The sequence below is a fragment of the Excalfactoria chinensis genome, chromosome 4 (genome assembly GCF_039878825.1).
Source record: "Excalfactoria chinensis isolate bCotChi1 chromosome 4, bCotChi1.hap2, whole genome shotgun sequence".
In the NCBI taxonomy this organism is placed as follows: domain Eukaryota; kingdom Metazoa; phylum Chordata; class Aves; order Galliformes; family Phasianidae; genus Excalfactoria; species Excalfactoria chinensis.
In genome coordinates, this window is record NC_092828.1 from 60,229,470 (window position 1) to 60,301,558 (window position 72,089).

A 72,089-nucleotide genomic window follows, 5' to 3' on the forward strand; every position below is an offset into this window, starting at 1 on the left:
AACTTAAGAGGGGAAAGAAAAAAAATCTCATTTTAAACTTTATTCAGAGAAGAAATAAAAGTTCAAGTACATAACTCCTGATAAGGAAACCTTAGTAAGAAACTGATCCAAACACAGAAATCTGTTTCTCTCATTTTATTTTTGAATGTTGCTATATACACAGTCTAAAGGCAAGGTGCACCTTTTTTTTTTTTTTTTTTTTTTCCTTTAAATGATGTTTGGGAAAAAAAGAATAAAAATACAATGAGTTCATTTAAAGATGAACTTTTCTTTTAAATAATAAGAAGGCTTTAAAAAAAAAAAAAAAACGAAAAAAAAAACAAGAAATACAAAAAGATGTCACCAAATAAAGAAAAAAAAAAAGTATTTTAGACTACTAATACCATTGTAAGTAAGTCTCTGGGTCCTTCTAGTCTCAATATGTTGCACCACAGTATTCCAGTCCCATCTGAACTTTCAGTGTGCACGTGTAATATACATAATGCATCCATCAATATAAAATAATTGATGATTTTTGTGGGTTGGGCAGTCTGTTAAATCAAATAAAACTGAAGGACAGTATATTTCTACAGTAATTACAACGTTCTTCGGACTCTGCTTATTTTTGAAGTATTCTCAAACTAATCTTGAATTTCAATGCTAAAAGGATACATCTGTGTCATGAAACTGTTGACCATAAATCTATAAATCTGCTGAACACTGTTGATCAGTGGCACGTTTTAAAAAAAAAATAAAAAAAAAAATAAATAATGGTGGAAGATCTATTGAGCCCATTAGTGAAAAGGTCTTTCTTTTCTCACAAAGATAACAGAAGTGTATACATCATTGTGTGCAGTTCACACCATACTTCTGAAACAAAACAAACAAAAAAAAAGAGTAATATTTCGTAGGTGAAGTGACAATACTAAAAAGCAAAATAAATATATTTAAATGCAGTTTTACTTATAGATTTGCGGTATGCATATGTTGGGACTTTAAGGAAAAAGTGTTTTGTTGTTTAGTTTCTAGGAAGAAACCACATAAAACAGTGACAGGAGATAAGATTATGTTTCTATTTCTGAGTTTGCCACCTTTTACTGAAGGGTTTTAAAATGTGTGAATATATAAACTTCACCTACACAGAAAAGAAAAATAAGCTTCATACATTTTCTGGAAATACATTCTCTAAAGTGCTTTTTTTTTTTTTTTTTTTTTTTTTTTTTAAATTAGATACCCACATACTGTGTTCATTTCTTTGAACTCATCCATTGCAACGGGTTTAAAACTAGATTATAAATCATTAGCTTTCATATCAAGCAGTCAGTGCTCAGGATTTCCAAGCATTAGAGAAGATTTTCACTTGCCTAGGGGTATCATTTAAGGTGACTTTTAGAAGGCTGAGAATCAAACAACGAGGAAAAGACCATCAAAATCTTAACATTCCCAAGCATCTTTGCAGAATTCAACATTTAACTATTTAAGGGAAAAGCTGTGGATGCTTCCTGTTGCTTACTCAAGTTATAGAAAGTTACAGTAGTGTATGGGAAACTTGATCACATCCTGAACCTCTGATTAACCACCTGGAGCAAGCAATGGGTCAGCTGCAGGAGCACAGGTGAAGGTAATTCAGCTGTGCTACCAGAAGGGATGGAGCTTGGCTCCACCTCTCTCAGATCACATTTAAGGGCTGACTACCACTAAGGTAGGCTTTCTTTCTCTGGATGTCGCTCCTTTCTGGATTTTACTGTGAACCTTCAACACTGGTGAGCATTTTCCCTTTATCTTTTTATCACAATAATCATTTGTGTGAAACATCTGGTTTAACCTCTGTTTACCTCTTAACTGTACAGGTATGTGGTTCTTTGTGCTTAAAAGTCTTGTAGGTATTCTTACAATGAATACATTTGTTTTGTTTGAAAAAAGTTATGGATCAGGTATGGAAAAAGAAAAGTCAGGTTTTCTAATTATTTCTTTGGTAATTAGACAGCTGGCTAAATTTTCCATAGGAGAATTCAACCTTGTCCACAGCAGGGTGATTGAAACTAAATGATCTTTGAGGTCCTTTTGGACCCAGGCCATTTTATGATTCTATGGTTCTTCAGTTTCTTTCCATATTTGTTATAATACATGCCAGTCATTTCAAAACCACTCTGTTTTTAGGAAAATAAACTTCAATGCAACAAAATCTAATATTTGTGTTTCTATGGGTAACAGCTCAGTACAATCTCAGGAAAAAGTGCTATCTCTAATAGGACTGATAAGTGAAAAGTTAGATAACTGACATTAAACTCTGTAGTTTTAATCAAGTACTCATTCTTAATGAGTTTCAAGGTTTCATTCATTTTTAGGATTTTCTTTTTTTAATTTTTACTTTTATGTATTCATTTGAGGAAAAAAATGTTTTACTGACAGCTTTGTTGAACTCTCCGGATGCCAGTCTGGAAGAATGAGATATATGAAATCCAAGGAGCTCTGATAGCTTAATGTAAGTTGTAGTCACTCTGTACTTTGCTGTGGACATCCATAGATCATTCTTTTCAAATGTTCTGTGATCATCACAGAGTTGGAGATTTGACACATTTAAACTACTGTGGGGCAACATAAGTGAAGCATTTGCTCCTCTCTAAACAGAGGAGCAGCTAGGAAGTCCTGTTCATTAATTTAACCAATGTATCTACCTTAGTACTGCTAGTCCTGGTTTAAACAAGCAGTTAGCTTTCAAACAATCACTTTTTGATACAATTATGCAGGGCTCTATTGCAAAAAATCACAGATTTATATCTGGGCTACATCTGCTCTTATCTTGCCATCACTTGAGTGCAGAGAGGTTATTCAGATTAATGGTTTTTATTTGTGTCAGAACTCGGCCAAAACTATTAATTTCTAATAAATACTAAGAATACATATTGTGAGACAGTGAAGCCAGTCAAGGGAGACTGAACATTTCAATAGAAATGCAGCACAGAATTCTCAATAGCACTTCAAGTGTAAGGGTGAACTGAGAACAACTTTATGTAGTAGAGGAAATAATGATTAAGGAGAACATTCTACTAATAAGTAATAAATCAACAAGAGTTCATTAGTAGTAATTCTATTGAAGAGCAGAATAGAGACAATATCTCTCTGTAAAGTAAGGATTTTACTCAATGTGAACAATTTAACACACCTCTGAAGACTTTGATCTAGCTGATCAAAGAAAATGTTATGATCAAAAGTACTTTTTAAAGATGTAAAGGAGCAGTGAGAAAATAACCTTTACAGAGTGAGCAAAAAAATCAATATGTAATTCATAACGCCTAATAACTAAAAAATTAGTCTTTAGTTCTTGGGGGAGGGGTGAGAAACACCTCTTTTACAAAGAGAAAATAAGTGAAAGGGCCTTGGAAGGAATGTGCATGAAAATGTACTTTAAATATTTGACAGAAGCTATAGGAAAAAAGAGAAATGGATGAGTTTATTTTTAATTCCCACAGTAGATGGCTGTTTGCAATTGGAAGGTGGAAAAGGTTATGTAAGATGATTTGGTAGCAGCTTAGCTTTCCATTAACGCTCTTCTTAGAAGCATTCAAAGGAAAAATAGTACCATAGGAGTTTTAGAAAAATCTTCCAATCAGGGAGTATTAACTGACTTCTCACTTATGGATAATTCCAAGTTTGGCTGAGGATTTCTGGCACATCACTCTGTAAGGAAGTGTACTCTCCAAACTCTGCTAAAACCATAAGCTCAAAATGTTTGAAAGAATAATGTAATATGACATAATGTAGCATTTACTTTCACTTAATCTAAAATTTAATCATGGTATAAGTGCTACTGAGAAACTATTATTTCAAAAAGGCTCCTGATGAAGTGTACCTGCAGAAAAGAAGTGTCGTGGACCAGCTAATATTTCTTTTAGAAAGGATGCGAATGCATTTATCTATCTCCTCTGTAAAAGGTTGTATTTATTTATATAATACAGATTTAATCCTGAACATGGTAGACTACATTTAAACCTCCTGTACTCTTTTTTAAAAAAGCTATTATCACAGGAGTGATAATGATAAGTGCTAATAATTGCTCTTTAAAGTACTTCTGAACTCCCTAGTTCCTCTTGCTGGCACTCTTTACTTGTACAGTAGCATAATACAGACACCATTTCAATGCTGGAGGGGACTACCCTTTGTTTTCTGTTCCTGCCCACACAGTGTTTCTGAAGAAATTCCTTACACCTGGACTTGTGGGAGGTGGTGAATGATTGCTTGGAGATACAAGGAGATTCCCTCCTCCTGCTCCACTCTGCTCCAGGTAGTAGCCCATAAGGTAATGAGATAATAAAAGTGATATGTGCTAACATCTAGCTAATGTAAAATCACCTAATGATTTAACTAGAGACAATTTTGATATTTGCATTTCAATCTAGTTAAACTTCTCTTCTTATTTCCACTAAATGAAAATACATGGAGTTATAATCCTGTGAGAAGGATGTGGAACTTGAAGATTTCCAGCTCCAGGTGAGTACTGCAGTCACCCTACTGATTCATACCTGCTATTATGCTCTCTCTCTCCGGCCCAATAATTTTCTCATTGATATTTCCTTTTTTGACGCAAATTCAGTAGGAAGTCAAAGAGTACTTCTGCGATTGTCTGAAGATCTAAGACGGCAAATGTCTATAAAGCTGCTTCTTAAAGCCCACAGTTCAAAGGTGCAAGTTAGGGCTGAAATGGGTATTAGATCTTCTAAGAACTTTAAACACTGGTATACCTTGTTAACTAACTCTTAAGATACTATGCTAAAACTGGCCTGTTGCAGATAGTCTGTAGCTCTACAGGCTGCTTTGCAAGGAGGAAAAACAAAACACTTCAGTTTTGCTTCATGGCAAATCTTGCCCTGTTTGTGTTAAATGTGCCCTGAAGAAAGCTTGTTGCCTGTTTTATCAGCTAGGATAATCCAGTTCCCAGATCTCATTTTGAAGATCGTTGACCTTTTTTTAGATTCAGGCTAGTTTAGTTCTGGCTATGCAATAGTGAGTTTTGGAGACTCTGAACAGCTACTAACTTACTCTAAAGTTCCGCTTTTAGGTTCTTAAGTTCCAAGTCCTTCTGCTGGCATGTAGACTAGGGTTGTCCTTTTATATATGTGTGATGTTGGATATGACTCCTGCTTTCAATTCCATTTGCATCTTTTTTTTCTTTTTTTTTTTTTTTTTTTTTCTTCTTAAGCGTGGGCAAGCAATCGGTACCAACTCAAACTCATTTCAGGAGAGGCTGAGCTGGGTCTATTCTACTCTGGAGAAGAGAGAAACTGCATTAGCAAGAAGAAACTCTTCATGTAGTCAGGATTCTCAGCTGAAAATTGGCTGTGTGAAACTTTTCTCTCTGTTCCCCTGTCAACCAGTTAGAGTGGAGTACTACTGAATGTGCTCAAAGAGCATACACTGTTTCTGGAAGTGTCAAGTTCTGCTTGGAGGCATTGCTCTTAATTGTCACTTCTTGCTTCAGGCCAGTACTTTGCAGTGTAAGTATCTCTAATTTGTTCGTATTCCAAGTGGAATGGATTAGTTTAAACTAGAGCTCCAAAACAAGTTGAAGAGGTGCAAGACAGTTGGCATGAGTCACAGTGATGATGTAGCAACTTAGCTTTGTTTCTTATTGCCTTGTTCACAGAACATAAAGGCCTAAACTAAAAGCTGTTTGGCTCTACTTCTGAGTGAATGCCTTAGAGTCTGGCAACATTACTGAAAGAAAAATGGAAGAAGTTGAATGTCAAGCATGGAAGCAACATGTGCTCCGGGAGTGTATTTAAGAGTCTTCCCTGCAAAATGTGTTTGCAAAATGCCTTTCTATCCATTACACCTTAATAAGTTATGAGTCCAGGAGATCTGATGATTGTAAGATTTTTATTGAAAAAAACTGATTATGTACATTAATCCTTTATTTGTTCTTTTTTTAATCATAAGCTGGAATGGGCAAATAAGTTTGTAGTAATCTTATGGAGCTATATTTTTATTTCATTTTATCCTGTATTACTTTTCAGGCTAGACTTAGAGACCTGAATTCTACATTGGGTTTGAATCTGTTGAAAAATAAACAGAAACTGTAGCAGATTCTTGGAAAACAAACAAAAAACCTCTGGCTAATGCATATGAGCATGCACCAGTTGGAATTTTGAGGAGAAAAGCTTGCACACTGGTCAATGTTAAATATATTTAATAGAATCCAATAGAGTCAGTTGAGAAATCTAATTAGAAAAGAAGCATGAGATTTTATTCTCTATTTTCTAACTGTTTTGACCTCTCCCTCTTCTACTGAAGTTCATCTGAGAGGTATGGTTTTGCCCATATTTGTACTGAGATATACCTAATTGTGTCAAGTTGAGGTATTCTAAATGTAAATTTATTTATAAAAGCAGCTATCAAGCTGAATATTTGTATATGGCCAAATTCTCTAAAGACTCACTGACTGAGATTCAGGCTCATTATTTTGATTCCAGAAGAAAAAAAATTATAAGTATATGGTTGTAACTGGAAAGCAGTGACTTTAATTAAACTTAAGGATTAGAAATAGGGCTGAAGGTATTAAACAAATTTGAATGTATTACTGAAATGCCTCTTTGAATTTGGCTCAGTTCATAAGTTTGTTCTCAGAGAGATTTTCATACTGTAACTAGTAATAAAAGGTTTTGAATTGCAATACTGATAGAGAAGCTGTTTATGGAAGAAAAAACAAAAAGAAAACAATATGAGAAGACCTAGCAGCTATTAGCCTATATAGTAGTTCAGAAGAGAAAGTCTACTTGCTTAAAATTAAATATATGCAACTGTGACAGTGCTGAGAAGAACATATTTCCATTCTTCTCAAGGCTTCATATTAAAATGCAAAGATGCTGAGGGATGTCTTCTCAGTGCATAAGGATTTATGAAACAGACAGGACTGACTCACAGAGGGTTGCATCTTACAAATACTTGAGATCAGTAAAATTATAGTGGGAATGGAATTACTCAGGGGTGTATTAGAAGACAGAACCTACTGAGTGGGTAGGCAAAGGACAGATAGATTACAGTAGTTGTGGAAATTTACCTCCCCTCACTGCCCCCCAAATCACTGTTATTTTATTTTGATTATAAGAAAGCAACACAAGCCTAATGTTGTGTCGCATATAGACAGTGGAAGAATAAAGCTGGAAGTTGACTGATTGACTAGCTAACAGCTTTGAGCATTACTTCTCTGGCTAATGTGAAATAAAAAAAAATAAAATCATAAAAATATGAGTGAAGAAATAGCAAGTTGCTTTTTCACCACTCTAAATTTACTGACAGGATATGAAACATGAAACCCTTCTCTTAAAACTTAACTGATGTTTGTAGGCTACCCTTTTGTACAGAAGAATCTTCCCAGGCTGATAACAGATTTTGATAAGATTCTTGATTTAATTTATTTTTTTCCCTTTTTAGCCCTCGTTATTTTGAGGGAGTGAAAAGGGCATTACCTGCTGCATTAAAGTCAAGTAACTTGATCTCACAGTGATCAGAGTTTCAAATGTCTGTCTTGGTAAAAACTTTTTTCCTTGTTGAATTGTGATTGAATTTTATCACTAGGTGAATTTATACAGATCATTATAGTAGTTATTTGTTGTGAATAATATTCATCTTATTATTGTAAAAAAAAATAAAATCTATACTATTTTATGTAAACAAGAAGAATCAGATACACTATTTGCCTTTTGCAACTACACTGTGTCATAAAATTGTAACATAAACTCATTAGAATAAACCTATCAACAAGGAAGACTCAAAATTATGTACTTAAGTACATTGAGAAAAATCCTGAATTAAAGAATTCATACTGTTTCTTAAGAGAAGGTTTAAGCCTGCAGAAGAAAAGAAAGCAGAAGCAGCTTCTGCAAAAATGGTGTTAAGATGCACCAAAATTCTATTTTAGCACAAATTGAAGGGGAAAATCTAAACTGATCAATTGGAAATCAATTAGAATTTTTGTAATCTTAGCATTCACAATTGCATTTAACTGTGTTTGTCCTGATGTCAGTTCAGTGCCTTCCAATTGATTCTGTAGGGGGTCTGCCTTGTATTCTGAGAATGATTATCAACAGCTGTCTGCATTTTGGAGCTTAGCAACATTTTCTAATTAAATATTTTCACGTTATTAGTTAAAAATGAATAATTCTAGTTCCTGTAATCTTAAAGTTGGTTTTAGTGAGTTTCTTTTGTAGGTAGAAGAGGGTATAAGTACTCAAAATATATTTTTATCCTGATGTCAAAATATTACCTGAGGTGATTATTATTTACTGGGGCTATGACAGTCTTAAGTGCATGCGTTAACTCTGACTTAAGTTTTCATTTCAGTAGAGGTGTGCCAAAAAATTTTTGTTTTTGCTGTGATGCTGTCTGTGCATGTTTGTCCTAATACTGACTTGATGGGGAAGAGGGAATCCTATATGCTGTTCCCATTGTTTGACCTGCCTCTGCTTTTCTAAAAGTGTTACATATGAAATGGACCTTTTGTAACTTAAACGTTGAATGACATACAACTTTTGTAAATAATAAAAAAACCCCTAGAATTTCTGAAAAAAGTAACTGACCTTTAAATGTTCTGAACACTATAGTTCTATGGCATTACAATTTAGTTAACCTTTGATAGTGTTCATTTAAGTCACTCAGCTATATTTTATTTAGTGTAAGGAAATGAATTAGAAAGTGTGCTTTTATTCTTATTAGCTAATGAATTGCAATGCATTTTATATTTTTTTAAAGTAATTCATTTACAAGTTATCAATGAGTCATTTATAATTGTCTCATATTTTTTCTTAAGTTTTCCTTTAAGTACTATTTTTAAGACTATATTAAATATATTTTCTATGCAATTTTCCTCCATCATGACATTGCCCTTTAAGATTCCTACAATGCAGGACTATTTTGAGGGGATGCGTATCTCTGCTGTTAGTTCAGTGCTTGATTTATTCCTTTAGTGTAAAATTAACCAGAGACTTCAAACATAGAAACCCTGCATAACAAAAACTTAGATAAAATTTAAGTAATAATAATCACAAGAATAGAGAGCATATTTGTCAATTTACTGGCTGTTTTTTCTTCCAGGAAAGAGACTTTACCTCTATTGTAATTGTACTGTACTGTATTGTACAGTAATTGTATTGAGATATTCTTTTGCTGTCTGAGAAAAGTTCCACTGGAAAAGCTTTATTTTTTTCTTATTCTACTTGAAGGTTCATAATGTAGTAGATGATTTTGGGCAGGGGGCAGGAGTGATCACTGTGAATGTAGAATGCTTTCCAGCTGAATGGGGACAATTGGAAATTCAAAGAATCATAAAATATCTTGAGTTGGAAAGGGCTCATAAGGATCACTGAATCCAAGTCCAATACTTTTGGGGAGCAAAAAAGTAATTATCTATCCCTCTGGGACATTTATCATGTATACGGTGTTGTTCAAAGTATTGTACAAGCTTTAAAAAGGGGGCAAAGAAAGAAAGCATTGGTTTTCACAAGTTCAGGAAACAGTTCACGAACCATAGGATGGTGTTGTAAGTATTATAACTGCGCAAGAATCCTTCTCCATACTCTTCAGGATAGGAATTTAAAGAATTCTTAGAAGCTTCTAAGCTACAGCAAGGATATTTTCTCTATCTTCAACAAAAATTACATCTTCAACAAAAAAGTTACATAATTTCATCATCATGTCTGTAAATTCCATTAGTATTGCAGACTTTTCCACAAGTAAATTCCACTTTTCCACCTCAGTTAAGTGATTTTAATGAAAATACTAGTGCATACTTAATGAACAGGCCTCATAATACAATTTTAGAGTTTTAATTTCATTCAATATATATGAAATAACTGAAAGCTTTGTCATTTATCAGCTCTATACATTTAAGCAATCAATTATTTGCAGCTTGCCATGCTTCTTTGCAGCATCTCTTCTAAATGTGAGTTTTATGTCTTAAAACAGAAATTGTTACTAGAATCCTTTTTGAGTTCTGGGAAACATTTTAGCATCCACCTGGGCCATAAGGATTGAAATTAATTTGATTTTGCTCTTACAGCTTTTTTAAGCTGGTGTAACATTGTCCACATTTCAGGGGTGTCATTTCCAGCTTCAGTGTTTCTGTTTCCAGTTTCAGCTATAAGTTGTGTCTATAGACTGTTGTATAATATATGTGCATGTGCTTTTGTGCTGGCACCAGTCACCAGAATCTGAGCATGGTGCACTTATGTCATTAGTTATGTCTTTCCTACATGGTCCTATTCCATCTGTCTCTCTAAATTAAAATCTCATATCCCACTGGAGTTTATTTATGCTGTGTCTTTGGTGGAGCTCTTGTGGATCATGGATCACTGCTCTGATATTTTTGCAGGATGCAAACTTTAAAACTGTCCCTCACGTCATATTTTAGGGTATGTAAGGATGTCAGAAACACTCACTAGAGAAACTTAACTGTCTTAGGACTGTAGTTGACACACCTTTTCTTAAATAGCATGCCAAACTGCTAAGGGTTGATTACTTAAAGCAGAAGCCATAAGTTAAAGCACTGTCACAAAGAATGCTGAATAATTTCACAGGATAACTGTGATATTTTTCAGCTGGTTTGCTTGGTTGCTGTTATTTTTAAGAGTCTGTGACAGATGTTTTCCTCTGTTCATATTGCCAAAATAAAACTTACAAATATGCTTACAAATATGCTAAAGACTTCAGCTTCTTCCAGTGTAATAGCTGAAAAATATTTTCAGGGAAACTATATCAGTTTGGCTAGTTTAACTCAGGTATTTAAAGAAAGGAGAAGCTTGTTCTATTATAGTAGGTCTAAAGAGAGAAATCTGTTAGAATTTCCAGATTAAGAGCAAGTGTTAAATCTAGGAGAGTGAATAATTTTCTGCAAATGAGTCTTTCAGTTAATAGTAGCAATAAGAGTTGTTCACTAACACAGTTAAAATTAGATGGCTAATATATAGAGGTTTGTCTGTCATCAACAGACTACAAGCAAGAATTTTACTAGATTGACATCTTCTTCCACTCATTCCAATACTAAGTGTAAGTAGGATCTCTGAGACCCAGTGTCTTTAACATTCTTTGTGCAGACAAATGAAGACATTTTTTAAGTAAAATATTATCTTTCTTGTCAACCAAAGAAATATTCTAGACTTTAGCTTTCTGTCAGGCATAAATCAAGCTTCAGAGTACTTTATATCCTCTGAATATCCTGAGGAAAGAGAAATTCATCAAGAATAACACCATTAGTGAAGGCTTGGAGAAAAGCCATTTGATTCTCTTATACCAATGAATAAACTGCAAGTATGCAATACATTTCAATGGTCAGCTATTTGCATGGAAAAAAAGATAGCAAAAAGATTTCTAATGTCATATTCTTCTTATGATTTGAAAAATATTCCAACCCCAAGATTTTAATACCCAGATAAATAATATTTTTCTTATCCTACTGTTTCTGACAAATATTTTGTTACTAGTTTCAAATGTTTGTTCATATACTTATTAGGAGAGAGTTCCTGCTGAAAACAGTGGTGTTGTTGTTTTTTTTCCTCATAAAATATAAACATATATTATAAGATTTGGTTTGCTTTTAGTACTGCATGAGGAATATCTGTATAATCTATCGCTAAAATTATTTTAGGGAACTGTTGAATAAATATGACAGTTCATGCATTTGCACCTGTTTGTATTTTGTTTCATCAGTAAGATCTATAGTCTGTTAGGTGTCAGGCTACATCTTGTAGGTGTTTTGGATCATGTTTTAGAAAAAATTTTACCTGAAATTCTGCCTTCAACCAGCTTAAACTTATAATTGCACTCAAACTTATCTGTTTGTGAGATTATGTGAACTGAATACAAAATTACATACTTAAAAAAAAAAAAAAAAAAAAAAAAATCTGCCAAAACTTTCTGTTCAAGTTGGAATGTCAATTAATACACTCATTAGTGTTTTAGTTACCATATTTATATATCAAGAAAATATTGACTTGATTCATATTCAGAATACCTTTTTTTATTTTCCCTATGGTATTTTATAGAGAAGTGCAAGAATACATTCACATAAAATTATTGCATTGTTGTTATTCTACCCCCTATGGGACGCTTCCTGTTATTTGGTCCTATTTTTTTGACTGAAAGTACCTTGTGTAGTCTAATAAAGCTAAACAGCTATTAATAAAACAGATTTTTCTTAAAATACTGAGGAAAAACTCTTTTTTTCCCTGATTGATTAAAGTAGTAGTGTGATTTGTAAAGAAGCTATTTTTAGAGTTTATTTTGGTTTAAAAAATGTGTTTAACAGCATAATCTAAGGGAATCAAAAATTCAGATCCATAAACAAAGTAAATATTGAGATAAAGAGTTACATAAGGACCCTATTCACTTTTTAATTTGCATGAAAGTTAACCTTAGGGACCCCTTCTGAGTCAGGTCAGTACTCTCTGTGTTAACACTTGTCTCTTGAAGTATTTTAATTTGGATTAAAACTGTGTTCCATAGTTTTAAAGCAGTACATTTGACCACAAGTGAAATAGACTCAGTAAAATAATAGAATGTCATTAGTTTTTACTGACCAGATTACTATTCTAATTTCTTCATCTATATGTTCCCTTAATGGAAGTCTTCAGAAGAGGAGTATATTAACATTACTTGTATGTACTATATAGAGAAAACACAATGTGCTTAAAGGTTACAAATGGAAGAGAAGTGTGTTGAAAAATGATGCTTTGAAACTGTAGGAACTGTATAGGGAATATCATAGGGACTCAAGGAGAACATCAACACCTGCTCAAGAAGGTGTGAAGGGCAGATCTGTTTTCTTTTGTTGTCTCAAAGCTTGCTTCCTGAGGCCTCTCCGATGATAAGACTCTGACTGGTGACTGCTAACTATTTAGGAGGGTGAATGGTGGTTGTTACTGTGCCATCTCTGCTTACGATTGCAAAGATAAGCAAAAACAGGACAAGCAGTCTTTTTCAGGAGTTCTGCTTGAAGGAGCTGACCACTGCAGAAGGCGATAATGCTTGTGTCTGGCAACAGAGACCACCAACCCCTGCTGGCTTATCTGTGGGTCAGGAGTGTCAGAAAAGCTGGTTTTAAACCATTTTACAAAGAGTGTTTGCCTGCTTGTGTAGATGTTCAGTGTTTGTTCAAGATACGTTCCCAAAAATGCTGAGCTCATTCTCAATTCTCAAACTTCAAAGAAGAAAAAAAGAAAAAGAAAAAACAAACAAACAAACAAAAAAAAACTCACAGAAATGGGGGATAAAAGGCCCTCGCTAAACTGGGGACTCTGGAGACAAACTCCCAAAGACACCTTTGACGGAGAATTCCCTGAGAGGAAAACCTCTTCGGAAGGGACCCCCAAGGCCGGCTTGCTGCAGAGCTTCCTGGCTTTCTCCCATCCCCTGTGGTGATCAGATGAGTTCCTGAGATCAACGGACCTACGGTGTAATTTGCTGGACCCACAGTGGTGACTATCTCTTTTGCTCTCTAGAGATTCCTTGCTTATATTTCCTACTTTTTCTATAGGCCACCTTCCCTTCCCCATCTCCCTAAAATGGCTAGGACTTTAATAAACTGGTTGGACCAACATTTGAACCGTTACTTCTTAATCTCACGCCAGGTATACACATATCAAAGAACCTTGCCTCCCTCCTACAAATTGGGGCGAGACAGAAGGAAACTTAGATGCTTACTGCAGTTAATGTTTTCCATAGTGAGGAGAAGATGCAGACTGAGAAGGGATGAGACTTTGGTTGAAGTGGTTCAATGTGATATAATCTTTTCTAACATCTGATTGTGTAATGGCTTAACTGGAAGTTATTCTGTAAAATGCATCATGGAGAGGAATGAAGAAACATTCATGCAGTATTCCTTAAGCCCTGACTGTTGTGCAGTGTCCTTTTAAAGAAATCAAATATTCTATCCTGAAAACATTTGCTCTCTTTGAAAGCAAAAAAATAAAAAAATAAAAAAAAATTAAAAAAATCTCTTCCACTTCCCAGTCTATTTCTTGCCAGCTCAGAATACTTAAATTTATTAGTGGTGTCTATTGGAAGAGGGATGCCTTATATCGTTGAGTACTTAATTCTGAAATGATATTTATTGTTTCAAGAGAGATTCATCACATTACTTTCAGTTTCTATTATTCTTCCTCAAACTCTGGTCTTCTATTTTAACACTACCTTTTAATCTTTCAATTATCTATGTTTTTCCCTCTTTCTCCCTTTATATGATTTTTTTAAAAGTTACTTATAGCTTAAATATAAACAAACAAACAAACAGCAAGCAAAAAAGAAGGTCATCTTGTGATTATATGGTTTTCTTGGGATGTTATTGGATATTCTTTCCTATGAAGTGATATACAGATACAGTATTTCATAATGAGATCATGTGTAGGACCTCACACCTGGGGATGAATAACTGCATGCCTCAGTACACGTTACGGGATGACCTGCTGAAGAGGAGCTATGCACAAAAGGACCTGATTTCCCTGGTGAATAACAGGTTGGTCATGAGCCAGCAGTGTGCCCTTGTGGCCAACAAGGCCAGCGTTATACTGGGGTGTGTTAAAAAGGCTGCAGGTCAAAGGTGATTATCCTCCCCCTCTACCCTACCCTGGAGAAGCCTTGCTTAGAATACTGTTTTCAGTCTGGTCTGCCTTCCAACTTCTGTGATCGTGTAGTTCTTATACATTCTTATTGTGTCTTTAATTATGCCACTCAGTCCTTTGAAGTTATTGTAAAACAAACAAAAAACCCTATGATATGCAAGGTTCTTAGTGATTAGGAGGAGCAAATTCAAAAACCTCAAAAGATCAGGAGAAATGTGTGTTTGTAGTCTAGCTAATGTCCTTTTTGCTAATGTTGATTTTCCTGTTTTTGCAAGGTTTATTTATTTTTTTTTAAGGAGTGGGAGGGGCTTATATATATTTTTCATTTATTTAAGTCTGTTACATGAAACATATATATGGTAACACCACAAAAATAATGTAGTAACTTTTTTTTGCTCTTAATATTAATGAAAAGTTCATTTATTTATATGTTTTTGGTTGTTTGTTTTTTTTTCAGGCAGATTTATGGGTTGAGATCTTTTAAATAAATTTGTTAGAAATTGTATGGTATTTATTATTCAACTTTACATGAGACATGATCATATGAAAAAGGGTAATCTGTTCCCCTAGCTCTAACTTTGTTAATAAAGTATCTAGCAAGAGTTGCCATGGTAATTCAAAGTTAGAAAAGCAGTTTTTCAGACACAATAGCAGAAAGTAGAGGACTTCTAATCGTGTGATTTTTCTGGAGCAGAGGTCTGCTACTATGACTTTTAAGCTTGCCAGGAACAAAAACAGTCTAATGCTTAAAAGCTTTATATTTAACATGCTCTATACAGCCGTAATTTGAAATGTCATAGAAATTACTCTTCCACTTATTTGAAACTCTTCTTCCTCTTTTTTTTTTTTTTTTTTTTTTTTTTTTTCCCTCCCAGTTCTGAGTTGTAATATTTTATTCTTGGCATAGAGAATCTAAATATATGTGTGTATATATGTGTGTTTATATGTATGTGTAGGTATAGAACTAAATCAATAGAATTAGAAACAAACAAAAACCAAGAAAATTAAAGACCTTGCAGTTCTCACTCCCTTTTCTGGAATAGGAAATGTTGAATTTAGGAATCCTGGCTGTTTACTTAGTAAGAAATAAGGTTTTATATGAATACTTATCTGAGTTATATTTTAGATTCAGTTTTTTTCTTCATCTTAAAAGTGTAGATTACAGTCTTTAATATTTACAATATCTGAGTCTTGCTCAGGGTTGCAGGAAGATGTCTCATCTCCACAGTGATAATTTATCTCTTGTATTCCCTCTTTTTATTAAATATGAACTACAGTTAGTATGATAATATATCATAATATTGCAAAAGTATAAATCTAATTGAACTATATTCCAGGAGGGGGTGGGGAAGCTCAGATCTGCAATGAAAAAGTAAATGTGAAAGATGAAATTGTGAGCTTTTGTTTAAAAGAGAAAAATGTAGTTTGGAACCATCTTCAAGAAAAACACAATTATAAGACCAGTGACTTGTAAGCATGCATGTAATTCTGTTTGGGTAGATATTGTTTAGTGAGCTCATTAAATGTGAGGAAAAATACAATGATTTTCAATTAGAGAGAGGCTATGGTGCTTTGTGGACAAATGATCTGTTGCAGAACCCATACTGTAGTTATTATGAATCTAAGGCAGGAATAATTTCTAAGGAAAGAAGAAAAAAAATCACCTGAAAGAGTTGCATAGAAAACAAAGGAAAACACAACATAATGGATACAATGCTAGCCTGCCAAACTACTTTGAGACTCAGGTTTTGTATACATATATAATTCTAGAAGGATTTTATCTATTATTTCAAAAGGTGAAGAATGTCTTTTCAGTATTCTAAACTTTATTACAAGGTACTTATGCAGTCATGTAAACCTAATAATCATATTGTACAAGAATATATCAATATTTACAATAATAGCTCAATTGACCAATGTTTATAATTTGTATAATATAATATTTCTAATCCCTTAGTGTTTCTGTGAACTGTGGATGAAAAACAATTTTACATTGATAGAAAAATATTGGTATGTGAATGAATTATCAGTGTTAACAGTTCTCTAATCTTTTCCTTCCTAGCTTTACTTCAGAAATACTTAAATTTAGATATCCAATATCACAACACACAGCACTGTTCTTTAGTGTGTAAAATATATATATTTTTTAATTAACTACCTATAGAGTCTTATTATTTTGAGAGAGACTAGGAGAGAAGATCTCAGTGTTCTGGTTCAGATTCTGCTATAACAGTAAGAAATACACTTTAGCAGTGCATGTATAACACATGGTGTAAAACATTAGGTTTGAAGACCAAATGCCCTACTCAGTGTTTTGTTGCTTAGAGGTGTCCAGATTTTAATTCTTTTCAAGCATTTGTTCTTTAGAGTGCAGAGAACTACTTAAAAACCATTATTATTATTATTATTTTTTTAACTAATGTCTGTGCTAATAAATTTATTGTGTACTTAAGAACTCTTTGAAACTCAGGCTGGATAACTTCCAGTGGCAGGGAGAGTTTGTCTTGCTCCAATTTAAAGGAGGGAGGCGGGGTTCTTTTGATATATTATGCCTGGTGTGAGATTAAGAAGCAAACGTTCAAATGTTGTTCTGACCAGTTTATTAGAAATAATAGTCAGCTGAGAAGATGGGGAAGGGAGAGCAGCAACTACCAAAAATTAGGGTGATGGGGACGGTAAAGTGGGTGATAGGAAAGGTAGGGAAAGGGCAAGAATTGTGTAAAGCAGGGATAGTCACCACCTGGATGCAGCAGCGTCCCGTCACACGTCGTTTCATTGATCCGAGGCAAAAAAAAAGGCACAGGGGAGAGCAGCAGTAGAGTGGCAGGCCACAAGCAGCAGACCAATGCAGCACAGAACAGGCAGTGGAAGGAGCAGCGAGGTCTCATGGAGCAGGGTCTCAAGCAGCAAACCCATGAGAGTTCATTGGCAGCAGTAGGGTGACAGTAGAGGAATCTGAAGATACCTATCTTGAAGTTCTTCTGCATGCAGGCATGCAGGTGTTAGGTCATGAGGCATCTGATGTCAGAAAACCAAACTTCGTGCTTTTTCCATGCTCTTTTTATCCTACTTCTTTCCTGCCATCTTGACATTCCTGGGGGCTTGGGTCAGAGTCATGTGAGCACCCCTGAAATGGCCATCTTTCTTGATATAAGCCCACACAAAGGACCACTTCATGGCCATTCATCTGCAGCTTATCTCTCTCTCTCCTTGCCCCTGGTCTTGTCCATCTGTATCCCTCAGACAAAGGATTTCTCAATCCCTGACCAGGGCTTGCCTGGATTTGTCCATCTTCAGCAAACTTTGAGGCAATAATGAAAAAGCATGGCCTCTTACAGAGTTGTAAGATGCTTTCACTTGAATAATATTGATAAAGCCTTCAAGTTCATAACTCAACTTATTCAATGGTAACTTGTTTGCATACTTGCTGATTTTTGGAATTCAAAAGTATGAATAATATCTAATAATTCTCACAAAACTTTGAATTTAGTTTTAGAGTATATCTTCATACAGTACAGTATATGAAATTAGTGAGGTTTTTTATATCAAGATTTATTATGAGTAACTCATTTTTGCAGTCAGTTATGAGTGGATATACTAGATTTTTTTAAAAAATAAATTTACCACTAAGGTTATATGAGGAGTATTTCTACAGCAATCTGAATAACCTAGAAAATGAGTTCATGCCACTACTTAATTCAGAGAACTTTTAGTTCATCCTATACTTATGCCTAAAGCAGCTAAGGAATATTTCAGTTCTACTTTTGTCATCCAGTGCTACTTACTTGTTAACCTTATATACTAAGTCCTGAACTAAAATTGCTGTGCATATAAAATGTAAAAAAATCCCCTTGAATATTTTCCAAAAAAATTAAGTCCATGAAATAAAGAGAAAGAAAATTTAGTATAGTCTGTATAAAGCTTTCAAGTTAATTTGGTTTGAAATGTTAAGAGAGAAAGAAAAAGCCTGCTGCGTGTTTAAATAAATGTATCTTATGGATGTAGGGCAATCTCTTTCTGCAGTGTTGAAAAGTTTAAGCAGGTAGAAAAACAAGGCAGATAGAAGTAACAGAACTTGTGGGTAACATGCTCATTTGGCTGGTTGAGGTTAGGAAAGTGAGTGAAGAGAGTATGAACATAGTGGCATGACTGGTTAGTTACCATAGATTTCAAGCAGAAGGAAACTGAACTGTAGTACTGTCAGTTTTCTTAAGATAGTTTTCCAGTATCCCTGCCTGCTTTGCACACAATATTTTAGGCCTGATAACTTTGAAAGAAACTACTAGGTACTGAACAGCTACTTTTACTTTCTCAGTATCTTCTTCCTAAACCAATGAAGTTGAAAGATGGTTAGCAATTTCTATCCCCTCATAGGATGAAGTTAATTAGAAATGCAGTTTAAAGAACATTTTGCTTCTTTTCATGAGTACAAAACTTTTTTCTTATTTCTTTTTAAGTAGAATCTTACTGTGGCAGGACTTCTGTGACATTTGAGGGAACCACAGCTAGTCATAAGCAGTATAATCCAGTCCATATATTTGTAGATTGAACAAGGAATGTTTAAGGAATGCTTTATCAGTTCCCAACTGCTGTTATAATCTTAAATAGGCTTCATCAAAACTCCTTCAGTAGGAAAGAAGAACTTCAAGGATTTCATGATAAATATGGATTTTCCTTAAAATTTTCTTCACAGTAGCTGAAATTCTGTCTCCAAGCTTAATGACCCTTTCAGATGACAAACCTGATTTTCTGATGGTCACTCCCTTATGAATGTCCAGAGTTTCCTAGCTAAGTCTACTGAGAATGTGTTCAACAAAAATTAGGCACAAGAAATTAGATGGTGTGTTAAAGGGTTTAGAAGAGGTAAAGGAGGAATGAGGGAGTTCCAGAAGGCAAAGACCTGAAGGACAATTGGTCTGATTTCAAGAGTTAGCAATTTGCAGCAGCTGTATATCAAGTACAAAGTAATTTCCAGAGCTTAGATTTTGGCTGGGATAAATGAGATAACATCTTTTTCATTCAAGCACTTTAACTGAAGTCTAAAGATTAATTGACTTTATCTAACAGTGCATTTAGGGGTATAATTGTTCATAATATAGGGTATATCTAGCTTTGGTAATACTGTCAACAAGAGAAAAAAAAAAAAAAAAAAAAAAAGAGTGAGAGAAATAGTAAACAAAGTAAGTTTTCCAATATTTGTTTTCAGAGGAGTTCACCCAGTCCCTAATTCTCTGCCCCCCCAAACATTTCTAATTAGAAACTAGTATTTCAAGTCAAATACAGTACAGTTTGCACTAGTTCTGTTCTCTTGTGCTTCTTCCAGTTATATGCATATATTTCTCTTTTACAATCTGTCTGAATTATAAAGTTTTCTGTTGCACCTGTTTTTCCATCAATTATACATTATAAATTTTCTCTCTTCCCCTATCATTTGTTATATTTTGGAAACTTACAGCCTGAAAGTTGTTTCTACAAAGTTATAGCAATGAAAGAAATATTGGAAAAAACTATACTACAATTGAAAAGATTTTAAATGAATATTTCATCTGAAATCAAACATACCGTTTTTATTGTGTTTGGTTTCTACATTAATTGCAAGACTCATGTTTTTTCTCAGCATAACATCAATAAGTTATTTTCTCCTGCAGATGCTCAGAAGCTGCACTTGTTGTAACTATTAACCCATAGTAAAGATGATTCTGTATTGAATCTCACTGATGAAAAACTCAAGTCATTTTGATTTCTTGCAGTTACTGTGTGGTGTTTGCTGGTTAAAAATATTTATATTAATGTCAAGTGTTTAGGAATGTCTAATAACTATAAATCAAACAATTTCCAAAGCATTTTATATTGATTTACCTACGTAGCTCTGTAATTTTTGTCATATGATTGTCCTTCATTTTAGTTTATAAGATTTTTATATTTAAAAAATAAACAACATTGAGATTGGAAATGTATTCCTTAAAGCTTAACCTTTTTACTAGATTCATAAATAAATGTTCATACTTTAATGTGTGCATATGTATTCCATTTAATAATTTCTTTAAATGAAAATCTCTTTCAGTTCCTTGTGAAAAATACAGAAATGCAAAGTCTCCAAACAGTGAAATCATGGTTAATATTGACTGTACAAGTATGTGAGGCTTTAAAACTTTATCGCTGGCTTTCATGAATTTAATATGAGCCTCCAACACAAAGGAAATAATTTGGCAATCCAAGTTATTTATTGTTTCTAAGTTGTTTTTTGGCTTTGATTTCTGGCAAAAGTGATGTATGTCAAAAAAATTATGATAAATCTTTTCCTAATGAAATATCATTTTTTATTTATAATGCAATTTGTAAAAGGTTCTGACAAAGACAGAATCACATATGTTTTGGATATTCACTGTTCTGTGAAAGGTCAGTACTAGAGACGACTTCATGGAAACTGATGAAGATTATGATAGTACAGAGATTGCTACTGTAAAGTGCAAAGAAGCAGTACAGAGTTTATAGAGTTCTGCCAGATTTTACTGTTTTGAATATAGTGTCGCCCAAATATTCTTTACAGGTAAGAAATTTAAATAAGAAAGCCTAATTGTTCAGGGCAAGCAAAAGTGGCAAATAACTACACTGGTAACACTGTTTGTTTCAACCATATTTTTGTTGAATGCTTTGCTTGTTGAGTTTCTTTTCGTTTGTTTTTTTGGTTTTAACCTCTACAGTGCTGCAACCAAGTGCTTGAAGTACTGTTTGTGCAGACAGAAAAATGTTTTCGTGAACCAGAGCTTTCATTCTTATAAGTAAAAGCTTTATGACAATTCTAATTGCAAACTAATTCCAAATGCTAACAATTCTACTTTATTTTCTTATCTTTTTAGCACACAAGTGTATAAACCCTAATCATTTTCTTCTGAGACCAACAGTCAAAGCAGCCCTCACAATATAACATGCTTATGTTGACTGAAACAGAAGAAAATCTTTAAATCCTAGCAGAGTTCCTAAATTATGGTACAGTTCTATATTAATAGAAGTCATTCTTTATCCCAACTTTGCAAAACAGATTTTACTTTTGAGTGTGTCATGGCTGAGATTATAGTTGCAGGCAGTGAAGAGTAAGAAATGTCTTGCTGACAAATAAGTTTCCAATTATATTAACTAATTCGTCATCAGTCATTTCATAAGAAATAAAAGCAAGAGCAGATAATAGGTAGAATTGGCTGCCAACTGAAGTTCATGTTTTGAATATTGTATTTTAAGCAACTTTGTCTATGGATAAAAATGCATTTGCAAACTGTATCTACTGAAATGTAAGCATGTTTGCACTTGTGAATGTCCGAGAGAACTTTGTGGAAGTGTCAGTGAAATGTCATCTGATCTGTCTCAGCCTGTTAGAGAAAGTCCTGAACAATGAGCAAAACCCATTATAGCATAGGATTATTTCGCTTATAACTAATACAACACTTTAACTATACGTTCTTTATTATAACAACTAGTACATAAAATTATTTTTCTAACTTACAAAAAAACACACCCTTTTGTACCAAACTACGAACACTTGTTTATTCCAGAACAGATGGCATTATAAAGATGCAATAACCTAAAAAGGTATAGTTACTGGGATGCTAGTTGGTGACAGATGTTAGTAAGAGCTTATGAATTTGTTTTGTTTTAATGTCCTTTTCTGTAGCTTTATAGTGCATCTCATAAAATTTGAGACAATATAATCCTATTTTCCTTTAGAAATTTGGGTGCAGATTTTTTGCTTCATATTCATGTATGTTGCTAAGTTTTCAAGCATTCTGTTATTCAAACTGCCCCTTCTAATAAATATTTGACTACAGAAGGAAAATCTAATAATGTTTACCTCTACTTTTATTCCTACAGAAAAGATACACTCTAGTGCAAGAGTCACAAAAATTCCAAAGGTGAGAAAAGCATGTGAGAAATGGAATTTTGAGATATACTCAACAGGCTTAGTCTATTAGAGCATATGGGAAAGTGAATGCTTAACTGACAGATCTTTACTAAGAATGGCCCTGTTAACTAGGGAGATCGAAATCCAGGGGATATTAGGTGACCTCAGCTGACCTTAGCTTTTTCCTGTTAGCAGAGAGAAGCTTTTAAGGATTTTTCACAACTGCACAGGAAAATGATGAACTTGCAGAATATTTGTGCCTGAACCTAACCGTATCAAGTTAACACCTGGTTTTCAACCTCAAAATAAACTAAATAGGAACTCAAAAACTTACTGAAATTAGTTTTGGGAATGGATTATACCGGTGATTTTTGGATGTTGTGTTCTGTCTTTTGTTGTTCGTTTTTGTGTGTTTGTATGTTTGTTTGTTTATTTGTTTTCCCTCAAAACTATTTTATATTTTCTTCTCTGATCTAGGATGCTAGAAGTCCAAACAATATTATTTATTATCAGATTATTTCAGACATGAAGAATCTCCCAAGAAAGTTGGGTAAGTCTCAGCTACATAGTTCTCTGCAGTTTTCAATTCAGTAAAGCCTTGAGAATTGTAAATACCAGCTTGAAAGTGCATCCACCTTGAAGGCTAAGGTGTGAAGTAACTAAGGATTATCTGACTGTGACTTTACCCTGAGAAACTGAGGATGGGTTTCTAAGAAAAGCAAAAGGAATGAACTGTTCTAGAACTTGCAGAATAACAGACTATAAATGTGAAACCTAAGTTGAAAATAGTCTATACACAGGCAAGGTAGGACTCAAGGGAAAACAGCAAAGATGTTAAAAGTTAAGAGAAATGTCACTTAACTTGGAGAAAAAAACAGTTCTATAATATAGAGAGTACTCTTATAAAGAATAATAATAATAACAATAAAAGAACTTTAGTAATCACAAAAATGTATGGAGTATAAGAGGCAATCTAATTAGACCAAATGAGGAATGCACTTTAAAGATCCTCTAGAGGGAAAACAGGGAACTGACTGTTTTTAAACATTTTAAGTCAAATTTTCGTATTGTCTTTGTGGACAGTTCATAAGTATTTCTTAGAGCTATATGAAGCATTTTTATAATACCATCATTTTGCATGATATTTGTGTCTCTAAAAGACATAATGTGAGTACAATCACAGAATGACCCAGGTTGGAAGGGACCTCACGGATCATGAAGCTCCAACCCCCCTGTCTGGCAGGGCCACCAAATACTGTTTTAATTATAAATACTAGTCTAACAATATTGTATTTTGCTATTATGTTGTTTGTAAGCCAACTCTGACACCCTCCCCCCCCCAGTTGGTTTATTTCATACTGCTATTTGTACCACTCATAAACTTACAAATAAACTTGTGTATCTTCAATTCCTCAGGGAGACAAAAGATTTGGTTCCAGCAAAGAATCAATCATAAACTTCTACAGCAAACTGAAGTTTAAGACGAAAATTGAGCCAAGTAAGCATCAAACAGGTATTTTCTTTCAAAATAATTACACAGACTACAGAACCAGAACTCTACAGCATAGTTTTGGAATTGCAGTCTTCATTAGCATTTTGCAAAAATGCATATTTTGTGGCATGCTTAATGGTCAGATTGTGATTTAAACTGTTCATGCAAAAACTCATTAAGTGTCAGTAAATATGAAGGCACTGAAAAAAAGCAAGAAGAATAAAGGGGCAGTGAGGATCCAGTGGAGTAAAGATGCATTTTCATTCACTGTATAAACAGAATTGCAATTGCCATTTTAGTGCTTATGTATCAGTGGTAGATAATTAGTCAGTAATGAAAGCGTTTTATGTCTGTATACTGTAAGTTTATAGGCATACATGCAGTGAGTAATATGCAGCAAGTGTAAAATGGATAATTATGCATAAAGTTTGTATTTGGCTGGGTAAGATACAGAAGCCTGGCAGAGTGGGTCTTGGTGGCACAGCACAGCAATTTCTCTGCATCTTGTTGGATTAAAGACTAGATCTGTGCCTTAACCAATATAATGTCGTGTTGAGTTATGTAAATCCCATCACAGAAATGCAAACACAATGCAGCAGCAGCATTCTTTGGCATGGTCTCTTCAGCTGTTTTCCTGAAACCAATTTGATGTCTTGATACAGATTAATTTTCCCTATTATGTTGTAAATCCTGTAGTTTAATAACAGTAATGTTTATTTTTAAGTGCAATTATTTAGCAGAACTAGAAAACTGATACCATAGTATGTAGTGAAAATAATACTATGCAGCAGAAGAGGGAAGGAACAATTATACAACTAACAAATATTTAATGTTTAATATTTAGTGCTATACAAAAATCCTAACCAACAGTAAGATAGGTGATATTTTCTAAATGGCATTTGGAAGATGAAAATGTGAGGGAATACTGTTAACTGGTCACTGAACTTAATAATACCATTCCTCAAAAATCATCTTAGTAGCAGGCTTAGACTGGTTCTGAGTGTGCACAAAAGAAAAGAACATGGGTTTATTTCATGTCTCTCCGTAAGTGGACAGGAAGAGAATAAAGTCAGACAGATGATGGAAGAAAGACATGCTGGTGTTTGCCTCTATGTAAAGCATCAAGAGGAAATCTTCCACTGTAGGTAGAGCTGCAAAACAAGACAACAGCTCAGGATCGACTCTGGGTAAGTGGAAACCATGTTTTCTGATGATGTGTGCTATGACTATCAATTTCTCCTTTGCTTATAGCACTAATTTAGCCCTATGCACTAAAGCTGTAATACTAGGAATCAAGCTGCTAACCTGGCATTTTATAATAAACACTAAATTGTTTTAAGGATGATAGTTCAGACTCTGAGCATAGATTTTTGGAAGCAAGCTTAACTGATGATCTCAAACTGAAACACAGATGTCTTCCCTTTAACTTCGTAAGATGTTACTGCTACACCTACTGGCTAAAATAATGTGGGTTTTTTCTTCTAGGTCCACTTTTGAGGTCTCAGTCTGTATATGACACTTATTTTCATTTATAATGAAAAAATGTCAATTATAAGCTCTACAGTGCATCCAAAAAAAAACCAAAACCAAAAACAAACAAACAAAAACAACAGAGAAAATCATCAGAGTAGCTGTATCATCAGAACAGCAAGATTATAGCATAATGTTTTTAAGTTATATAAACTTCTGTATTTTGATTAGGTAGATTTACTTATATTCACATTTATGTTCTGGAACATTGAGAAGCTATGTGGTATTTATTGTTCTTTTAAAGTAACTTTCAGTTTACAGTAAAATAAAAATTTACAAGGTATATTAAGAAAGTCACTACTCTTATTTAAAGGGAATATGCATCAGGTGCGTTTGTAATAGCACTTCAATTTTCATACCTTAAAGCTCTTCAGAATCTTTTGGTATAGTAGGTTGGTTAGATGCTAATCTTGTGTAACAGTGCTCTGCAAATGTGCAGCAGCACTGTCTATTAAGATCTGTAAAAGTGCTAATCGCTTCCAGAAGCATTTGCTGCAGGAACAGTAGGTTGATTGCATCTGTTGGCAGTGATGAAAATAGGCATCAAGCTGAGAGAGTCCAAACCTGATGTTAAAGGATTACCCAATTACACAAAAGAAAGTTAATTGAAATACTGGATCAATAATTCAGGTTTGAAGTCACTGCTTCTGGCCAAAGGTGAGATTATTTAGCTTTCTTGTAGATATGAGTTCATATGAACTCTACATAATTTAACAACCGACTGAAAAAAGTGTAGGGTGCTCTGAAAGTAATGCCTCTTATTTATTTCGATGGGAACTACAACAGATATAAAAAGCACAACAACACTTTTTGATAGAGCAAATTCTCAGCTACGAAATGTTATTTTTCAGCATAGACATCACCATTAGCTATATATTTTTGTCAGCGATGAACAAGGGCCTGCATGCCTCTCTCATACATATATGCACTAGCGAAGGTGAACCACTATTGCTGTTGCCATTGCTGAAATGCACCACCCATTGCCTCACCACTCACATCCACTGCTTGGTCTGCATAAAAGTTCAGAAAGCATTGATGAGTGTCAGTGGGTGCCATTTCTTCCTCATGGTGAAGTTCACTGACTTCTTGATGCTTGTTGAATGTTTCTGTAGACCAAATAACGGATGTGGGCTCAGGAAGGCAGTGCATGGTGCCTTTCAGCAATGATGGTATCCATCAAAGCAGCTGTGAAACAATAACTCACCTTCACTAATGCAGATTTTTACAAGTGTGGCATGCAGATTCTTGTTCTTCACTGGCAAAACTGCATAACCAGTGATGGTGACCATGTTGAAAAATAGGGTTTTGCAGCTGAGAATTTGCTTTGTAAAAAGTGTTGTTATGGTTTTTCTATCTGCTGTAGTTCCCACGGAAATGAATAAGAGGCATTACTTTCAGAGCAGCCCATGTGTTTTTGCCTATTTTATTAGAAATAGAGTGTTAAGATCTCTTTTTGGAAATAGATGCATCAAGCATCTAAGTAAAATTATTTTTGTGCTGTAAAAATCAACAAAATTTTATTTTTGTAATACAAGTTGATTTTTTTTTAACACAAATATAAATAACCATACTGGAAATGTCAAAAATGAGCAGTGTTTATGGACAGAAAAAGTAAAGATTGTCAATGTCATGAGCTTCGAACTCCTTTATGAAATATCACTGTTGGTTTTGGGTCATAAGAATGATAGCTTTACTTGCGAAAGAGCAATGAATCATTACAGAAAGCCCGGGGAAAAAAATGAGCTTTCATCTGTACATTACTATATTATTAACCAGAAAAGTTATTGCCTTATCTTGGAAAACTTCACTCCATCTGGAAGCTACTCCATGGTTGAAAGATCTATGAAGATGTGCTTCAGTGGAAGGAATACATTTATGTGAAAGCATCACACCTGATGTACGATGCACTAAGCTTTGATTTCATGGTCTCATGCAGACTGCACAAATATCACTCAGTACAGCTTTTACTAGGAAATGACATTCAGAAATGGATGAATAAGAACTAGATATCCTGTAATTTCAAAACCTGCATTTTAATTCGCTCAGTTGTTTTGAACTTCTGATAGTATTAAAACTTCATACTAAATGATGATATAATAATACACGTGAATATTTACCTAAGAGTTCTCCTTGGCAAAGAGTTTAATTTCCTTGAAATTACAGGCAACAGTTGAGTGCCCTAGAAATCTAGATATGGATATGAGTACGAAGGAATAGAGATATGCTAGGAATTAAAAGTCAAACTAGATTTTTAAAACAATTTAATTTGAGTCTAAGGAACATGCCTAGCTGATGTACTTTAAAGATATTACTGAACTGTGCATAAGTACTGAAGAAATGGAAGGGCTTTTGGTGTGAATCTTTCTAGTTAGTTTTCATTTAGGCGTATAACAAAACAGCTAAAACAAACAAGCATCTTTTCCTGACTCCATGCTCAAAACCATCTACTTTGCAATGATCTTGCCACAGTTACAAAAGCTTATGTTGTTTCGTGCCATTTGAAAAACAAACAAAAAGCAACAACAAACAACCCTGCATTTTCTTCAGCAAGTATTTTGTGATGCTCTTTATTTTAGCTACTTAACAACTTTAATTTGCTAAATTAGGATGCATTTCCAGAGCAAACTGAAAAGTTTGGGCCTTGCAAATTTTTTAGATCAAGACATATAGATTTATGTCTTATTCAAGCAAAAGATATAGATTGTTAATTCTCTACATGGAACAACTCCTGCAGCAAGTACATTTTAAGGTTGGCTTATAGAATTACTAATTACACATACATAAAATACTGAGGACTTAGTATCTTTAGACTTTTATCTTAGACTTTTATTTCTACAAGAAATAAAGGCTAGAAATCTTCCAAAATTAATATGTAACCAAGATGACACATTGCTGTTGAAAGATAGCAATTAAGGCGTGATGTCGCTGGCTTGGGGCTAGTATTCTGGCAACCTGTGTTACATCATTTTATAACCTGTGCTATGCACTCTTTTAAACTTGAAGAAGTTTTACTTGCAAGTTCTCAGTGTCTAAAAGGATGAAACTTTCTGCTCTGTCCTACCTGGAGATCTAAAACCATAGGGGGTCTTCTGTAAGTTCAATACAGATAGAATACACTAACATAATGCTGTTGAAGGCTGCAGCCGTCATATTTCTAAATGTTTTGCCCAGGGAAGTAAATAAATAAATAAATAAGAAGGGTAAAATTTCAAAGAACTGTATTTGTTGGTAAGAAAGTTGTTATGTTCTAGCATAAGTCAGTTATTTGACACTCTAGTAATTTTTCCAAACTAGGGAATTTTAGCATTTTTGTTTGTATGCTTGCTTGGGTGTTTTGTTTGTTTGTTTTAAGTCTCTTTCAGGATTTTCTTCAGGCTTTATTTTCTTTGGGCTTTATCTTCATAAGCATAATCATCAATGCAGTTATATTTGGAAAATGTCATCTTCACTCTTATTGAAAAATCACATATGGGTGGCAGCTGGTTCTGTCATAAGATTGTATTTTGATTTATGGGCACTAGAACAGGTATAATATCTAAGTATCTAACATGACTGAATCTAAGTTGAAGATTTTTGTCAAAAACTTCTTACAAGGACTTTCTGTGTGTGTGTGTGTGTGTGTGTGTGTGTGTGTGTGTGTGTGTGTGTTTTAAACATATGGTTTCCTCCTGCAATGTGTTGACTGGTAGACTGTCACTTGGAATTGACATCTTAATAGGTTGTGCCAGCCATAAGATTTCAGGAAAGTAGTGTTTCAGCTTTTATTAACATCACATAAAAGCTCTGAGAATGTGTTTAGGGAAAATTAATGATATGAAAAATGTTCAGTCTCACTTGAGCATTTACCAGGGAAAACTAATAAATATAACAAATATTCTAAATGGAAAAATATGTGAAAAATGAAAAACACACTGTCCTAAAGTGCTGCTGACTTGATAAAATTGGCAATTGGTTCTTTTAAAGAAAGTCTGTATACTTTCATATGTCAAACTAACAAAGCAAAATAGCAAAGTTTACGTATGCTGAATTTAATGAATTACATTTAAAAATATAAATTTATTGGTGTTACAGGCATTAATTTATGTTTCTTTTAGTGAAAACATTGATACAGATCTGTTTTGTTGTCCTTATTCTATGATAATACCATGCCTTTTAAATTGCTATTTTCTAGTGAGAGGCCTTTGTAATTTTTTTTTTTTTTTTTGCCTTTATAAATTTATTCACATCTATCAAGAGGTAATAGTTACCTCATAATAACAAGGCATTGTATAATGAGTTTTGCTTTTCTTTTTTCTTATTCTACTTCCCCCCCCCCCTCTAGTTTTCTGTAGTCTCAGAACACCTAGGTCTTTTAAGTCTGTAAGGCTGTTTAATTTTACCTTTTTCATTTTAAATTCTGCTTGGAAGCTAGTTTCTTAATTAAATGTTAGTAAATATTGATATGCTTCATCTCATAAAGAAAATTTCTAAGGAAGCAGTAAATCAGTAGTGAATAAAAGATTCTGTTCTTCATTAAAAGAAAGCACGATACATTTCTCCTATAATGGAAAATGTTTGCTTTTGTAAAATTATTTAATGAAAGTCATTATATTTTGTATATTTTAAATTCATTTCCATTATTTGCATAGAGTTTAGAATTTAAGCAGAAAAGGCAAAAAAAGGGGAGGAGTCCAACATTATATAATACTCTAAAGATATGTAAAATACAATAAATACAAGCAGAGAAGCACCATATTATACACATGCATACCACCCATTATTATTTTAGTACTGAATATGATTTACTATGAAATTAGTCTTTAAATGTTTAACAGATGAGAAGAAAAAGAATATATATAAAAATAGAAAGTAGCACATTACTTTAATATGGGAAATTATAGTTGAACAACCAGAAACAAATGCCCCAGTTATCATTTTGTGCTTAAGTGTTAATGTTAATTACTTACACTTGAACTTCAGTTTATAGTTGATTGCTATTGCTAATTATCCAAACTTTTCTAAGTCAAATTGATATAAGGCTTATATATCAATGAAGTCAAGAAGACAAGAAAACAAACCAAAACCAGGCAAAAACAAAAACAAAAACAAAAAAAAAACCCACTTTCATTACTTTCTTTTCAAAGGAAGATAATAAATTTCAAACTCTGTTACTTTGAAACACTGTAGCTTTTCATTTGTTTTGCAGTGTTTTTGGCAGTAATTGTCAGTCACATGATTACTGGCAGTCTGAATGCACAACATTACTTTGTAATTTCAGTTGTTGGGCATCTTATCGGCTGAACTAACTTGATAAATACTCGTAGATATTATTTTAATATATAGAGTAACTGATATGACTTCTTTCTTGCAAGTCTCTGTCACTCACCATGAACACAGCTGAGTTGCACTGGCTTCAGACAGCTTACCCTTTCTGACCATAACTGAGAATCAAGTCAGAGATTTTATGTAATCTTTATTGTTTTAAAGCTACCAAAGTCACCTCAGCCAAAATGGGGTTAGGAACAGTCTTAATGTAGAGATTTCAAAAAGTAACTGGTAGAGTGAATGTGCTATTCAAGAGGAGCTCCTCTCAGGTTCAGAAGACAGTTCAATACATTAGTTTCTTAAGAAATCAGAGTTTCTTCATGATACTTCTTACTGTTTTTCAGCCGTGGCTTAAGGTACAGTGTTACTTGGTATGTGAATTACTATCTGGCACAGTTTGATAACAGATTTACACAAGAACAACTTTCTCAAAGTCTGTTTATATGGTGTGGAAATGCTCACCGTGTTTCTTTCTTTAGTCCTTCCTGTCCTCAATTACTGTGTGACTTAGAGGGATGAAAAGAACCAGTGGTTATGGACAGGACTGTCGAGGTTGTTACTGTTCCTTCTAATCTTTATAATATAACTGGTTGCTTTTGTTATACAAATAATGTATCATTCTTTCCAGAGTAATTGAATGGGTTCTAGGATAAGAATTCTCATTTATATAATAAGTCTCAGAAGGTAACACGTATGCAATTTGTATGAAAATGCTTAGGGGAAAAGGCTGTGAGTTGCTTTAGGACAGTTGCCATTAAATTTCACTGTGAAATCAAGGAATGTCATTTCCCTGGGAACTGCTGAAGGGCCTTTAACTTTCATCATGTGTAGGAGTTCAGAGTGGTGTAAGAGCTATGTCTAGTAAAGCAAGTTATAAATACTGAGTTCAGTAAAAGTAACATGGAGAATTATATTTCAGTAAAATTCAAATATGTTATTATCTTCAAACTATTTTATTCACAATGGCTATTAGATCAATCTATGAAGAATATGCTATTTCATTCCTTCAGGTTCCATTAAGCCAAGTCAGAGCCTAAGTAAGGTCAATGTCAGGGTTACAATAGAGGCAAGTAGACTAGAGATTACAGAATTGTGCAGACAATAGCAGTGGCTTATCTGAACTAGGCATCATGAAAAGGGACTGAGGTAGGGAAATGTACTCACAAATAAGTTTAGAACAGTGTTCTTTAGACTCCTCAGCGAGGTAAGGAATTGTAGTTCTCTTGTGTTCCAAGTCTGAGTTTTCAAATTCATTAAAACAGAAGATATGTAATGTTAGTAGGTGTAAAACTGCTAAATATATATATATATATATATATATATATATATGCTAATGTATCAAGTACAAATGCTATTTGAGGGAGTAATGAACTTCATTTCTTCATTTCAATTGAATTGCAATTCTGCTCTGTTATTCAAAAAACAAAAGAGCACATAGCAGGGTCATCTGCAGTCTTGTTCTTGCCACACTGACTGCAGAAAATCTTAGAGAATCTATACTGTTGTCTCTCCATGTTTTGCATGAAGTAAAGCGTTAGGCACTATCCACCAACTGAAAAGCATTGTCTCTGTCAGCTGCCCTTCACTGTACTTACCACTCACCCCCCCCCCCCAAAAAAAAAAAAAAAAAGACAATGGACAATGACAAATGACTTAAGAGGATTTCTCTGAGCTTCAAACTGGAATGACAGTTTCTGCTCTTTTCATGAAGCTTTGAACCTGCAACTTCATGCTTGCAAAGCCTGTGCATGCCACACCAGATCTTACTTCCCATACTATGGTTATGTTTCAGGGGGAGCTAATCTACATTCCATTCCATGAATTTAAAACTAAGGGGGCTTGCAGTAAGTTTAACTTTACCCTAGGTATTCAATAGTAAAATAGCATCCATATGTCACTCTGGTTCCAAAAGTAGATAAGGCACTCAGCTGTGTTCTTTAATGCAAATCCCTCTAAAACCTTATATGCTATTAGTAGTCTGCTAGCTATTTGATGAAAGAGAAAATTAACTTTTCAAAGAGCAAGGCAAAAAATAGAACTGAGTCTATTACACCAACCAATCCAATATTCTGCACAATGAGATAGTGTTTCTTTCTTCTCATTATGCGAGCAAAAGCAATCAACAGAAGCCTGAAATGATAATTGTACAGAAATGAGATCTGATTAAAAGTAGAGATCGACAGGTATTGGAAATAACTCACCTATCTCTGAAAGAAAATCCAAATTCTATGAAGAGTGAATGTTGGATTGTTCTACTTGGCATTGCAGGCCTAGTTTTCTTTCTAGTTGAATTTACTATGTATTGAGAGCAGTGTGGTCACAAAGGACATGCCATTTTCATACTGAAGTAGATAACATGAGAATTAAAGTAATAATTAAACTCATTCAACACAAAGACTAGAATGTACCTAAATGTTTTGATCTCTATTGTACTCCATAGCATTCAGTAAACTACAGTAAATCTGAAACTGGTTCTAGGTTGTACCAAGGTTAATTAGAATAGATTAAAATGGTGTTGAATTTGCCTATATACCCATGTAGCAGTAGCTTTTAACCATTTGATGTTTATCTAAAATTACTGGGTAACATGAAAATGTGCCATTCAGGATCCTATATTTTACTTGCATTAAATGGAATATTTAATATTTAAATATATTTAAAATATATTTTAGATACAGTTATTTTGCAACTACTTGTCAGTGGAAAAAAATGCCAAGGAAACTGTTCCTTTAATAATAAATGGGAAAGTGTTGGACACTTTTGTGTACTTTTTCACAATCCGACAACAAGGCTGGAGTCTCCAGCATGTTAAAGATCAGTTTGGTAAATAGCAGCTCCTTTTTCATGAAATTCATGTTGAATTTCATCTGGTAAATATAAGGAGGGATGCAAGGAAAATCCATGAGAGGGAAAAGACAAGAGGGTAGATCTAAAATGTACCTAACTCCTATCTATCATAATGCAAGACTATTTATGTACGTTCCATCTAAACTGTATGCAGTGCTTCCTACATCTCCCAACACAGTGACTGTTCTTGGAATTTTTGTATATATGTATGCTTTTTATATCTTCAGTGTTTTTCCCTCTTCTCTTCCTCCTACACAATGAGCCTTCTCTTTCTCAGGTTTCTACTGCATAACCCCATCTATGCTCAGGGAGTAAATTTCTGCTTATTTCTGAGAGAAATACCAGAACTAAGGATTATATTCAAGAAAGCTTGGGGAGTTTATGAAAAATCTCAAACAGCAGTGCTTCTCATTGCTAAAAAGGCCAAAGATGGAAGACAGGAACATTATAGTTGACAAACTCCCCCTGCAACCACAGTCTGTGTAGCCGTGCTGGCTTTTTCAGCAGCAACAACAAAAGGGTTTAGGAAATCCAGGAGAAAGAATTTTTAAGCTGAAATGTTCAATTCCTTCTTTTAAGGCACAGGCAAATCAGGCAGCCTTCTGGCCCACAAGCTGTTGCAGAAGGCAGCTGAGTACTACACCTATCCTTGGAGATAGTTCTGAGACCGACTCATTTGCTAGGAAGATCTTAGAAGAAAACTGGTATTGATGGTGCACCAGAAGGGTGTGATATAATCAAACTTTGTTGTGTCAGCTCTGCAGGGCTACAGTGGAATCCTAATTTAATACTAATTGTAGAAAATATATAGTTGTTGGAAAAAAAAAAAAAAAGTATGGTGAGGAAATAGCATTAGCTGTACTGTAGAGAGTATGCATGAACTGCAGTATAGCCAAGAGAACTGTCACTGCAAGTGAATAATTCCTTCACTGTTTTGTTTGTTTTTGTTTTTTTTTTTTTATATGCAGAGGAAGTTGTATAATAGAAAACACCAACCTGAATCTTTAAGGAATTCAAAAGCTCAAAGTGTAAATTTTGCTGTTAAGTACAGGAGGGGGAAAATGGGAAAATCTTGCTGCAGAGGTAAGAAACTTTACTAACCATTTTTAAAATGACAATTTTATATTGAAGCTACAGAAGGTAAAAATACTAAGGAGCTTGTCATTAAGTGGAATGTGAATCAGATGACCTTGACACAATTACTCAGGTGTGGAAAGACTTCCTCTGTCTCTAAGTTACTAATCACTGTCTTGAAGCAACAACTCATTAACAATATTTAAGTAAAGACTAATCAGGGGATAGCTGCAAATATGATGATAGTGGCAACCAACAGTAAGGATATTCTTCAACTTTTATATGAACTGGCCAGCATAACAGGAATGCAGTCTAGATAAAGATTAAAATATGGCTGACTGACCAAAAGGGGACAGAAAGCTGGATGAAGCCTTCTTTTTCAAAGAGAGCATTTTAGCTTGTCTCTTCAGAAATTAACGTATGCCTATAAAAAAAAAAAAAAAAAAAAAAAAAAAAAAGAAGATAACCGTATTGTTTTGAAGTCATCTTTGGTATCATAAACAGCGATGGAAGACATTCATTTCTTTACAGTGTCTGCAATATAGTGGGTTTATTTAGTCTGTCAAGTATATGGTAAGTAACTTGATCTTCTAGAGCATCTTCAGAATGCCTTGGGGCCCAGGGAGATTTACCTGTGCAGAAGCTTGATGTAGTTTATGTATCCAGTCCTCCTACTGGAGGTCCCATTTCTAATGTACAGCATTATTCTACCCCCAAGCAGGTGCTCCCCACTACAAAATCAGCAAATAGAGATGATAACCACATGCAAAGTGTCAGGCCAATGATCCCTCAATAACCAAGTATTATATTCTGTCTTTGACAGAAGCAAGATATGCCATTTAGGGATAAATTAAGGCAGACCACTGTCTGATCTGTAAGGAGATATATTTTCATTTTTTATTTGTATGAAACAGTGTCTTAATAAGTGCAAATGCTTTTGTTTGTTTGTTTTTGTTGTTTTTTTCCTTGAATTATTTGAGAAATAACAGTTTTGTTACCATCTTTTAAGGCTACTCAGAGGGAATTAATGACGATCAGCTGATACAAAAATAGACTAAATGACCACGCCTGATGGTTAGTACATATTGGGTCTATTTTTCCATGTTTGGGAACTGAAGTATTCTGGGAAATTTAAGGTAAGCTCAACTTCTTAGCACTCTGACTTGTCTTTATTATAGTGGTGCCCAATTCACTATTTTAATGCACTTATTGGTGTTCTTCACCTTTTATCGAAAGCAGACTGTGATGACACAATTACTGGTAAAATTATTTCATTAAATTACTGGTAAAAGTAATTCATTAATATTTACATGCATTTAGAGTTTGTTACATCCATGCTAAGATAATTAACATTGTAACGTTTGTATTTACTGTTGTCCATCAAAACTTGATGTTTTGATTTGATCTTTAGAGCAGTTTCCCAAAGCTGATCACCTTTGCAAAATACTGGAATTAGGTGTGAGGGAGAACAGAACAAAAAAAAAAAAAAAAAAAAAAAAAGTGTCAGTTGTGCAAAATAAATGCTGTTCTTTACAAAACTGCAGGAACACTGGATTGCCATAAATATTTATGAAGGACCAGAATTGTGTAATATTGTTGCCACAAGGGACTTGACTTCTAAAAGCAATGTAATAGGAGAAGGCTTCTGTACATTTTTCTGTCTTTATCACTGTACATCTTTTCAATGACATCCATTTGCTGCATTGCATTTAATTTACATATTTGACTGCTTCATTTGCCTGAATCTCAATTATCTATCTTCTCTTTGATGACTTGCCTTATTCCAATCCTTGTGAAGGTCATGTCAGTTTAAAAAATAAAGAAAAAAGCAAATCAAGGTTCTAGTGGTACAAATAGGAAGATAATCCTGCTATGAAGTTCAGGGTGGAAAATAAGCTTTCCTAGGCTACAATTTCAAGCTTATAAAGTTTGTGTCCTTTTAGCACATGGAGTTGAGAATCATTGGAAACAAAAATGTTGATGTGATCCAAAATACATATTTCTATATTGTCTGTCCTATTCTCTTGCTACTTTATACCTACTAAAGAAATTGTACTAGGTGCTGAACAGATATGCAAGGAGGTGTGGGAAGTATAGAAGAATTATTTCAACAGTTTTAGAGGTTTCTAAAAAGGATACAAAGAGCTTTATTAGCTGAACTATGTTATGTATCCTTGTAATAATTCCCCCTTCAAAAATAGTTATTTTTTCAGGAAGAAAAAACAAAAACAAAAATAATAAAAAAAAAAAAACAAAAACCACACAAATAAAAAAACAAACAAACAAAAAAAAACAGGTTAATCTTAGGTTATGATTTTGTATTTGTAAAATCAAGCCAACAGCACTTACGGATTAAAAAGTCACAGAAATTATTCAGAAAAGTAAAGAAAAATTACCATTTATATTTTCTCATTTGTGATACTTCCATAATACATATTAAACAAACAAATCAGGAAGAATTCTAAAATCTTTCACTTTTTTTTTTTTTTAACTCTATTTAAAAAAGGAAATTATAAAACATTTTACTGTATCCTGTCACCTGTATGTTTTGTGTTATGTTATAATCATGAAAAAACATATGTGTGAAGAAATCAATCTGTACATTTGATATTGTGGTCATTAGTAATTATTCTAATAAAATCCATGGACTGATTATTTGAGTATTACACTGGACTGAATATTACTTGTAAGAAAGAATAACTTCAACTGTCAAGATTAAATGTTAAATGTGAATCATTTGTTTCCTTTTTTTTCCAGAAATCACAGAAAACAGATGGGTACGGTGCATTTTAGCCTATCTGCAAACTTCTGAGGAGAAAGTTGTAGGGGATTCATTCTGCAGCCTTTAACCTTTCTTCTTGATTTTTGTTGTTCCATGATCAAATAATGTAGTATATTTTATATGGTTTTGATTTAAAATGTATTGCTGAAAGAATAAATAAAATGTCTACTTGCATAACCCACTCACACATATATCTGTATATCTATTAATATGTAGAGAGACATATACCTCAAGTTTACAAGCAGCGTGATCCAACCAAATCTATTAAGACTCATGAATTTACATTTCCTTCAGTTTTCCATATATGTTTTAACTGTTTTAGTACGCAATCAGATTCTAAATGTCTGTGTTGCCACTGGATACTTCAGGAAAATGCATAGTGATGTACGGTTTTTTGTTTTGTATTGTTTGTTTTGTTTTCCTGTAGAAACCTGAGAGATGTTTCCTACAGGCAGTTTCAGTTCAGTTCAATAGAGGTAACCAAATGGCAGTGGAGTCATAAACAACCATTCCAACTTGTGTGGCCAGCTGTGACAGATTTGGTTTTCATGGAATTAATGTTCTATAATTCACTTATATCAAAGTGGTGTCTCGCTCCAATTAAGGAGAGAGGCAAGGTTCTTTTGATAAATTATGCTCGGCATGAGATTAAGAAGAGAAACATTCAAATGTTGACCCGACCAGTTTATTAGGAATAATAGACAGCTGAGGGGATGGGGAAGGGAGAGTGGTGGATATCAAAGTTAGGGTGATGGGGAAGGGAAAGTGGGCGATAGGAAAGGTGGAAAAGGCAAGAATTACGGAAAAGCGGGGAAAGTCACCTCCTGGATGCAGCAGCGTCCCGTTGCACGTCGTTTCGTTGGTCCAGGGAAAACAAGCATAGGGGAGAGCCGCAGCAGAGTGTCAGGCCGCAAGCAGCAGATCGGTGCAGCACAGAACAGGAGGTAGAAAGGGCAGCAGGGTCTCGGGGGACAGCGAGGTCTCACGGAGCAGAGTCTCGAGAAGCGAGGTCTCACGGAGCAGAGTCTCGAGCAGCAAGCCCAGGTGAATCCGTTGTCCGCCATAGGATGACGTTGGAGGAATCTGAGGCCAGATACCTCAAAGTTCTTCATGCATGTATCTTCTTCAGCATGCAGGCGTTCACGTAGTGAGGCATCTGATGTCAGACAACCTCCTTGTTCATGAAGAGAGGCATCTGATGTCAGAAAACCTCTAATCCATGGTTTGTCCGTGCCCTTTTTATCCTACTTCTTCCCAGCCTTCAGGACATTTGTGGAAGGCGTGGGTCAGAGTCCTGTGAATACCTCGGAGATGGCCCTCTTTCTTGAGATGGGCCCACACAAAAGACCACTTAAGGGCCATTCATCAGTATCTTATCTCCCTTTCGTAGCTCCCGGACTTGTCCATCTGTCATCTGTCTGTCATCTGTCACGTCACCCTTAAACAAAGGGGGTCTGGAACCGCGGTCCTTCTGTGTGTCTCAGACAAAGGGAGTTTTGGAACCTTGGCCAGGCTTCCCTGAACTTGTCCATTTCAGCAGACTTTGAGACAGTAGTGTAAAAAGCATGGCCTCTTACAAGTGGGTAATTGAAAATACTTTCTGTACTGTTTTGTTTTAATTACTAGTTTAATGTAGATTCCTGTCCTAGATTTCATATGGCACACCCAGGAATAAGTACAAATGAAATACTTTTTTATGACATCAGAGCACATGTGGACTTTGATAGAGAAGCTGTGTAAACATTGAAGCAAAGAGCTTTTGCATAGGAATGGCACAGAAGCGATGCATGAATTAATATATTATGCACTATTCTTGTTGTCAAGATAGTTGGGGAAAGGTGACAAAAAGGGCAAACATGAATACTGTTCTGTTTCTTTTTTCTTGTGGTTGATACAGATTAACATGCATACTAAGGCTATTTTGAGACAGCACTGCCTAAGGAAAGCTACAGAAGTGTGCTTTATTTAGGCAATATCCTTGAGATGCATGCTGTACAATGAAATAACATGAGAAAATCTGGCCATGTAGGTTGCATATTCTAGAAAATTTTAATTACACTGTTTCTTCAGTGACCACTCAAAATTTGAAAATAGCTGTACGCAGAAATTTAATTTCTTAGGAAGGACATAGTTAAATGCAATGAATCATATAGTCTTAGCAATTACTGTCAAAATCTCGTCATTTTAAAAGGAAAGAGATGGAAAATAGTTGCTTAAATTTACAAAAGGAAAAACAGAAATGGAAAATAATGAAAAAGGCCATCATGAAGTAGTTTCCGTTAAACCAAATAAAAAGAAATAAGAGGTGAGAATAACTGCCTTCTTTCTTTACCTTCTATGAGACAGTCCATAGCATTTTAAGCTTGTGCTGATTAAGTCTGAGTCTCAAAGAGAAATCAAGGAGAAGATGTATTTCTTAGGTAAAAGTAGAATTTCATTCTCCAGCCTCTATGATTTGGATAGATTAAAGGAAGCAGAGAGGACAGAGCAGGTGCTGCACAAGCTGTGGGCTTTACAATTAATCTGTCAGCTTGAATTTTCTCTTTCCAATACCAGTAATACATATACAGAAAACTGTATGTATAAATATACTCAGCTTAGAAAGAGGTAATCATTGTAAATACCATATGTAAAACTGATTTGCTTACTATTTCACTTTTCATAATCTGATCTCTTTTGATCAGAGTTTGTGTGGTGGTGGTGGTGGTGTTTTTTTTAACTCTGATGTTCAGTGCAGTCACAGAGTCTGCTCCTGATTTCACAACATTGTAAGCTGGGAATGATAACATAAACTAATTTGATTTTACAGGAAAAACCTTCATCTGAGATTTGCTAAAGTGATCAGAGCTACAAATACATGGAGACAAGCTTGTATGGATATGACAAGGTTCAAGTCAATAAAATGATGTTACATACATGCACTAAGTGAGAATAAAACCAAGGACATCTTTGTATCCCAATAAGCCCTATCATAGCAGTAGGGCAATCCTGAAAAAGCAAACAGGACCAGACACTAGCTCAGTCAAGCTGGGAAGCCTCAAGTCACCTTATCCAGGGGCAGTCAGCTACAGTACTTCATGATGACAAGCAGTAAAGCTGTCAGTCTTCTTGTGATACTGTAAGTAGTCACTCATGCAAAATCTAAATGTTCAAAGATCAGACAGTGTGATGAGAATTTGAGAACCTAAAATTATTTGGAAAGATGCCAACGGGTATCAGTGCCACTCACATGAGTGCATTTGTTATCGACTGCTGACAGATCAGGAAGGCAGGGAGTAGATGACCTAGGGCTCTTTCTTTGTCCTCAAAGTGAATTGAATCACAGGCACAAGCATAAAAATTGTTGATAAAATATGGCTCAGTGATTGAAAAATCTGTAAAAAGAAATATCTCTGATCAGATTTTTCTACAAGATATAAATGCTCATCACTATCAAAAATTGTTTATATGAGAAGAAGTGAGGGAAATTAGGAAGGTATTTTGTATCTTCTGGCAAAACAGGGGCGTCTCATGGAAGTAAGTCATAAGAACGTAAGGACTTTGTCCTAGCTCAAGTATCACTGCCTCCTCTAAGAAATGCTAAGTTTAAACAGAGGTCACAGGCACATTTTGCTATGCAACTCTTTGTTTTTTTCCCCCCATGAAACACCTTCAACCATTTTGTATTATTGCAAAATTAAAACAAACAAACAATCAACAACAATCAACCAACAAACAAAAAGCATTACTATTTCTTGTAATAAAACTTGTGTATATCTGAAATGTATCTAAAAGAGCTGTTTGTTGCTTTTCTCTTTGCACACATTCAAATATACTATCTCAATCCATTAAAAGAGTAATATTGTGATTGAACATAGATGGACTGCTATACTCAGCAATGGAAGATGATCAACTATGGAATAAATTGATAAACCTCTTTTTAAGGTAGGACACTGAGATTCTTCTCTCTGAGTAGACTTGGATCACTCACTCACAGCTGAATTTAGCAGTTTCCAGTGACAACATTAGTGAATATTTCTTGAGTTCCTGCAAATTAAACTGCATTGAAAGAAATCTTTAGAAGTACTCTGCTCATAAGAATATTGAATTAATGTTAAAAGGAGGAAGCAATCTGTATTAGGAGAAAATGATGTGAATTACTTCCAATATGAGATTTCTAGTATGATTTTTAAAGTTACCTTTCAGACTTGGAATGCAAAATTTTAGCTCAGCATTTTAGTTTGTAATAGACAAGAAATCCCTGTGAACATACATTGTATGTTTAAAATATAAGATCTCTGAATTTTGTGCACTTTAGATCTTTAAATTGCAAGCTGTTTAGATTTTAGTCAAGAAATTATTTGCTTTACACATAATGAACAACAGTAGTCAATGATTTTAGTGCAAAATGTGTTATATGTAATTATAAAATGTTTTCAAAAGGGGAGGCTATAATTTTATGTTCATATTTAGATATCTGTACAACTGATTTGATTGAAATCCCAGACTTACAGAATTGTGGAGGTTGGAAGGGACCGCTGGCAATAAAGCCCAGTCAAACTTGTTAAAGCAGGTTCCCAAAAGCAGATTGCACAGGAAAGCATTCAGGTGGGTTTTGAATATCTCCAGGGAAGGGGACTGCGTGACAACTTATGGCAACCTGATCCCATGCTCTGTCATATAAACCTTGTTATTTACTTTGTGCCTCTTTCCCCTTATTCTATTGCTGGGCACCACCAAAAAGAGACTGGCTTCTTCCATTTGACTCTCACTCATTAGATGTTAATAAGCAATGATAAAATCCCTTCTCAAAGCAGTAGGGACAACATCAAAGAAAATGTTCAGTAACTCCACCTTCTTAGTGTCCTCCATTACCAGAGCACTTACCTCATTCAGCAACAGGCCTACATTATGCCTAGTTTTCCTTTTGCTTTTGATAGACTTAAAGAAAACTTTCCTGTTGCCAGATTTAATTACAAGCAGAGCTTAGCTTTGCTTGTTGCATCCCTGTGTGCCCTGAAAGCCTTGCTATATTTTTCCCTAGTGGCCAGACCCATTTTCCACAGTCTATAAACTTTCTTCTTCCATTTGAGTATGGCCATATCTCCTTGCTCATCCATGTAAATCTGCCATCTGTGCCTGATTTATTTCTCTTAGGAACACACTGATCTTGAGCTTGAAAGAAGTGCTGCTTTTATGTCAGCTTACTCTTTTGGGCCCACCTACCTTCTAATTCTCTAATCCATGGGATAACTCCAACCAGGTTCTTGAAGATTCTAAGGTTCCATTCTAATGGAGATTCTTATCTCCATTAACTAAGTTAAGTTAGGTTGTAAACCTTCCCTTTTACACCATATTTGGCTGCATCTCTACAGTTCAAATGATGAAAAATAAATATTTGGAGTCACTGATGCTGGTTGAACCTACTAGAGTGACGGAGTCCTAACTTTTCCATCATGAATTCATTTAAAAATGGATAATGTTACAGTAATTGATAATCTCAAAAGAGAGGAGAAGGTTTTTAATTTTATTTTCACTTCAATTTAAATAAAATACATATGAATGCTGCTGAGAAAATATGACCTTTGAAGTATGAACGTCAAGACGGTAATGACAACTAATTAAACTAACCTAAGCTATTCCTAGAGATATTTAAATAAATAAATACATGCTTTTCTTTACTGAAAGTCAAGATGAAAAACTGCTGTGTCTCATCTAAGACATCAAAGCCCTGGAAAAGTTTGGAGAAAAAATGGATCGCTCATTCTTGTTGAAAGTACAAGTTTGCCTAAGAGAGCCACTTCTTCTAAACTATACATCTTTGACAAAAACTGACAGTAAACAAAATATCTACTGTTAAATCCTGAGAAATGCATCTCACATGCTTGCTGCTGTTCAGCTATATTTGAATAATTTGACCTCATTGAAGATACATCACACATCTCTATTTTGAGACTCTCATAAACTGTTGAATTGAGCTGGACACAGTTCAGTGTGTTAGAAGAAATAGAGTACATACGAAAGCAAGCCACAGCCATAAGATTAAAGTAACAGAAATGAAATAACTAACAGTTCCCTTGTATTTTATTTGACACATATTCTAAATTAGGACTCATACTGTGGTAAATTTACACATCTAGGACTATGCACATTTTAGCTCATATGAAGGTTCTAGAACTTCAAACATTCTTCCTCGATACTGGCATTACCATCTTAAAGAAAGTGATTTTCTTTTTTTATTTTTCAGATCTTCTATGCAGTCTGGCAGAGATTCAAGATGTACTCTAGCCAGGACATTTTTATGCATGTTTGGGCTGGATTCACTGGGATCCCTTCTATTGGTACATGGAGATGGTGTTGCTTCCTTTTCATTGATATAACACTAGCAGCATACTGCTACTCTATGAGAAACTTTTAGAAAACAACATATTAAAGACAACAAACAAAAACATGAATTATTTTTTTTCCCAAAGGCTACAGAGCTGTAAATAACAAAATAGCCATCAAAGCTGTATCAAATTGCTAATTTATCACATTTATCTGGCCTTCCATGGAACTAAGTTTTAATGAAACAATACTGATTGCTAGCCAGATCTGTTTTAAAACTGAACCATTTGCCATGAATCCTTATGTGCATTTGCAGATGAAGGAGTCACCACAGGATAGATTTAGAGTTACTTATACTTATTCCCAGGTTCTGTGTGTCAACTCCAGAGTAATTCTGTGTCTTACTTTAGGTTCCTATTCTAATATATTGAAAATCTAGGTAGATTTTCTCTTCATTGGATTGTTTCTGCTGTAAACAATCTTAATCAGTGAGAAAAGTACAAAATCTTCATTGTATTAAGACCTAAAGACAGCTTTTCCTCCTACCCCATTCGAAAAACTCTTTGACCAGTTTTGTTTATATTACCTCTTTCACACACTGAAGCTTGAATTACTTTCTGTACAGTAGAATAACTTTAAAGAAATCAACTTCTACCTTCTTTCTTTATATTCAGCCTGTAGCTTTTCGGTCAGGGCACTCATATTTGAAATAAGATGAATATTAAAATTCAAGCATATATGCAGTGGCCACGAGGTCTCTCTGTGTAGTCAGACTTCATTTTAGAAGAAAATGTCAGCTTTAACTTAATTTTGCCTAGTTTAACCTGATGAGCATCCACTGACAATGTCCATCATACTTGTGGAATGTAAATGTTCCTTAGCCTAATTTAGAACAATTCAGGGATGGAATGATACGAAATATCAGTCAATAATTTTGTTGTTGTTGTTTTTGTTTTTCTTTTTATAATTGTAGTTTTGATAGCTAAATAAGCAGTAACAAATTTAGGTATTGTTTTTACAAAAACAAAACAAAAAAAAAAGCCTCCTCCTTTCCTGTCAAATAATCCTTTACTGTAAAAACAGAATAAAAGTAATAAAAGTAATTTAAAAAATTTAAAAGTTTAGACAACTTGGTTAAAGCTTCAACACTGAACTACTATGTGATCATGCAGTAACATTAGATAATACTGCTTTCTTGAATAATTATCAATATTATATTTTAGATGAGACACTGGGTAGCGGTAACCAAATGCATGTTGTTTCTATATAATTCTGATAATATTAATAAATTTTATTTTTATCAATATAGTATTTGGAAACTTTGTTTCTCTGACTATGCTGTTCTGTTTTGTACTGTGTCATAGAATCATAAAATGGCTTGAGTTGGAAGGAACTTCAAGGATCACCATGCTCTAACCTCCCTTCCTTCCTTGTCATATTTTCCCAGCCAAGACTAAGTAAAACAAAAACACTCAGATGAATATTCCATGACACAATCAGATTGATTAATTTGTTACATTTAAAATCTTTTTACAAGCAAAAATAAACACAGCTTTAACATGATGTTCAAATAGTGCTCTAATGGTCTAATTAAAAGAAATAAGGCATTTATTATTAAACCAGTTGCAACATGTAAGAAGACAGTTAGAACCAGCATATAAATGCACATCCTGAAACCTGTCCCTTTTCCTGAGTTCTTTGCTCTCTGCTGAAAATTCCCCTCAGTCCTCAGCTTTAATTTGTCTTGGAGAAGTGCCATCCTCATAAGTGTGAGTCATCCCCTCCTTCAATGGCCCTTAAGTGCATAAAAAGCCAAATGGGATCTCTCCTCTGTTGAATGCTTGCTTTGTTTCTCCCTGAACACTATACAATTAGTGCATTTTTTATTTTTTTTTTTAATACGAATTTACTTCAACTGATGAAAGGCAACCAGACTTTATGTAATTTGTAATTCATGTGTAATTCAGTAGTTAGAACTACTGACTGGAATTAAGGTCTCTGTAAGTGCCCATAACTGTTCATAGAGTTAATGAAAGAAAAATACTGGTGTGTTTCCTGGTAGACATATGATTGTGGTTTGGTGGTGATTCCTTATTGCTATGTTGTTTTACATAACTGTACTTCAGAGGATTCATGATCAACAAATAACATTTCTTCAACGAAGTGCTGGTCATTTTCTTTGTACCTTGAAATCTGAATTCATGTTACTGTAACTTTCAGCATATTCATTAATAAAAAACATAATTTCCTTTACTCTTTTAAAAGTCTCTCACTTTCAACTGTCCCCAGCTGTAATTTGAAGCCCACTGAAGTCTTAATTGCCTGGTGTGCAACCTGAGAGACAGTTTAAAAGAAATTAGAAACTCCAATTATCTGCTAGCTTTCGTCCATTTATGGTACGTTTGCAAATTTAGCTTCCCATACCTTTAATTTTCTGTCTACTGCTTTAATTTTAGCTTTTCATTATTAGTAGCATTGAACTGCTGTCTAGTGGCATCAATATATAGTTAAGTTTTCCTAAATGAGCATCAATCAGTTTGTTTTGCATGATGTTCATGCTGCAATCAGAATTCTCAGAAGAAATTGTTATGTTATAGTAGAAAACTGTTACCAAAAAAGTGAAATAAATTTATCCAAATATTATTAGAACATGAGGGGACATTCTTATTCCTTAGAGTACAGGCTGAAGGTAATGGATTTTTAACCTTCAAACTGTTTGTCATGTCATCCTTTCAGCTGTGGTTATGATTAATAATAGTGTTATTACCTCAGCTTGCCACACACTGTGCAGTGTTGACTGGAGACAGATTCATTTTGAGTGCTGATTTGCAGCAAACTCACAATTTTAATTAAGCATTACAGTTGATATTTCCCATATATATGAAATTTGTTTGAACTTCTCATATCTTGAAAGCATGGATGCCTTCACTCAAAATGCCTAAATCAAGCTCTGCAAGTATGTAAGTTTAATACATAAGAGTACAATATTGTCCGTATGAAGTTCAAAAACTCATCTAGCCCAATATCCTACATCTAACAGCAGCCCACAGCAAATGCTTAGGAAACATGGAGCAAGACAGACTTGTAGTTTACATTTGACTATGTATCCTTCCATCCTCCAGAAATCTGCAGTTCACTGCCTGGCTCAACCATAGATAGTTCCCTGTGTTTAGTAGCCTTTGTATATGTAATAATCTTTTTTCAACATCTGAAAAATCAACTGGGCACAAAATCCTATGGCAAGGACTCACAGGCTTGATTTCAAATTGTTTGAAGGTAGGAAGACTTGTGTTCTTTGTTGATTTTGAATTTTCTATCTAATGTCTTTGTGACATACCATAGATCTCTCATAGAAAGAAAGTATAATTTAATCCCTTGTTTAAATAACAACCAGAATTAGTCATACTAATTAGTCATTTCTAATATACATACAGTGGCACTGTATAGAAAATGAGTGACTATTGTGCGTACTCAGATTGCTTTATTTACTCTTTTTTATCTGATATATTTTTTTTTTTCCTGCATGCAAATAAGACAACTATAAAATTGATACTTTTTTTAAGGTATATAAGATAGATGAAATATCTGTAAGGATAGGACTTGCAATTCTGGATACCTTGATGACACTATTGGAAGCACAGTAAGTGAACTGATTACTTATTGTTAAAAATAAAATATTATTTATAGAGACTTAAATCTGCAGATTGAAGATATCTCAAACTACTTTAGCTGCAAAATTACACTCCTGCTTATCTACACATGGGCCATGAAAGTATGAGGGCTCCCTAAAAGTAATGCTTTTAGTTTTACTATGTTGGCTCATGACTTCAGAGTTGGATGTTGGTGGCATAGCAGTAGAGATGGAACCTTCCCACCAATATTCTGTTACATTTTGCTTCCACATGACATATGAAAGGAGAGGAACAGTCTGACAAAATAACATATAACACTGACATGTAAGTGCATATTAAGCAAAGGTGTGTTGTTGAATTCCTCCATGCAGAAAACACTGCACATTCATCAACACTGAACATTGCAATGCTATAGAAAAATGATGTATCTAATTCTTGAAAATGCATCAAACAAGAAACACGCTATATTTTTATATCAGTGATGGACTTTGCATCATTTAGCATTATTTACAGCTTGGTGATAGCATAGTAAGTTATTAAACAATAAGTCCTTAGGGAACAGGAGATTCATGGTGACTACTAACTTTTTAACCAGATATACTGTAAGTTAAATGCCTTAGGAAAAAAAAATAAATTTTATTTCTACTTTGGTATTTATAAGATGCTAGTTACCAGTGAATAATGTACTAATACAAATTTAAGGAAATTAATGGTAGGAGAATACTTCTGCATATAAAATGTGTTACAGAATATGTTTTGTAAAGTTAATTTCAGTTTTCAACTGGCAACTTTTACATTCAACTGATTTCATATGAAGAATAAGAAACAGGAATTATTAAAAGCAATAATATCATACCTATTGCAGTGAACTCTGGCCAAAGTAGAGTAGAATGTAAAATTCTTACAATAAATGTTCATTCTGCATTCTCATCTACTGAGGGTGTAGTCTTGTCTACTCCCCTGCTAAAGACTCCACATTTGTGACAAATGATACATTGTGTTAGGTGGAATGATACAAAGAAGGTAACAGATATTCAAAAAGCTATTTATAGGGGAAAAACTCACCAATATGGCCGCCTTTGCTAGAAAATGCTGAGGCAATCTCCACCAGGAAGCAATCTCCAAGAGATGCTGCCTTAGTGGTGATCAGCCTTTATATGAGGTCTAGAGGAGGTGGAGTCAAGATCCACCCCTTCTGGGAGCACAGCTAAATTACTCTCACCTGTGCTCCCACAGTTGACCCAACACTTGCCTCAGCTGATTAATCAGAGGTTCAGGCTGTGATTATCAATTTCCCATACACATTGTCATCTGGATAACAGTGATAGGTAAATTTGAGAAAAACAAAACAAACAAACAGAAACGAGAAAACAAAAAAGAAAAAAAAAACCAAAAAGCAACAACAACTTAGATATGCCTATATTCTATTCATGCAGTAATGCTACTAAAACCTAAAACCTATAGTTTCTGAACTCGGTAAATGTCACCTGATTTGTCTGTAAATTAACACAGTGCCAAATATTTGCACTATAGATGTGCATGTGCATTTGGCTTCTCCCCAGCCTCAAGCTCAGACAAAAAAGGGAATTTGGAATCTTGTGAGATTTAAAACTGTGAAATTTTAAACTGTGAAATTAATGACAGTAGCTGTTCTCTTTGAATAATAATAATTTAAAAAAAAAATAAAAAAATAAAAAAAGGTGTAGTGGTCTAAAAAGCTCTTTGAGTCAGAGATAAATGATCACAGATTTATGTTATTTATCTTATTTATTTTGTCAGTGGAACAACAACTCAAGCTTGCATCAGCCACCATAGCCTGTTGTGCAGCAGGCTGTCTCCGGCCACACCTACCCCACCTACTACCCAAGGACCTTTCTCTGAAGGCAGCACATAAACTCACAAAATGATTTGGCTTGCTAAGAGTCATTTTTCATTCCACACGTAAAATTTTAATAGCTGAAATTAACTCTGTTTTAGATTTGAAATGCTTCCTTTGCCTCCTCATATGATTTCTTACATGTCTCGATTTCTGATAGAATCTATGTCTAAGCTAATCATTCCAAGTGTCTGTTGTAATCAGTAGAGTTCTAATCAGTATCATCTGGGGTAATTATTTTCATCCTGAAGTAGATATCTAAATGAAACAAAATTAATTATATCTTGAAAGTATCTGTTTCTTGCCATTTGGCTGTAAAAAAAACAAAACAAAAAAACCCCCCAAAAACTAGCAAAACTAAACAAACAACAACAAAAAAAACAAACTAACTTAATGTCAGTAATATATGTTAATATGTGTTACGGACCTATCAGTTTAGCCAAGTTGAATGGTATGATGTAACTGTAAGATACTTTTGAACAACATAGTCATCTTTAGTATTCTTTTTGCAACTATTTTTTCAACATATGTAATTTCTATTACTCCCTCCTGGACCCTATTTGCGTCCATAGAATCTCCAAAAGCATATTGTTTGTTTTTATTTGCCTTTATAACAAATTCTGATTTTAAAGTTTTTTCAAGTTTGATATATGAGATTGATTGTGAAGTGCTTACAGTATTTCATTTCATGTTGCAATAACACTAGTTTTGTAACTATCAATATGAAGGGAGACTGTCCTCTGGTACTGGGAGCTTTACAGAAAAGTGATGCCTGGAATGCAGCTTAAGTAGGTCTAGTGACCCGTGTACTTTGGCACTTATGATCTGACAGTATCATCAAGTAACATGCCCCTATTTATTATTTTTTCTCACTGGGGTTAAACCACCACATGGGATAAACCATTCAGTATGGTTTATCTCCTGTCCCTGCTTTTCAGGATGACTACGTAAATCTCATCATAGTGGAAAATGATGTGATCTGGGCTTCTTGCTGTTATTAGTTACAGGTGCTTTTTTTTTTTTTTTTTTTTTTTTTTTTTTTTTTTTTTTTTAAAAGCCGGAGACACTTCATTGTGCTGTTTTTGTCTTGTGAAGGGCCTTTTATTTGTGAAAGCTCTGTGCTGAAATATATTGCAAAACACATATTCACCTCACCTCTGTACTTGTATGTCTACCATAACATGGTTTCAGGGCAACAATATGTTGTGAATAATTCTGGAACAATTTACACTATACAGTTAGGTTAACAAAAGGGCATTAAAATAATAAGCACCAAAATTCACACAAGCCAATGTATTTCCACAGCCAAGTCCTTTTATTTAAAGACTTATGTATTTCTTTTTTTGTACACAACAAAAAAATGCATCTATTGGATGAAAATTCTTTTTTCTTCTAGGGTCATTGCTAAGGAGTTTTTCTTTTTCTGTATTTGAAATTATCATATATAAAGAATTCCATAGGGCTGGGAAAAAAATAAAAAATAAAAAAAAAATTAATTCTAGGCTTTAGAAAGTCATTAGTTCTCAGGAGAGATCTGTTTTTTGTGTATTTGATTATAATTGTTCTAGGAAACTATGTTCTTATCTGTATGGTTATACACATCAGAGGCTCTACAAATTAAATGTATATTCAGGTAAAGCTAGAAGTATAAAACAATATGTTTTTTCTCAATCAAACAGACATACTTTGAAGGTTTGTCATACTTGTGTGAGCAACACCTCCTACTGTGCAGTTTACTACCACTTTACCTTGTTCCCTGGTTTCCTCAATAGCTTATTATTTAGCATGCTATAAAACCCTCCAGTATCCTACTGTCTTCTCAGCACACCCACAAACTACTTGCTTATCTGACTCCTGATTTTGAGGAACTTCTTGCTGAAGTCCATTTAGCTGCTTAAGAGTACGAATCCCCTAAGAAATAATATCCTTTCAACAGTTTTCCACTGTTTCAGAATACATCTTTTCTCATTCAGAGATCTTTTTTTCACTGAGCTTAAATTCTGCTTTCAAGTCAGTTCTAGGCCTAAAAATAAATAAATAAATAAATATTATATCTTTACATGACCTTAAGCTAGTGATTTTTAGGGGAAAAAAAATAACACCAGACCAAAGATAAGAAAGATGAAAGATTCAATAGTCAGTTTGGAAGCCAGTATGGCTGCCATTATCCTAATATATATTCTATATACACAATACAAATGCTTACCTTGTCCAGCTGTCACATATTGCAAGAGAGAAATTACAGTTGAGAGATGAAAGATGAATAGAAGGTGATTGCGCTTACTTTACAGTCACAGTCATACAGGTATTGTCTTGGCTTTGAGTTCATAGAGAAAGATGACTATTTGTGTGGGGTTTTTTAGTGTGCACTAGAGTACCCTGTATACTGTATGTTCTGTCATCTCCTAGCTGTTCTCAAACTTAACATCTAAGAAACTCTCAAGCTGTTTATTTATTTTTCTTTTTTCTTCTGCTGTTTAGCCTTTTTTAAAAATTAAATAAATAAATAAGTAAAAGAATTGGTAAGAGGAAAAAAAAAAAGTAAAAAATAGCAAATAAGTATATGGTGAAAGAAAGATATAGAAAAGATGAAAGGAAGGTAGTATTCAAAAGGGCTTTCAAGATTTTCAGCTAGATACTCAAGTATGAAATAGCTTAGACTTGTTGACCTGACAATTTTTTTTAAAGGTTACTCTGTTCGAAGTATCTGGGGTTTGGATTTTCATTTCACAACAAACAAATACCTATACAGAAGTGTTTGTCTTCTTGTTAGTCTTTTTATTTTATTTATTTATTTTTTTTAATGTATAGCAAGATAATATATATAATAAATATATAATTTTTTAAATATATCAATCAAGAAATAGCATTTGATCATTGTGATGAATTCTTTGTCTCTGTAAAGTAATTGACTTCTCAATGAATCTGTAGGTTTCTTGAGATCTGGAGAAATTGAAAAAAAATATGTACTATGTGATCTTCAGAAACCCACTGGAAGGGATTTACTTAAACTAGTCAAAATCAGAGAAAAATGCAGTATTTAATTGTCTAATGATTATATTAAGCATAGGGTTTTGTTTTGGTTTTTTTTTGTTTGTTTTGTTTTGTTTTGTTTTGTTTTTCAATCTGAGATTTTCATCTGTCTTGTTACAAAATTCAGACAATGCTCTGACTTCTGATGTATCCAGAGAAATAAGAAAAGGACAGTCCTCCAAAAGCTAGCAGTTGCACAGTGAAGGCACTCTTGTGGAGACATGGGAGGATTTTGATCAGAGAATTAAATTTATGGAGTGTACTCCATCTCTGGATGTTAGAGTTAAGTAACCAGAAGATTCTTCATACAATTAATATAAGAACTTAATTATATAAAATATAAAAGTATTTGACAAAGACAAAATGTATCTAGTAGCTGACTCTTAAAGATCCTCTGCATGATCATGTTCGTATTGGAGGCAGTTCCTGAATCTGAACATTGCTCAATTTCAGAAGCCACACTATGTCCTGCAAGATGGTTCTTGGTGCCCTACTGTTCTGTGTTGTTCTCACAGGGTTCTGGTTAGGACGTGTAAGTAATTCAATCCCTTCAACTTTTTCACACATCTTCCTTAGTGCACGCATGATCATTTGTGCACTGACTAGCCACAGTGCTGCTTTGCAGATCCCATGGAGACCTCTTGTGGTTCAGAAGCATTTGTCTTGTAAAGGTGAACTGTATGAGCTGTGTAGTTTCAGCTTCCTCAGTGTATTTTGTATGTGTATGTATATATCAGTGTGAGCCCTGATAATGTCCTAGTCATGCTCCAAGAGATACCATTTCCTCTAATACCTTGAAAGCTATTTTTTTTTTCCTCCTGTTTACTTACCTTACATACTCATGTCAGTCGTAATCTGTATTTCTCAGGTGACTCAGCTAAGTAATTCATCTTATCTTGAGTGTCTGTTGAGTACTTGACTTGACATTTCTAGTGGTAAAATGATGCAGTGACCATTCTCTAATTTTCAAGCTTGTGGTAAGGCTTGTTCTACATTGTTCATTGCCTTAGAAATGTCTACGTGTGAATAAACATCAGAGGTATGATCTTGAGTTGTCTATTAGTCCTCAGCCTCAATTGTGGTGAGTAATTCACAGGGATAAGTGTGCACAGACACAGGAAAGGTTACTTAATCTCAGCATCTCAGTGAATCATAATTTTATTATGAAGTATATAACAACAACAAAATGCAGAGGCTAAGATTTTGAATCCTACAGAAGGGATGTGCTACCTGCAGTGAGATCTTTTTGCCAACCACCTGAACAGGCTCCAAGCAATTTGGAACATCTCGATGTTTTTGAAGGCATAAATTGTTTCATGGCAGCTAGGATGACAAATTTGAAATGAATATTCTGCAAGCATGATGATAGGGGAAAAAAAATACTACACACTTATTTATTAGACTTGACCATTTTTGACATAACCAGTAAGTGGAGCCACTGATGTTCTAACATGACTGTTATCTGTATCTATGTGTGTCAAACAAATTTCTAAACACTTTTTTTCACAGATTATGTGGTGACATATTCTAACTGAGGTACAAAGAAATCATGTTATTTTATGAATTCTTCAGAAATATTTTTCCAAGCATACTGATCACAGAGATTTTTCCATATTTTCTTTCCTACTTTATGGGCATTGTTGACAGTTCAAAACAGCAGATGTATATATGGTCTGAAGAAAATCAAAACGAAATAAGGCACTATCTCTGATGTATTTCCATGGGCTTTAATTTGTAGACTGCAGACTCCTGATGGTCTGTGATTTTTTTATTATTATTTTTTTCATGTAGTCAGAAAAAGAAAGGAGAAAAAAGTTCATTGCTGCTATGAACAACTACATGAGCTTTGTGAAAGTTTTGAGACTACCAAAAGCGGTATCAAGAAGCAGAGTTTAGAAATGAGAGAAAAACAAAAAAATAGCAATAAAGCTAAAAAAGACTTGATGGATAGCTGGATAATTGCATACACTGTTAAGTATTTTTCAAGGCACTGAAGTTTTAACCTCTGTTAAGAGAAAAATTATAGTGATTCTATAAGCTGATTGTGTTGGCTTTGAGCTTGTCATTCAGCTAGGACTGTAGTCAAGAATAGCAAGAGCTATGACTATCATTGATTTCAGTAGGCATTAGATAGATATTCTTCTCTGCCATCACTGTCAATTTTTAATATCCATTCATAATCATTTAGCATTGGTTGTCAAAATGAAAAGCAGAAAACACTGTTTTCGAATGGGTGAAAAAAAGCAACAAGCTAACTCTTAAATAATAATGGCACCTTTCCAATTCAAATTATATCTGTAATGGATGTGTAGGTTTTGCTAACAGAAGTCTGTAGGAGTGGTCTTTGGGAGAGGAAAACAGGGGCTGTCTCAGGCTGGACACAGCTGGCACCAGCCATCTCCAAAATGAATCCACAGCCATAGATGAACCCATTAGCTGAGAAGATGGTTTGGCATCTCTGTGACAATATATTTAAGAAAGTGTAAAATAAAAAATAATTTAAAAAATATATCCAGAAAGCTGGGACAGAGAAGAGTGTGAAGCAGATGGCAAATGTCACAGACAAAAGAAGGAAGAGGAAGGAGATTCTCCAGGAGCCAGAGTAGGTAATTATTTCCTTGCAGACTGGAGAGGGCCATGCCAAAAAAGGAGTGTAGGACTTCATGCAGGAGCAAGTAAATATTTCCTAAAGAAACCACAGCTCATGTAGGTTTAACCTGAAGAACTGAAGCCGATGGGGAAGATCCATGCCAAAGCAAGGTAGAAGTGTGGTGATGAAGGAGCAGTATAGAGTAACTGTTATGGCTGTCTGAAACCCCTGCTGCCCATCTACTTGTGTGCCCTGGACTGAAGGAGGGAAACTGACCTCAGGAAGAAGTGTTGTGGAGGAAGAAAGATGCTTATGGTTTGGTTTATAACCACTCAACTCTATTTTAATTGGTAGTAGGTGAAATCAATTTTCCCTAAATCTTGTTCTGTCCATTACGGTGGTTGTTAAGTTACGTCTTGTTCTTTGTCCTTATTAAGTCTTTTCTAACTAACTTATTTTCTCCCCTGTTCTTCTTGAGAAAAGGGATTGAGAAAGTGGCTTGTTGAGATTCTGTTCATTACCCAGAGTTAACTCACCGCACTACCCAAAGGCAGAAATGCAGGTTTTTGTTTAAGCTTTATTTTATTTAACTTCTGTTATTTTGTCAGATGTACTCAGTGTTATTTCATTGGATTTATTAATCAGTGGTTCCAGAGAAGAGGGATGCATTTCTAATCAAGACACAGAGTGAGAAAAGATATAGGCATGGATATTAAAAACAAAACAAACAAACAAACAAAAAACACCAAAAAACAAGCAAACAAAGAAACCTTTAGGTTTCACTTTAGAGTGTATTTTTCTGTTTTGCCTTTGGTTTACATTTTTTGATGGTTAAGAACTCCATCTGAAACTGCTACCAGGTAGAGAAAATACTGATCAAAGAAATAGAGACTGAGCAATATTTTTTCTTTCTATAAGTTAGAGGGTTTTTTTTTCTACTACAGATAAAAAAGAGAGAATTTCTATTGCAAGTCAATGAGTTATCATATTTTAGAAGTAGGAAAAATGCATTTAATATATTTGAATACTTTAAATACGGATTTTTAATATTGCCTTTGTATTCTATCAAACATTTTTATTTGGATAAAATTCCACATAAGAAGTAGTTTCTTCTCTCTCTCTCTCTTTTTTTTTTTTTAATTAATTTATTTATTTTTTTCCCAAAAATTGCTAAAATCAATTACTACAATGTTTTCAGCTTTCCTCTTTCATACAAGATGTACAGAATGTGTGGAGACAAAGTATTTCTTTAAGCTATTTTTGTGTTACCAAATAATTTTCTAGTTTGGACACGGTACTACCTTTGTTTTTTGCAGAGTGCTTAAGTATGCAGAGTCTTGGATGTTCTCACAATAGGTGTGGAAGATGTTACAGATACGTTCTTCTAATACATTCAGTAAATCCTAGTAGTGCTTTTAATATATCCTGATGCATTTGTGTGCTAACATGAGAGTATATATTCATAGACACAAGGTTGGCTATAAAAGTGAACATTATATTTTCAGTGATAAGTACATTTTATTTTTATAAAATCTATTTTAATACATATCAAAGATTATTCAATAACTCTAACAATTTGTAAACTTGACCTGGATCTTCTAAACATAGATACATACAGATAGATAGATACAGATATGTATATACCTGTATGTGAGATTGTATCTTTCTATCTCTATATGCCTCTGCATATATGTATAAGATGTAGACCATTTGAAGGTATTATTTTTGTATATTAGGAATAAAAAACACACATCCAGAAGAGCTCCACATTCTGCAGAATTTCAGTGTCCTAGGTGTTCTGTAGTGTGATCAGCTACCTTCTTTTATATTTAATTTGCAGTCATATATTTTGAATTAGACACTGAATGATAAATCTTCACTGTAAACTAAGTATGTTACTGTAATCTGAACAGATTTGGAAAAACATGAAGTAAATCAGTAAATTATGCTGGAAACAAGCAGCATTCCTTAGCCTTCCAGAAGAAAACTGAAAAATAAAATGTGTGTATAAGATCATATTCCTACCTCCTTATGACAACTAGGAAAATTCATCTCACGTTCATCAAAAGCAAAGGAATTATTTATAGGTGGATAACTCGTTTCTTATTTTTATGCTGATTTCACACAAAACAAAGCCTTGCACAGCTGCTCTTTGGAAGATAAAAAGGATTCAAATTGCTGTAGCAGACTTCTGAGTGGAAATATTTTCAGATGTTCAGCAAATCGAATCACATGGGGAAAGGGCAGGTTTTATTTGCTGTGGATTTTTTGCCTCCAGAAATATTATACCATTTGCTTATTCTTAATTGATTAGCTCTTTCTCATAGGTAGAGGGTATTTTTGTTTGTTTGTTTCTGCTACTGTATAATGTATGGAATGAAAGAATAAATAAATAGTTTTAAAAGTTTATCCTGTAATGACCAGAAGAGACTTCTGCAGTGTGAATTTTGCAAGGGTAGCAATTAGGAACAGTTAGCTCACTGGTGTTCTGATACTGGTCCCATTTTTAGGATGTAAGAGTTTTTTCTTTTGCACCACTGTCTCAAAGCTTGCTGAGGTCACAGATGGACAAGTCCAGGGGTACTGCACATGGCTCTTACCCAAGCGCTCAGGTATGCCACAGGACCAGCAACCATGGTTTTAGGTTTTCTGACAAGAGATTCCTCACAACATGATGCCTGCATGATGATGAAGAACAAGAGGTGTCTGATATCTGAAGCCTCATGAGCTGATGCCTACATACTAATGGACTCCCTCCTGGGCCTGCTGCTTCAGACATGCTGCTTCCTCCTTAGCCTGCTGCTTCTTCTTGGTATCTGCTTCCTGCCTGAGGCCGGCCACACTGCTGCTGCTCTCCCCCTGAGCTTTTGCCTTGGACCATCAGAACAGCATGCAACGGGATGCTGCTGAATACTGGTGGTGAATATTTATCTCTGTTTTATGCAGTTCTTGCTTCTTTCCTATCTTTTCTATCTCCTGCCTTCCCTTCCCCATCACCCTAATTTGTAATAGCATAGGTCCTCTCCTTCCCCATCTCCCTGATTAAGATTTGTAAGAAACTGGTTGGACCAATATTTGAACCGTTGTTTCTTAATCTCATGCCAGGTATACATGTACCAAAGAACCTCCTCTTCCTCCTCTAAATTAAAGCAAGACAAAGGACCGTGATTTACTTTCACTATCTATCAAGGAAATTATGAAGTGTACTTCACTTTACAGAATCTTCAGGCTTATCTGAAGTTAACTTGAATACATGATAAGGGAACTATTGTTTAATTATTGGCCATTGAACTAAAGATTTCATAATAAAAAGAACTTGCTGTGGCATTAAGGAAAAGCTTTATTGAAGGGGAATAAAATGCATGAACACAAACAGAGATAAGAAGGAAAAATAGGTCTTCTTTAAAGGAATTGTGAACAATATTTTTCTGCACGGAATCTAAATGTTCTATTTGAAAGACTGAATTTGCTTCAGAAATGCTGCCTATTCTGAAATGAGCATGGGGGTAATCTAAGTTTCTCCTGAGATTCTCAAAATCAGCCATTGTGACTTTATGTTGTCAGCATGATGGAGACTATTTCAGGCATCTCCTCTCACCACTTGATTGACTCAGAAACCTGTCATGAGATTCACCTGGCCTGCAAATCGGATCTGAAGAGGCGGAGGAGGACAGTGACATGACTTCTAGCAGTCATTCATTCGTTATATAGAAATATTCTTCAAAAGATCTGGGCCTGCCTCGGGTGAAATAGATGTCAAATTTGCCCTAAGGATATGGATCAAAGACTGTTGCCAGCTCATACTACACACACAAGAAACAGCCTACAGCTGAATTGCTCTTTTTCTATCGAAGCAGTTTTTTCTTTGTGTGGGTGTTGCATAAAATACATATTCTAATCAGCTTAATATGTATTTTAAGTATGTATCACAATTTCCTCCATGGGGAAATATGTATACTTATATTTATATAATTGGCAGTGTTGATAGTTATGTATATATAATTGGCAGTATTGGACTGATTTGTGCTGTCTCAGTCCTGCAGAAAGTACAAGGTTTGATCAGTCCTGCAGGATTATTTAGCCAATTAAGGATTATTTAGTTAATTTTTATTATTATTATTTGCAGTAACATCCATTTGTCTGCTATTTTGCTGTTGTTTCTTTTATTAAAAACAACAGCTGCAACAAACTGTGGTCAAATGCTGTTTCCTGCAAGGCTGCTTCTGTCTTCCTGCTACCAGTGATTTTTCTTCCTTCAGTTCTGCCTGGGGTGTTGTAGGCTCTTTGGACATGGGAGTGGGCAAGAAAATTGTGACTAATTCCAACTGAGGGTCTCACAAACTTCTGTGTTTAAATACTAATGTCCAAAATGTGGCATCATTATCACATGTCATTTTTTCCCACACAAACTTCTTCCTAGTTTAACTATGGGAATTATTTCTGTGGCCAAATTAAGAGGGACAGTTTATGACAAAAAGTTCAAAAGTGATAGTTAAACAAAAATCTGTAAATTTTGATGGACAAATGTTTTCAATTGGCTTTCTGATACAGCTAATTCATTGTTCACTGATATTGGATATACTTAACCTTCTAAATAACACAAATTATTCAGTAGATTAAAGCACATTTTGTCAAGTACTTTACTGTACAGTAGAAACTTAGGAAAGCAAGGAGAGCTTAGCAAAGTCAAAAACAGTAGAACTGGAAAACTTGGAGCAATTTTAATTTTAATTTTTTTCTTTCCCCAATACAAGTTTTATTTTCCTAATACAGCCAAAATACTCCTTCCAGCTCAGCAGGTTAAGCCCTCATTTTCATATGTACAGTGACACAAATAGAGAAATTTTAAAAGCATAAAAATGAAGAGTATTTTGAATTACTTGTTTGATTAATTGCTTAAGTAAATGAACATATGTGAGAAAAGTCTTTCCTGAAGCATTCTGTTTTGAAACTTGAGAATATTTTTGATTTAGATTCTCCTGGTTATTTCATTCAGTCTTGCTTGTTTTAATTAGCTATTGAACATGTAGAATAAAAATCTGAAGTTGCTCTTTGCCAGCTCACAGTGTCCTTTTCATTTCTGCCAGGTATAGCACATATGAGAAAAATAATCTAGTTCTTTGACTCCTTCAGAGAAGCCACTGTTGAAGAATATGAAGAGCTTTAAATATAGGAGTTTTACTACTGATTTTTGAACTGCTGCTCATGTATTAGAGAAATAGAGAGCACTGTCCCGTTCAAAGGGCTGGATTTGAGGACTACCATAGCTCCTACTCTAGTACTTTGAAAAACATTATGTCTAGCTATGATTACTACCATTGTTGTTAAAAGAGTGATCTCATTAAATGCTTTTATTCTTTAAGGTGGAAAAATGAAGATAAGTAAATAAAGTTTTTTTTTTGTTTGTTTGTTTTTTAAAAAAGATAACTAAGACAAAGGACATGTTTTTTGAGAAAAGGCACTTCTATTTTTTTAGATTTATTGTGTTACAGCCACTGTCCTCACAGTGGTTGAACATAAGTGTTAATGTTAAGTGTTTTAAAATGTGTATTTAAATAATAAATAACAACCTTTTATTAATGGTTAGCATATTTATTTATTTTTTTCTAAAATAGCATATTCTCATATTTTTGTGGCCATAGAGGTGGCCTCAGAAACAGTGGACTGTTCAGTTAGCTCTGATTCTTAGCTGCTCTAATCACCCCTCTCAAGGAAAGATTAACTCTGTAAGCAGCCACACTCCTATACTGTCGTCTTGTAGTTTTTTTGAACAACTGGGATGTCTTATGACTGAAGAGTTTGTAAAGTTAAAGAAGCTTCAGTGGAGCTGGCCCATGTTGACATCCCCGTGAACTTCAGGGTGTGACTGACCACAGCTAATGCAAGGAAGTGTAGTAACACATATTTTTTATTGTGATTTCAGTATATTTTGCATCACTGTGCTAAATCAAAAATCTCCTGTAACACTAACATCAACTTCAAAAAAAGAAAAACTTTTATATTAAAATTGTGGAACATCCAAAAGAGACTGGTTGAAGAGTACTGAATTTTGACAAGGCTGAAAGGGGACTTTCTCCAGTGGGACCAGTGTCCCATCATAACTGGCTAGGTACAGTTCCAGTTCATTTGCTGCACAAACATGTCATGACACAAGATCAACAAGTATTTCCTCTGTAGCTTTGACCATGAGTTATAGAAGCATTAGAAGATCATAAAGGAAAATCTAGCATGTATTATTTTCCTAAATTTAATTTTGGTTTGTGTCCTGATCTTGTTTTTATGGGATTTTGCTTTACAAGACTACTATCCTTAGGAAAAAGTATAATAGAATTTAATAGAGATTAGTCCAGAAGCCCGAACCAAAGCAAAGCTGCAGTTAATTAACTGACACTAGACAAATGCTTTCACGAGACAGCATATTGATGATGATACAGGGGCCTGGATGGCAGGAAAAAAAAGTAATTGACATATTGCTCCTTGCCATCTCAAGGACAAAACAACTTATTTTCACTTTACTTACAGAGTATCACAGTTATGTTTGGTGTTAGAGTGGGAGAAACTTCTGTGGGTAATAGTTCAGAAAACAAGATCCATGACACCGAGATTTAGCACGCTCCCTGACCTGGAATAGGATGAGAACACCTTATTTATTCTGGTCTTCTTAGGATGTGTGGGATTTAAATGACAAACATTCTATTTCTGGGAAAGAGTCATAAGAGAGAGCTGTCCTGATGTTGTCTTACAATGCCCCATAACTTTCTCCCTGCATATACCCATGGCTGTCACTGCACTGTCTTCTGCAGGAACAGGTTGCCAGAGTCCCACCTTGTTGAATTTCCTGAGTGGCATGGAAAGATCACAGAATCACAGAATCGTAGGGGTTGGAAGGGACTTCCAAAGATCATTAAGTCCAACCCCCCTGCCAAAGCAGGTTCCCTACACCAGGTTGCACAGGTGGGCATCCAGGCAGGTCTTGAATATCTCCAGAGAAGGAGACTCTGAGATATTGTCTCCTGTTTGGATCCAGAGATAACTGAAACTGTATTTGTTTCTTCTCCAGATGGAGAAGAATTTTATTATTTTATTTTATTTTATTTTATTTTATTTTATTTTATTTTATTTTATTTTTGTACGTGTGCAAATTCCTCTTGTTTGATAAGGTGATTTCTTTTCTTTAAGCACATTGGTGAGAGAAAGACAGTGAAACAGAATAATATGGTGAAATGATAAATATAGACTAATAATTTTATTGACTGCTCAAAACAGCTGGCAAATCTGTGTTACATACAGTTTAGTAAGATTTTAAAAGTTTATTTTAACTGACTGTACAGCGTTTCCTTTGTTTGAAAGTTACCAATTCTGGTTATTAGGAATATGTTATTCAAAAACAGTTCAGTTTAGCATGAACTGCCCAGCCCAGCATATTTTGAGAAGTGAATGCACTTTTTATTTAAATGAAGATGCTAACCAAAAACCCAGTGGAAAGCTGTAATGAAGTATATTTGTAGAACTCTGCTTAAACTGGAAATTTAAATATAATTTTGTATATTCTTTTATTTCAATGCATAAAAGATGCAAAGACTTCTATATGTTGGCCTTAGCAGCTTTCATCAAGTGTCCTTTTCGTTCTGCATTAAGACAGGTAGGACAGTTTTGACCTTTTCACAGTTCTTGTTAGGGTCTCTTCTTCTACCGACTTTGACATCTCCGATGCTCCATTTATTATCAGAAGTCAGAATAGGTGAAAGAATGTTTCTAGTTCTGTTGTGTTTATTAAAAAAATTCAAGCCTTCAAATTATCACATTGTTTTTGGTAATGTGCTGATTATTATCTCTGATTGAAATGTCTGTGCTTTCTTTGTTGTTGTTTTCCTACATGAATAACTAAATAAAGCTGACAATGTTTTAACACAGAGAAACATAATTATTTCCAAACTTTCCAAATCTACTCGCTCATATAATGCAAATGATTGTATTAACAGTGTTCTCTGTGGTGTTAATACTGTTTTATGACAGAGTGACATCACACTACATTATCAGTTATTTAGTTATCATCCTATCTGTCATTCATATTTGGGTTGCAGAAGTATGCCAGTTAAGAGATCCACGTGTTTGCTACCATAGACATAGGTGTGATTTTTCCTTTCTCCAAGGTAATATTGATTCTAGCTTTTTGTTATAAGTTCAATGTTTAAATCAATGTGTAATGGATTGGTCAATGCAAAAAGTAACCTAAAGTAATGTAAAACATTGTTTATTTTTGTTCTCATTCTGTCCAACATTGAAAATCTTAACAGCTGTCCAAAGCTCTCTTACTGCAGAAATGTTTTGGAGAGATTAAAATGTGGCTTTTGCATTATCTGGACTGCCTTACTCTGCAATGAAATTTTTGTCCTTGACTTTGAAAATCAGCTCAGGTCAGGTAGTTTTGTTGCTTCATGGACCTATTGCTTCCTAACGAGTGAGGTAAAAGAAATTTTGAAACTTTGTAGCACCTTGTGTTGGGATGATCTTTAAGGAACAGTTAAACTGGATGTGTCTATCAGCTTTGTGGCTTTGCGTGAAAATGATGGTAGTTGGAGAAAAATTTACACAGTGTTTTCCCTGGAAAAGCCATCTAAATCTGCTGATCACTGTGAAAGGAAATAGAGAAAAAGGTCACAAGGCTGAAAAAGTGGCTATGAATACATTTTTATTTTTTTATTATTATTTTTAAAAGTATGAAACATCTCTGTATGAAGGCAGTTAAAATGAATAATACAAAATGCTGGAAGAAGCAGAGCATTTTTCTAAGGTCAATAGAACATTCAGCATCTGGGAGAGTAAGGTTGCTTAATACTGCATGGAAAGACTTATTAATTCTCAAGGGTCTCATTAATCCTTAAGGGACTAGGCATGTGCTAATGCCATGACTAGAAAACTATCACTGTGTAGCACCTGTTTTCTTCCGACTGGCTTGAATTACCACGCTCAAAATATATTCATTTTTCAGAACTCTGTGTCTAGGTTTTTCAAAGCAGAAACTGCCGCCTTTAGTGGCAGCCTAACCTTGTTTGACCTCATGGAGCACTTAGCATGGGTGAAAGTAAATGGTCTTCTGCCTCTGTGAGAAACTTCTGTGTTTTGCTGCAGATTGTTTCAGGACTTAAACTAATTAGCTCTCATGCAAGTGAAGGAAATTCTTGCAAAGAATTAATAAAGCTCAAATAGCCAATTTTGTAAGTGATCCCAAACAGAGTTAATTCCTTAAATGAAAGCTTGCAGTAGTGCACAGAATGAACAGCAGAATCATAGTTTAAACTAAGAAGCAGGTCTCTTAATCACTTGCACTGAAAATGTGAGATCGACTGAGATCTGTCTGAAATATCTGTTAGATACAAAATACCTGAGAACTCTGAATTTTTATTTTAAATTTCTGTCCTCACTCTAGGAAAAAAACATATTCCTCAAATTAATCTGGAAATCTAGAATAAGGCATATTTTAGATTTTGAATGTAACATATTTGGAAAGACTGATGTTACAAACATATGTCCTTCTTTGACATTTTTAAAGGCAGAACAACAGACCTAGAATTAACCTTCCTTTCTTCCTTTCTTCCTTCCTTCCTTCCTTCCTTCCTTGGGCCTTTTGAAGAGCTGGTTTTGTTTACCTATATATGGTACTTACTGCATTGGTATTGTAAAATAAAACTTTTATACAATAAAGTGATAATGTCAGTGTTGCATTTTCCTTCACATCAACTTGGCCAATTTTTTTATACTAAATTAAGAACTGATTTCAGTAACTCCCTTCCCAGGACCTATAATGAAAAATATGGCAATATTGAATTATTTGGGGTACATCAGGTGCCCACTTACTTACAAGTTATTAATTTGTATAGATTTTTAATCCAATATAAATATTATTAGCCAAGATCAAGGAATATATATTCACTTATTTTTTATGTCAGAAACAGAAATTGAAACAGGAAAAAAAAAATCATCAATTATGTGCTGCTATCATCCAATAAAATGTAAATATATATTTCTTATTTAAAACTTTTTTTTTTTTTTTGTTACTATGATAAATTCTTCAAAATGTCTGCTTACTACATTTAGAAATTTCATCCAAGAGTATTCATTCTCTTATTTTTTCCTCTTATTTTTTTTGCCAGATAGATCAATGGCAGCACCTAGCTTTAACTTGTTGTGGAAGTGCAATCTGGTTATTTCTCTTTGACAGACTCTATTGTCTTTCCCTTTACAGGACTGGTCTTTCTGTAATTTTCTTAACTATATTCTTAACCCACATGGGATGCAGATCTTATACTGAGCTAAATGTTTTAGGATCAGTTCTGCAAACTCATCTAATGTAAATAGAAAGTTATATTGCCTGGAGTCCTGTTGTGCTTTGTATTGCTTACAGTGATGGAAGATGCATAAAGGAGGATGTGATATAACAAACTTGCTCATGTCATGCATGATGCAAGCATTTGTAAGATTATAGGAGCTAGGAATACCTGCAAGATTTCTGCATGTGAGCCGATTGTACTGAAGAGGCTTTTTGGACACAGTTAATAACTTTCTCAAAACAATGGTAGCTTCAAAGCTTTTGGATCAAATTTATTTATATTGAATATTTCTTGGTTGGATAACAGCTCAGGCAACGTAGACATTTTTGGAGACACATGCAGTAACTTTGTCCCTTTTTAAAACTTCAGCATTTTATATCCCTAAAGGCTTATGAATATATATATGAAAGCCAATATAGTTTATCTGGAGTGGTTCTTTATTCCCTGAAAATGCAGTGTTTCCAGCTGTGTCACTTCTCTTGCAATGAACATGGAAAACACTGATGTTTTGTCTTCCTCAGTATGTGGAATTCATATTCTTCTTTCCAAAATATGTTTCTGCGGTTTATAGAGAAGCTATGTCTAAATTGGCATAGGCTATTTACTAACCATTCTGCTCTGAGTACTCAAAAGGTCACAGGACTGTATTGTTAAGTATAAATAGCAAAGATATTTACAGCAAGAATTGAGCTGTTTGTCAGCAAAATTTATGTCTTTAAATATATTTTCATTAAAAACTATGCATTTTCTAAGTATATGAAATGAAAATCCTCTATGATAATATTTGACCAGCAATGAAGCAGTAAGTAAGAACTCTCAGTTTTAAACTTTGGTTTTGTCTTCAGCCTATATTGCCAGCTCTTATGTACATAATTATTTCATTGCCTAAAGCTTTTGAGGAGCAAAAATAAATTAGAAGGGAAGAAAATCTTCAGAGAAGGACATTTTTAGAACAAGATAATCTGTAACAATTTCGCCTGATCTTCCAGGTCTAGAATTCAGTGATTTTGAAAGGCTTTAGATTGCTGGTGATGCATTGTCTTTGCTATGTACCTTTGCTATGTTACCTGAAATTCCCGGAATTTATTTCTCAGCTGTGAAACTATCACCTTTGAAATTAACTTGTCTGCCAAAATGCGGATATTATGAAAATAACATATGTGAAATCTTGCTTCTTAATGAAAGAATTTTCTGGGCCACAGTTAGTTGTTTACTGAACCTTACTTGCATGGTGTACAATAGATTTTAACACTAGAGTTGGTATGATGTGAATAGCAGAGGAAAAGATGCTGGTATAAAAATTTATTTCATATAATGTATAGGCTATCGTTTCTTTAATCTGTTATATGACAGTGTTTGCTAAAGAGTGTAAATGTTTGGAAACAAGTCAACTTCTGAAAGCATGCATTGCAAGCCACATTAAGTTTTAAATCTTCAGAATGTTGTGTAATCTTCAAGTGGCACTTAGACACAGAAATTCAAAAGACAATTTGAAAACATTTAGAGCTAACAAAAAATAGATAGCTATACAATTCTAAATAAGAAGTTGAGCTCTGAAAATTTCTCTATTTCTTGCTGATTCTGTAACAGCGTGCATAAAAAAGATATTTGCCCTAGATCACCATGATATTTTCACTGGTGGAGAATAAGTGTTATTAGTGCTGTCATTTTTAAATGTAAACCTGAATTGGTTTTAGGGAATAATTACCTACTTGTGGTTTTACATTTTTCTTTCACTGTTACAGAATAACTTATCATCAGAAATAATGAGCCACTGTTCATTTTCTTCATGTAAATTGAAAATTTGAAGTAAGTGATAAAGGATTTCCATGTTAGCCTACATCAGAAATTCTTCCTTCACTTTCCTCCTTTGTCATCCAACCTTTCAGAATAAGTGCAGGTATGCTAATAATCAAGCATTTAGATTGTATGTGAAAAATCCATTAAAGCACTCACCTGCTGAAGTGAAAAACAAATGGCAAAAAAGAAACAGGAAAAACAGGGTCTTGATGTAACTTCCTTGTTTTGTCTGCTTGTATTGCTTTTGAAGAACTTTTCAGGGGATGTAAAAAGGTGAGTGATATAACTGTATTTATATCTGTAATGTTATAATGGGCTGGAAAGTACAACAGCAAATGAGAACAAGCCCAAGTACTGCAGCCACAGATTCAGAAATTATGGAAAAGAGCTGCTTACACTGAGAAGGTCTTAGACAGGGATCTCTTACAAGAGATACCCTCACACCTACTGCCAGCACTTAAGTGGGATCAGGGAAGGCGTGGATACTGGCTCCACTGCTTCCAGTCACTCAAGTTCATTGTGTGCACCTGAACTCCCTTGGATTGGACCTGCCTGCCTACCAGGTACTCAATCAAGCCATTGATTAAAAATTATTTCTGACTTCCTTCAATTGTGATATTTTAATGGGCAATTAACGTTGTTCAGAGAACACCGAGAAAACCAGGAGTGATATGAAGACCTTCCTTGACTTTTCCATGCTGATGCTGACTGCTTGGAATAATCACTGGAACTTCTCCAGGGTATCACTGAGTCTCTCATCTGTATAATATACTCCAGTGCCCTTTGAAAAGACACAGTATGCACTTGATGTCTAAAATGCAGAGAATATTTTCAAGTAACACCAAAGTAATGAATTGGCTTTGATATAATCTCCTACTGATCAGCTACTTTATAGCACTGACATTCCTGACTTTTTTTTTTTTTTTTTTTTTTCTTTTTTTTTTTTGGGGGGGGGGGGCTTACTTCCATTAATAGAAGCCCAGAAAGAAAGGAAATTGAAATGGTTCTTCTCTGTTTTTTTTTTTTGTTTGTTTGTTTTTTCCCCCTTATTTTACAGTATTAATCTGTGTATCTTTCAAGTTTCATCTGACTAGAATTAAGTGTGTATTTAAATTTATTGTCATATCTAGTTTGAAGTTAAGAAGTCATACAGGCAAACATTGTTTCTACTTATTCTAGAGTTTTGGTTTCTGAATATTAGATTATACACATAGAGGTACATTTCCATGTCTTTCTCATCTGTCTTATGAAAAAAGCTGTAAAGAACTGATATTTCTGTACATATATATATTTTTTTTAATTTCATTTTTATTAAAACAAATATTTATTCAAGAGGCCAACCTCCGTGGCTTGATATTTCTGTGGTTTTCTTCATTTGTTGTAGCTCCCCTGACATTTTTATTATAATAATGAGTAGTCCTTAGATTCCATGGTTTTATTGATCAGTGTTATGCCAAGTTGTTGCTTTTTTTAAAATCTAGTTTAAGTTTTTAAAAAGACAACTTAATGTTTATGTTGTTTTATTATTATTATTATATATTATTATATTGGTTTATTATTATTGTTATTATTCAGAATATATATATATATATTTGTTGGGGCACAAAGTAAATGAGAGAGGCTTTTAAATCTGAAAACACCGACTACCAAGTCAGAATTCATGAAAAAGTTGTTACTAGACTGCATTCTTTAAAGAATGGATGTTTTTATTTCCCAATACAAATTTTATTTTGTTGAACTAACCTTATTTATCAATCTTTGCTCTGTGAATCCTTTATCATTTATTACTGCATAGAGTTTTATGTTACTTAATTATATTAAACTTCCTAAAGCTCTAGCAGATTATATGCAATCAAATAATCAACTGTTTATTCTGTTATTTCTGGAGAAAACAGATTATATGAGTGTGACATTAAAAACAAAACAAACAAAAAAAAAAGTCATCACACATTGGTTTAAAATTTTGAGAAAATTAACACTAATTATTGTCAGGATGAGACTTGTCACATGAACACTTCAGATGGGACTTAGTTCAGGAAAGTAAGCTTTCTTAATAATTAAGGTATGTTACTAAAATACTCAATATACTAAATCAATATAGGCAAGTACATAAACAAGACTAGATTTGTGTTACATGTGCTTTGCTAAACTGCATATTACACTTTATATACTGTAAGATAAGACAAAGCCCCCATCACCTCTGAAGTATGCCTTCCATAATGAAAATTAAACTTTAATGTAGTGCAGACAAGGAAAAACACAACAACAACAACAACAACAACAACAAAACATTGAAACCATTTTATCTTCTTTTATTGGACAAATAAATCCACTTTTTTTTTTTTTTTTTTTTTTTTTTTTTTTTTACACTTTTACATAATTATACCTGTGACTGAATGTATGTTGAATTGGAGTAATTTGAGATTATGAAACTAGTACTTGTGATAGGTTTCTCTATACACATACGCAGCTTTTATACTCTACTGATGGCAATAGCTGGGTAGAGGATTCATTGGACTTTTGGCCTGCTTTATTATTCTTAATTGAAAGACAAAGCTGGAAGACTATGCTGTAGTGATAACATAAAAAATGAGACAATTCTCAAATATTGCTTTTTGTCATTTTTTGAGTCTCTTGTACAGAAGAGACATTGCCATAGAGTGTACAGCTCTCCAAACACTGCATTCTCTGTCATGCTTTAATTTCTTCATACTTCAGGACAATCAGCTATAATAGCTTGTTCTAACTATAAGTAATTAAGATAAATAATTGAACAAATACTGGCAGTATATGTTGAAGGCTTTAAATCATTAAATACAAGCAGCTTTTTCTGCTTTAACATGATGAAAAAACACATTAGATTTTTTGATGTATTCCCATGGTCCATGCTGAGTACTTTCAAATGTCTTACTCTAGTATCATGAAAGTGAGCATATTGAATGTGACTTAACAGGTGCCACCATGCCACAATATTCAGCCTACACAGAATTGAGTTACAAGCAAACATCACCTTGAGGCTTATGTATTCTACAAATCCTACGTGATCATGACACATATGTCAGACTTGAACTTCTGCTGCAGTGCTGACTTTCTTGACATATGCAGCTCTTTTTTTGATTTCTCTGTCTGTGGAGTCTTGTTTTAGTGTTCTTTTCAAAGGATTTAGACAGAAGTTATTGTATTTTCATTTTTTTATTATACCTTACCTAAAATTTCATTCAATGGAATCATAGAACCATTTGATGTGGAACATGCATTTAATGGTCATATAGTCCTGCTTCCATGCATTGTACAGGGATACCTACAACTAGATTAGGTTGCTTGACCTTGAGTGTCTCCAGGAATGGGGTATCCACTGCCCCCTGGACAAGCTGTTTCACTGTTACACCAAGCCTGTAGTAAAAAACCTTTTTCTTATATCCAATTTGTTTTGCTTTGAAACCATGTCCCTTTGTCTTATCAGTACAGACCCTGCTGAAGTGTCTGTCCCCCTCCTTCTTATATACCCCCTTTAGATACTGAACGACTGCTGACATGTTTGAGTAGGGAAATTCGCGTGATAGGGAGATGGCTGGACAGGTTATTCTTGGAGGTTTTATCCAGCCCTGGTGGTTTTCTGATTTCATCAGATCTCCCCAGAGCCTTATCTTTTCTGGGATGAACGGATTTGGAGATATTACATCCCTTAGATTATTTTTGTGGGCTTCCTCTGGATGCGCTCCAGCAGATCCACATCTCTCCTGATCTCCTGTACAGCAGACTCTACACCTGGATGTAGTGCTCCCAGTGAGGTCTCACTGGTGCAGACCAGAGGGCAGGATCACCTTTTTTTTTTTTTTTTTTTTTTTTTTGGGGGGAGAGGGGCAAAAAAAGCCCAAAACCATAGAGCAGGAGAACTGAATGATATCCCTCATTTAATCAGCTTGTTTTGCTGAAAATCTGAAAATCCTGCTTGTAGGCAAATAAAAAATGCATGTAATGCAAGTCCAGAGTTCATTGAATATAATCTAAATGAAATCTTAATAGTTCAGACCTAGAATCATGATTAGTCTGGATTCCATTATTACAGAAAGAGAAAGAATGCAGATTATATTTCAGTAGCAATTTCTACCACTATTCCTGGTGCATTTCTTACTCTTCTCCAGTTTCTCTGGGTCATAAGGCTGGAGATTTTAACCTGATCTGGAAAAATGGATGATATGGAATAGTTGTTATATTTCAGTAATAGGGAATTCATTCACAGGTTATTTAAAAACCTGCAGGTAAACTAATAATTTCAGTTAAAACCATAGCAGATTAGAAACATAGTGTGTAAGCTAAGTTTATAGTCTGACTAAAGTATGTTCTAAAAGCCTTCAATTTTCTGATTCCAGTGAAAGAAAACAGAACATAAAGGCTGAGCCAACCTTCACTTTGAATCTAGTTATGCACTTAGAGATACTCCTCTTTGTATGGTTGTGATTTTTAAATTTTGATAGTTATACTATTGATTTGACTTTATAGTAGTTCTTCATCCGTGGGTGAAGATTACCAATATGTTAGGGACAATTTAAATTTATTAAGATAACTACAGATGCAGTAGGTTATCCAGATCAGTTTACAAGCATTAATGAGAAATCTTTATCTTGCAGGTGAAGTGCGGAAACAAGGTGCTTTTATGTTTTTTGTTTACTTATTTTTCTTCTTCCTACTCTTTGGAAATAATGTCATGAAATTAAAGAGAGGAGTGAGGATTTTGATGGGCTTTTGAGCCGGTACTTATATTTATTTTGTATTTCCTTTTTCTTCATGACATGTCTGGAAATAAACTGTGTAGCTGCTTATTGCAGCATCTAACAGATTTTGGCAATGCTGTAGCTGTAGTTCAGGTCTCCAGACAAAACACAGAAGCCTTCAAAGCTTCAGCTTGAGAACAAACATGGTTTGAGCCCTGTAACAGCTCTCCTCATCAGGCATGGAGAAAGGATGATAGGCAGTACATGCTTGATGAGGTATTTCTGATCTGGA